The sequence below is a fragment of the Mesoplodon densirostris genome, chromosome 2 (genome assembly GCF_025265405.1).
Source record: "Mesoplodon densirostris isolate mMesDen1 chromosome 2, mMesDen1 primary haplotype, whole genome shotgun sequence".
NCBI classification, from domain to species: Eukaryota; Metazoa; Chordata; class Mammalia; order Artiodactyla; family Ziphiidae; genus Mesoplodon; species Mesoplodon densirostris.
The window spans coordinates 110,213,203-110,271,251 of record NC_082662.1 but is presented as its reverse complement, the minus strand read 5'-3'; the positions used below and the strand labels follow the sequence as shown (position 1 = coordinate 110,271,251).

General features: G+C 42.5%; 1 protein-coding gene and 4 non-coding genes across 5 annotated transcripts; 3 read left to right on the top strand and 2 right to left on the bottom strand.

Moving 5' to 3' along the window:
• Positions 1 to 438: 438 nt before the first annotated feature.
• TRNAH-GUG (transfer RNA histidin (anticodon GUG)) lies at positions 439 to 510 on the top strand. Its single transcript has one exon. It is a non-coding gene; the product is annotated as a tRNA-His (tRNA).
• Positions 511 to 11,984: 11,474 nt separating this feature from the next.
• Positions 11,985 to 44,231, bottom strand: LOC132503582 (neuroblastoma breakpoint family member 6-like protein). Its single transcript, XM_060120146.1, is given in 7 exon segments — positions 11,985 to 12,169; positions 34,679 to 34,842; positions 35,710 to 35,761; positions 39,551 to 39,786; positions 42,091 to 42,191; positions 44,071 to 44,126; positions 44,129 to 44,231. Coding segments are annotated over 7 exon segments (897 nt in total).
• TRNAN-GUU (transfer RNA asparagine (anticodon GUU)) lies at positions 12,249 to 12,322 on the top strand. Its single transcript has one exon. It is a non-coding gene; the product is annotated as a tRNA-Asn (tRNA).
• Positions 44,232 to 53,616: 9,385 nt separating the features above from the next.
• TRNAN-GUU (transfer RNA asparagine (anticodon GUU)) lies at positions 53,617 to 53,690 on the bottom strand. Its single transcript has one exon. It is a non-coding gene; the product is annotated as a tRNA-Asn (tRNA).
• Positions 53,691 to 54,381: 691 nt separating this feature from the next.
• TRNAH-GUG (transfer RNA histidin (anticodon GUG)) lies at positions 54,382 to 54,453 on the top strand. Its single transcript has one exon. It is a non-coding gene; the product is annotated as a tRNA-His (tRNA).
• The last annotated feature ends 3,596 nt before the right edge of the window (positions 54,454 to 58,049 follow it).

Sequence of the window (58,049 nt, the reverse complement as noted above, 5' to 3'; positions counted from 1 at the left end):
AGCCGAGTGGGACTCAAGGGAAGCTGAATGCCCGATGGGTAATGGTTCTTTCGGTTCTTTGCTCCGCCTTCACCGGACAGTCTGAGCCACTGGCGCTGCTCTCTCTCAGCTCAGCCACGGGGGCCGGGAGGTGGACCGGGAGCCGGAAGGAGGCGGTGGGGAGGGTTGGTCAAAAGAGGAAATGTAAGGAGGAGGGAATGAAGCAAGAGAGGCAAGGACAAAGCAAAGATACTTCCCAGGAAACCTGATCTGAGGCACCGGCTGGACGCAGGGGTGATGAGAAATGCATCAGAATGCGAAGGGAATAACGGAGGGAAGACGTGAGGGAAACTCACGCATACTTGCAGTTTTCAACAACAGAAAAGCTAAATAATTGGAATCAATTTCTATTAAAAGTAGTAGCGCAAAAAACCAATCTCACCGCCGGCTCAGTGGCGCGCCGTGATCGTATAGTGGTTAGTACTCTGCGTTGTGGCCGCAGCAACCTCGGTTCGAATCCGAGTCACGGCAGTGTTCCCCTTTCTTTTGCGTTGTATCTGTTACCAGAACAACTCTTTAGTCACCAAACGGAGTAAAGTCAGGAGAATGGAGGTCAACCCAACAGTGCACTAGGCTGAAGCGCTCTGGACTTAAAAGACGTCTCACCATTTAAGAGAAAATACCTAAAGATCAGGTTCAAGCTCTAAATGAAACTTGTGTGTGGCTTCGACAAAGGAAATGGTGTAGTCAAATAGGGATTTTTTCTTCTTTTTTCTTTTTTTTTTTTTTTGGTTGAAATATTTCAAACAGCAGTGAGGCTTTTTTACACAAAACGAAACAGATTTTATTATCTTTTAACATCTTTATTGGAGTATAATTGCTTTACAATGGTGTTTCTGCTGTGTAACAGTTAATCAGCTATGCATACACATATAACCCCATATCTCCTCCCTCTTGCGTCTCCCTCCCACCCTCCCTATCCCACACCTTTAGGAGGACACAAAGCACCAAGCTGATCTCCCTGTGCTATGTGGCTGCTTCCCTCTAGCTATCTATTTTACATTTGGTAGTGTATATATGTCCATGCCACTCTCTCCCTTCGTCTCAACTTCCCCTTCCCCCTCCCCGGGTCCTCAAGTCCATTCTCTACGTCTATGTCCTTACTCCTGTCCTGCCCCTAGGTTCTTCAATTTTTTGTGGTACGCGGGCCTCTCACTGTTGTGGCCTTCCCGTTGCGGAGCACAGGCTCTGGACGTGTAGGCCCAGCGGCCATGGCTTATGGGCCCAGCCGCTCCGCGGCATGTGGGATCTTCCCGGACCGGGGCACGAACCTGTGTCCCCTGCATCAGCGGGCGGACTCTCAACCACTGCGCCACCAGGGAAGCCCCAAAACTTGTCTTTCTTCTTTTTTTTTTTTTTTAGATTCCACATATATGTGTTAGCATACGGTATTTGTTTTCCTCTTTCTGACTTACCTCACTCTGTATGACAGTCTCTAGGTCTATCCACCTCACTACAAATAACTCAATTTTGTTTCTTTTTATGGCTGAGTAATATTCCATTGTATATATGTGCCACATCTTCTTTATCCATTCATCTGTTCATGGACACTTAGGTGGCTTCCATGTCCTGGCTATTGTAAATAGAGCTGCAATGAACATTGTGGTAGATGACTCTTTTTGAATTATGGTTTTCTCAGAGTATATCCTCAGTAGTGGGATTGCTGGGTCATATGGTAGTTCTATTTTTAGATTTTTAAGGAACCTCCATACCATTCCCCATAGTGGCTGTATCAATTTACATTCCCACCAACAGTGCAAGAGGGTTCCCTTTTCTCCACACCCTCTCCAGCATTTATTATTTGTAGATTTTTTGATGATGGCCATTCTGACCAATGTGAGGTGATACTTCATTGTAGTTTTGATTTGCATTTCTCTAATGATTAATGATGTTGAGCATTCTTTCATGTGTTTGCTGGCAATCTATATATCTTCTTTGGAGAAATGTCTATTTAGGTCTTCTGCCCATTTTTTGATTGGGTTTTTTGTTTTTTTGATATTGAGCTGCATGAGCAGCTTGTAAATTTTGGAGATTAATCATTTGTCAGTTGCTTCATTTGCAAATATTTTCTCCCATGCTGAGGGTTGTCTTTTTGTCTTGTTTATGGTTTCCTTTGCTGTGCAAAAGCTTTTAAGTTTCATTAGTTCCCATTTGTTTATTTTTGTTTTTATTTCCATTTCTCTAGGAGGTGGGTCAAAAATGATCTTGCTGTGATTTATGTCATGGAGTATTCTGCCTATGTTTTCCTCTAAGAGTCTAATAGTATCTGGCCTTACATTTAGGTCTTTAATCCATTTTGACTTTATTTTTGTGTATGGTTTTAGGGAGTGTTCTAATTTCATTCTTTTACATGTAGCTGTCCAGTTTTCCCAGCACCACTTATTGAAGAGGCTGTCTTTTCTCCATTGTATATTCTTGCCTCCTTTATCAAAGATAAGGTGACCATATATGCATGGGTTATCTCTGGGCTTTCTATCCTGTTCCATTGCTCTATATTTCTGTTTTTGTGCCAGTGCCATACTGTCTTGATTACTGTAGCTTTGTAGTATAGTTTGAAGTCAGGGAGCCTGATTGGTCCATCTCCGTTTTTCTTTCTCAAGATTGCTTTGGCTATTTGGGGTCTTTTGTGTTTCCATACAAATTGTGAAGTTTTTTGTTCTAGTTCTGTAAAACAATGCCATTGGTAGTTTGATAGGGATTGCACTGAATCTGTAGATTGCTTTGGGTAGTATAGTCATTTTCACAATGTGGATTCTTCCAATCCAAGAACATGGTATACCTCTCCAGCTGTTTGTATCGTCTTTAATATCTTTCATCAGTGTCTTAGTTTCCTGCATGCAAGTCTTTTGTCTCCTTAGGTGGGTTTTTCCCTAGGTATTTTATTCTTTTTGTTGCAATGGTAAATGGGAGTGTTTCCCTAATTTCGCTTTCAAATTTTTCATCATTAGTATATAGGAATGTAAGAGATTTCTGTGCATTAATTTTGTATCCTGCTACTTTACCAAATTCATTGATTAGCTCTAGTAGTTTTCTGGTGGCATCTTTATGATTCTCTATGTATACTATCATGTCATCTGCAAACAGTGACAGTTTTACTTCTTTTCTGATTTGGATTCCTTTTATTTCTTTTTCTTTTCTGATTGCTGTGGCTCAAACTTCCAAAACTATGTTGAATAATAGTGGTGAGAGTGGGCAGCCTTGTGTTGTTCCTGATCTTAGTGAAAATGGTGTCAGTTTTTCACCATTGAGAACGATGTTGGCTGTGGATTTGTCATATATGGCCTTTATTATGTTGAGGTAAGTTCCCTCTATGCCTACTTTCTGGAAGGTTTTTTATCATAAATGGGTGTTGAACTTTGTTGAAAGCTTTTTCTGCATCTATTGAGATGGTTTTTCTCCTTCAATTTGTTAATGTGGTTTATCATATTGATTGATTTGCATGTATTGAAGAATCCTTGCATTCCTGGGATAAACCCCACTTGATCATGGTGTATGGTGTGCTGTTGGATTCTTTTGCTAGTAGTTTTTTTTGAGGATTTTTGTATCTATGTTCATCAGTGATATTGGCCTGTAGTTTTCTTTCTTTGTGACATCTTTGTCTAGTTTTGGTATCAGGATGATGGTGGCCTCGTAGAATGAGTTTGGGAGTGTTCCTCTCTTTGCTATATTTTGGAAGAGTTTGAGAAGGATAGGTGTTAGCTCTTCTCTAAATGTTTGATAGAATTCGCCTGTGAAGCCATCTGGTCCTGGGCTTTTGTTTTTTAGAAGATTTTTAATCACAGTTTCAATTTCAGTGCTTGTGATTTCTCTGTTTATATTTTCTATTTCTTCCCGGTTCAGTCTCGGAAGGTTGTGCTTTTCTAAGAATTTGTCCATTTCTTCCAGGTTGTCCATTTTATTGGCATAGAGTTGCTTGTAGTAATCTCTCATGATCCTTTGTATTTCTTCAGAGTCAGTTGTTACTTCTCCTTTTTCATTTCTAATACTGTTGATTTGAGTCTCCTCCCTTTTTTTCATAATGAATCTGGCTAATGGTTTATCAATTTTGTTTATCTTCTCAAAGAACCAGCTTTTAGTTGTTTTTTTTTTCGTGGTACGTGGACCTCTCACTGTTTTGGCCTCTCCCGTTGTGGAGCACAGGCTCTGGACACGCAGGCAGAGCGGCCATGGCTCACGGGCCCAGCCGCTCCGCGGCATGTGGGACCTTCCCGGACCGGGGCACGAACCCGTGTCCCATGCATCGGCAGGCGGACTCTTAACCACTGCACCAACAGGGAAGCCCCAGCTTTTAGTTTTATTGATCTTTGTTATTGTTTCCTTCATTTCTTTTTCATTTATTTCTGAACTGATCTTTATGATTTCTTTCCTTCTGCTAACTTTGGGGGTTTTTTTGGTTTGTTTTCTTTGTCTAATTTCTTTAGGTGTAAGTTTAGGTTGTTTATTTGAGAAGTTCCTTGTTTCTTGAAGTAGGATTGTATTGCTATAAATTTCCCCCTTAGAACTGCTTTTGCTGCATCCCATAGGTTTTGGGTCTTCGTGTTTTCATTGTCATTTGTTTCTGGGTATTTTTTATTTCCTCCCTGATTTCTTCAGTTATCTTTGGTTATTTAGTAGTGTATTGTTTAGCCTCCATGTGTTTGTATTTTTTACAGATTATTTCCTTTAATTGATACATAGTCTCATTGCATTGTGGTTGGAAAATATACTTGATAAGAGTTCAATTTTCTTAAATTTACCAAGGCTTGATTTGTGACCCAAGATATGGTCCATCCTGGGGAATGTTCCATGAGCACTTGAGAAAGTGTATTCTGTTGTTTTGGGATGGAATGTCCTATAAATATCAATTAAGTCCATCTTGTTTAATGTATCATTTAAAGCTTGTGTTTCCTTATTTATTTTCATTTTGGATGATCTGTCCATTGGTTAAAGTGGGGTGTTAAAGTCTCATGCTATTATTATGTTACTGTCAATTTCCTCTTTTATGGCTGTTAGCATTTGCCTTACGTATTGACGTGCTCCTATTTTGGGTGCATAAATGTTTACAATTGTTATATCTTCTTCTTGGATTGATCCCTTGATCATTATGTAATGTCCTTCTTTGTCTCTTGTAATAGTCTTTATTTTAAGGTCTATTTTGTCTGGTATGAGAATTGCTACTCCAGCTTTCCTTTGATTTCCATTTGCATGGAATATCTTTTTCCATCCCGTCACTTTCAGTCTGTATGTGTCCCTAGGTCTGAAGTGGGTCTCTTGTAGACAGCATATATATGCGTCTTGTCTTTGTATCCATTCAGCCAGTTGTCTTTTGTTTGGAACATTTAATCCATTTACATTTAAGGTAATCATCGATATGTATGTTCCTATTACCATTTTCTTAATTGTTTTGGGTTTGTTTTTGTAGGTCTTTTCCTCCTCTTGTGTTTCCTGCCTGGGGAAGTTCCTTTAACATTTGTTGTAAAGCTGGTTTGGTGGGGCTGAATTCTCTTAGCTTTTACTTGTCTGTAAAGGTTTTAATTTCTCCTTCAAATCTGAATGAGATCCTTGCTGGGTAGAGTAATCTTGGTTGTAGGTTTTTCCCTTTCATCACTTTAAATATGTCTTTCCACTCCCTTCTGGCTTGCAGAGTTTCTGCTGAAAGATCAGATGTTAGCCTTATGGGGATTCCCTTGTATGTTATTTGTTGTTTTTCCCTTGCTGCTTTTAATATTTTTTCTTTGTATTTAATTTTTAATAGTTTGAGTAATATGTGTCTTGGCGTGTTTCTCCTTGAATTTGTCCTGTATGGGACCCTCTCTGCTTCCTGGACTTGATTAACTATTTCCTTTCCCATATTAGGGAAGTTTTCAACTATAATCTCTTCAAATATTTTCTCAGTCCCTTTCTTTTTCTCTATTTCTTCTGGGACCCCTATAATTCGAATGTTGGTGCATTTAATGTTGTCCCAGAGGTCTCTGAGACTGTCCTCAATTCTTTTCATTCTTTTTTCTTTATTGTGCTCTACAGCAGTTATTTCCACTATTTTATCTTCCAGATCACTTATCCGTTCTTCTGCCTCAGTTATTCTGCTATTGATTCCTTCCAGAGAATTTTTAATTTCATTTATTTTGTTGTTCATCATTATTTATTTGCTCTTTAGTTCTTCTAGGTCCTTGTTAAACATTTCTTGTATTTTCTGCATTCTATTTCCAAGATTTTGGATCATCTTTACTATCGCTACTCTAAATTCTTTTTCAGGTAGACTGCATATTTCCTCTTCATTTGTTTGGTCTGGTGGGTTTTTACCTTGCTCCTTCATCTGCTGTGTATTTCTTTGTCTTCTCACTTTGCTTAAATTACCGTGTTTGGGGTCTCCCTTTTGCAGCCTGCAGGTTCGTAGTTCCCATCGTTTTTGGTGTCTGCCCCCAGTGTGTAAAGATGGTTCAGTGGGTTGTGTAGGCTTCCTGGTGGAGGGGACTGGTGCCTGTGTTCTGGTGGATCAGGCTGGACCTTGTCTCTCTGGTGGGCAGGACTGTGTCTGGTGGTGTGTTTTGGGGTGTCTGTGAACTTATTATGATTTTAGGCAGCCTCTCTGCTAATGGGTGGTGTTGTGTTCCTGTCCTGCTAGTTGTATGGCATAGGGTGTCCAGCACTGTAGCTTGCTGGTCATTGAGTGGAGCTGGGTCTTAGCATTGAGGTGGAGATCTCTGGGAGAGCTTTCACCATTTGATCTTATGTGGGGCTGGGAGGTCTCTGGTGGACCAATGTCCTGAACTCAGCTCTCCCACCTCAGAGGCTTGGGCCTGACATCTGGCCGGAGCACCAAGACCCTGTCAGCCACACAGCTCAGAATAAAAGGGGGAAAAAAAGAAAGAAAAAAAGAAAATAAATAAAATATATAAAGTTATTAAAATAAAAAACAAAAATTATTATTAAAAATATAAAAATTTAAAAGTAATAAAAAAAAGAAAGAAAGAATGAAGAGAGCAACCAAACCAAAAACCAAATCCAATCCATCAATGATAACAAGCGCTAAAATCAATACTGAAAAAAAAAGAAAAAAACTGGACAGACAGAGCCCTAAGACAAATGGTAAAAGCAAAGCTTAAGTCTTAGCTTCATTGGACACTGCACACAAATCCTTGGGCTCCATAAAACTCTGATTGGCTCACGTACAAAATTCAACCTCGAATTTTATCTTAGTTTCATTTGGAAGGGTCACTCCTGTCATGATCAAGGGTGGTACGAATGGCTCTCCTTTGGGGAGTGATCTGAATCTTCAGAATCTCCCTGCAACTTTAAATGGGAACTGGGCTCCAGACTTTAAATAAACAGTTTACAGTGTACTCCAATCCGGTCATTGTCTTCACTGGATTCCCTGACATCTGACCTCCAATTTTTACCCTAAAAGGAAATTATTAAAGTGTGTTCACAGGACAAAATACACATATTATTAATGGGCAGCTCTTTGAATATTGAAATGTGTAATCATCACCAGGATCACGACATAGAAATTTTTTGTCATTCAAGCATGGCCCTCTGATACACCTTCCAGGTAATGCCCACCCATCCCCTGATACTTTAAACAAAATTCTGATGTCTTCCATCTCAAATTAGGCTTGCCCTTTTTTCAAGTTTATGTTTCTGAATATACAAGTTTCTATCGCAATTATCAAGAAACATTATTATGTTTTTGATATATGTATATATATATATATATATATATATATATATATATATATATATATATATATATATGTATTTGTGTTTCTCACACCTTAATTTTGGTGTTAATGATAAACATTACACTAATGTAAAACTATTTCACATATGATGAACATTGGGGTGGTTTCAAACTACAGCATTGGGAAAGGATCATATGAATGCCTTTCTACTATAACTTGTGAATATGAGAATAAATATCCATTACAGGTAAAGGAGCCATGGACCAAAAAATCGGCCAGGAAAGCAAAACCAGTGCCTTCTATCCTAGAGATGCTAGAGTGGGGGAGTGGAGGGGCACAGTGAGGCAAGTCAGAGAAAAGTAGAATTTTTACTGCCATTGAAGGGCATATCCTCTTCAATCATTTCTCCGCTCTCCAGGGTCCACTGAGGGAAGAACCGACAATGGGAGCTTCACTCCAAAGTGGTTCAGTGCACAGATTCTGGGCTCTACTGGAGCATTTTCTGGGCATCTCTTCTGGGTAAGAGTGGACCCTGCAGGATTTCCTGCTGTTCCCTAAGGAGCAGTGGGAGAGATGCCTACCTGGCCAGGTTCCTGGGCTATGCCACCCAACCCCTCAAGGAGGAGCTTCGATTCCGGGCCCTTGTGTCTGCCAAGAGAACCAACAAAGAGGGTGTTGCCTCCTACCACCACAAGTGCTCTCTCTTCCTCTTGTTAGAAAACGTTGATCCAACTCCTTTCCCTATCATTAGAGGTATGTTGGGACATTTCTACTTGTTGGGAGGGGTGACTTACACTCCCGAAGAAAACAGCTGGTGTAGAGAAGGAGGTGGGAGAAAGGGGAGCCTTATGAGCGGCCATGGAGTTGGCTAGGCCTGGAAGGGAAAGCGCCGTTGGTCCCCGGAAACTCCTTGCGAAGGCAGGCCTCTGGCCTCCGTGTCCCTGGAAGCTGTACCTCCTTCTGACCTGCCCCAAAGGGACTGTGGAGCACAAGGCCTCCGGGCGACATTTCCCATGTTTTTTCACCACCCCTGTGGTGTGGCTTCTCTCTTGCTGGTGCCTGCCAGCCAGCGGGCCTCCCCAGCAAAGTGCCGCACAGGGACCCCACATGCACACAACAGACAGGACAGTCAGGAGGCTTGGTGCAAGAAGCAGGACCCATCCGTACACTTTGGTCATGAAATAGGAGGACCAGGAAGATGCGGCTGCTCACCGGAATTCCGAGGCAGTTGAACACAGTGTGGCGCGCCTCTTGCTCTGGGTCGGCGTAGCACAGTGAGGCATCATGGAAGAGACGTCGTCTGCCATGAACCAAGGGATATCAGGAGAGAGCGGCAACTCAAACCCCCGCCCCCCCACCAGCACCAATTCCCTCCCACAGGTGGGGAAATTGCAGCCATCAGCTTTTCAGGAGTGCAGTGGATAAGCCTTACACCCTGGGGAAAGCACCTTCAAGATCATGACAACTCTTTTGTCAGGTAACTAGGGGCACACACCCTGCAGGCACCAGTGCAGGTTCCCACCCCTCCAGTGTTCGCTCAGGATCACCACCCTCCCCTCCACCAGCCCTTTGCCATTCTTCTAAACCGCTCTCCCCAAAGGAATTCAAGCGAAGACCCTCCAAATCTCTCCCATCCACCCTCACACCCTCTCATAAACCCGGCCCATCAGACTAACCACCTTTCAGCGGTGGCTTCCAGAAGGAGGGACCCACAGCCTCAGCTCCGTCTCATCTCCATACTCTACCCGCTGCCTCTGCACACTTGGTCCACATCCTCTCCCCCTCCCTCTCCCTGGCTATCCTCTTGTCCTACAGTGGAAGCAACATTTGTCCCAATAGGTCTTCAGCGTGAGTGTCCAAGGGAAAAAGGAAAACATGCTCATTGTCTGGTAGAGACCACAGGGATGTGAATCAAGAGCAGTTGGAGAAGTGGCCTGGATCACCATCCTTTTGGTATTCTGGAATTGATTTTTACACCTACCTTCTGATTATGGCACCGATAAGAGTTTTCTGTTTGTGGTAGTGAGATGAACTGAAGAGTCAAATTACTCAGGGAAATGAATATGACTCGAATGAAACAGAATATATAAACAATATATTCCATCCTCGCTCAACTGATGAGTGTGTGGAGATGGCAAAGGCCTGGGAGGCCGGGCACTGTCTGCTGATGCTGTGCCAGTCATTGGATCTGCACGTGTCGCCACTGGGAACACACGTCGCCACTGGGAACACACTGAGCTCTGTCTCCGAGAGCTGCCTCGGAAGGATCCACCTGCACCACAGCGACTGACCCCTGACCCTGTTTCCTTTTCCTGGAAAGGCTAAGCCAGGGTCATCCTGGATCACAGAGGAAGATATCTTAATGGCCAGAAGTTATAAGAAAATATTCCTGACATTTTTATTCATTAGGGAAATGCATATTAATACTATAAGGAGATATCATTACACACCCTCCAGCATGCTATATCTAAAAGAATTAGTACACCAAATGCTGACAAGAATGCACAGAAACTGCAACTGTAGTTGCTGGTTTGAAATCATTCTAGGGCACTGTTTGTCAGTTTCTAATAAAGTTAATCTTGTACCTACTCCACGACCCAGCAGTCGCAGTACTTCCATGAATGCACAAGTATACAAAAAGATTGATATAGAATATTCATCAAAGCACCAAGAATATTCATCAAAAACAATAACACCAAAATTACTGCAATAATACCAAAATTAAGAAGTGACATACACGATAATATAGTTATGTTTAATGAACATAATGTTGTATTTAAAAAGCCAGATACAGGGCCTCCCTGGTGGCGCAGTGGTTGAGAGTCCGCCTGCCGATGCAGGGGATACGGGTTCGTGCCCTGGTCTGGGGGGATCCCATATGCCGCAGAGCGGCTGGGCCCGTGAGCCATGGCCGCTGAGCCTGCGCGTCCGGAGCCTGCGCGTCGGGAGCCTGTGCTCCGCAACGGGAGAGGCCACAACAGTGAGAGGCCCGCATACCGGAAAAAAAAAAAAAAAGCCAGATACAAAAAAATACATTCATTCATTTGAATTTCAATAGCAGGCAATAGTAATTTTGGCAATAGACCTCACAATAGTAATTAATTAAGTGAGATAGGGTAACAATTGCCTGGAAAGGGACTGAGTATATTTCTGGGATCATGGCAATTTTCTATAACTTGATCTGGGTGATGATTACGTTTGCTAAAATTCCACAGATTGTTAGTTTTTTATACAAATTAGTGTGTATATGTCAATCCCAATATCCTAATTCGTCCATTCCCACCCCCCGCAGGTTCTTCTCCCTTGGTGTCCATACATTTGTCCTCTACATCTGTGTCTCTATTTCTGCCTTGCATAAAGATATGTGCTTTTAACTCTATGTGAACTATAGCTCAAAATAGTGACTGGTGAACGAAGGCAAGCTGGTGTAGACAATGAACAACTAGTTCGCATTTTTACTGTAAACTCATTAAAAACTCGTTCTCCTTTAGTGTAAAAACTCTCACTGGTATTTGAATTATCTTTAACAGTAAAACGGCTACGACCACACTATTTTATTAGTGGAAGATACAGACAAGGATCCTTGAGAGGCGGTATTTCAACTTTGGGGATATGTCCTACTCAACAGTGAGACAAGGAACGGTCCTAGGTTTCGCTTTGACCGGCGCCCGCGGGTTTGTGCACTGTGGGATTTACTGCTCTTCTCACCGTACCGCGCTCGGCGGCCAGCAGTAAACTGCTCTCTGAACGCTGCTAAGGGGTGCATCTGGTGCTGGCATTAAAAGCAAACCGAAAGACAGGTCATAGACACGAACTTGCTGTAACTTTGATTTGAACCGAGGTTGATGTAGCCACAACACAGCACTAATCACTGTACACAGTCACGATGCACCAGAGGCCAACAGGTAATTTCTTTGACATAAATATTTTCACATTATTTTTGCTGTTTAATTCTTTGACACACATGCTCGTGCTTTTCTCTCTTTCACGCCCTTCTCCGGTTCTCCCTCCCTATTCAGTTACTTAAGAAAAACAATTTTAATCTCTCAAGATCCGGCCTGTGCCTCACAGGCTTCCTGGGAGGTCTGTCTCATGCATGCCTCTGCTTTCTTTCGCTCCTTTTCACATTTGCTCTTTGGACCTGATCTACTTCCCGCTGAGCCAAACCGACAACATCTACTAAGCCGCTGCCCAGAGGGGGGAGATGGTCGAGTGAAGGCGGAGCAAACGGGGAGCTGTCACGGAACCCATCGGGCACGCAGCTTCCCTCGGGCTCCCCTCAGCTCAGGCCCGGGAGCTTCTCCGGGGCGCCAGCATCTGCGGCGGGTGTGGAGCAAGGCGCGACGGGGACGCTCGGCTGCCCTTCTGCCTTCGGGATAGCCCGACGCACGGCTCCCCCACCGGAAGGAGCACGCTGCGTCGACTCCTCCTCTCCCGTTGTCCGAGGCTTTGGAGCCGTCGCCACTGTCCTGCGAAAGGCGGGTGGCTCCGCCTACCTTAGAAGGACTGCTTATGCTCTACATAGATGAAAAAGAATACTTTTTTCGAGTCTCTGTGGCGCAACCGGTTAGCGCGTTCGGCTGTTAACCGAAAGGTTGGTGGTTCGAGCCCATCCAGGGACGCCTTCCTGGCTTTTTCAGTATGTAATTTAAGGGTTTGCAGTTATTTCTGCTTCGTACATCATTTCTACGTAAACTCAGAGGAAGGACTCCTTTACCTTTCTTGTCACCCGTGTCTTGTCCACAGCCAGAGAACCTAAGCCAAGATCACTTCTGCTCTTCTGATCCTCACAGAAGACTCCCGAAGGACACAGGTCACTTGGAATCCAGGATCCCTGGAAAGAGAGTAGAGTCGTCATCTCATCGTTACTCTCTGGGTTCCTTTTAACAGTGAAGTTTTATCCATTGTTTGTACTAGTATTTATTGAAGTCTTTACATATACCTTTGAAATTAATTTGTTTCTATGCTTTTATTATTACAAACAATACTGCACTCATCATTCTTGTACACATGTGTATAGGTGGAGTGCCAGAAGGGCAACTGTTCTCTAAGAGAGTTTACATGGTTTTACATATGGTTCCATTCTCTCACCTTCCTTTGGCTTATTAGCTATAACTCTTTTGTTATTTCAGCGACTGCTTTAGGCTTTATAGCATACATTTCTACCTTATCACAGCCTGCCTTCAAGTGATGTCATTCCTCTTCACATTTCTCACCTGCCTGCCTTTATGCTATTGCCCTTATGCATTATACTTTGCATATATTATAAACCCCAAATCTAAGGTTTTTACTTTTCTTTAAACTGTCCCATGTTTTTGAAGATATTTAATTGATAAGAAATGATCTTATATATTTTCCATGCAGATATCATATCTTTTGTCCTTCATTCCTTTATGTATACCCAGAATTCTATCTGGTGTGAATTTCCTTCTTCCTGGAGGACTCCTTTAACATTTCTTGTGGTGTGGATCTCGTGATGATGAAGTCTTTCAGCATTTGTATGTCTATAAATGTCATTATTCACTTTTATTTTTGAAAGATATTTTTGAGGGAAGACACATAGAATTCCATGCTGACTTTTTTTTTCCCTCTCAGTTCTTTAAAGATGTTGCTCCACTGCCTTTATTTTTGTTTTTGTATGTAGTGTGTCTTATTGTTTTGGCTGCTTTAGTGATTTTTCCTTTTCCTATGGATTTAAGCAGTTTAATAGTAATGTGCTAGGTGTGGCTTTCTTCAGATTCTTTGTGCTCAGGGTTCATTTGCCTCCTTGGATCGGTGGCTTCATAATTTTCATTATAATTGGAATATATTCTGTCTAGTTTCTTCAAAATTTTATTCTTCAAAAAACTTCTTCAGGTCATTTCAGGGACTTCAAACACTCCCATGACAGGCCTTTTAAAATTGTCCTAGCTAACACAATCATAGTAGGGGACTTTAACACCCCACTTTAACCAATGGACAGATCATCCAAAATGAAAATAAATAAGGAAACACAAGCTTTAAATGATACATTAAACAAGATGGACTTAACTGATATTCATAGGACATTCCATCCAAAAACAACAGAATACACTTTCTTCTCAAGTGCTCATGGAACATTCTCCAGGATACATCATATCTTGGGTCACAAATCAAGCCTTGGTACATTTAAGAAATTTGAAACTGTATCAAATATCTTTTCTGACCACAACACTATGAGGCTAGATATCAATTACAGGAAAAAAACTGTAAAAAATACAAACACATGGAGGCTAAACAATATGCCACTAAATAAAGAAGAGATCACAGAAGAAATCAAAGAGGAAATCAAAAAATACCTAGAAACAAATGACAATGAAAACACGAAGACCAAAAACCTATGGGATGCAGCAAAAGCAGTTCTAAGAGGGAAGTTTATAGCACTACAATCCTACCTCAAGAAACATGTCAAATAAACAACCTAACTTTACACCTAAAACAATAAGAGAAAGAAGAAAAAAAAAAACACCCAACGTTAGCAGAAGGAAAGAAATCATAAAGATCAGATCAGAAATAAATGAAAAAGAAATGAAGGAAACAATAGCAAAGATCAATAAAACTGAAAGCTGCTTCTTTGAGAAGATAAATAAAATTGGTAAGCCATTAGCCAGACTCATCAAGAAAAAAAGGGAGAAGACTCAAATCAATAAAATTAGAAATGAAAAAGAAGTAACAACTGACTGCAGAAATACAAAGGATCATGAAAGATTACTAAAAGCAACTATATGCCAATAAAATAGACAATGTGGAAGAAATGGACAAATTCTTTGAAAAGCACAACCTTCTGAGACAGAACCAGGAAGAAATATAAAATATAAACAGAGAAATCACAAGCACTGAAAGCCAGGACAAGATGGCTTCACAGATGAATTCTATCACATATTTAGAGAAGAGCTAACACCTATCCTTCTCAAACTCTTCCAAAATATAGCAGGGGGAGGAACACTCTCAAACTCATTCTACGAGACCACCATCACCTTGATACCAAAACCAGACAAAGATGTCACAAAGAAAGAAAACTACAGGCCAATATCACTGATGAACATAGATGCAAAAATCCTCAAAAAACTACTAGCAAACAGAATCCAACAGCACAGTAAAAGTATCATACACCATGATCAAGTGGGGATTATCCCAGGAATGCAAGAATTCTTCAATATATGCAAATCAATCAGTGCAATAAACCATATTAACAAATTGAAGGAGAAAAACCATATGATCATCTCAATAGATGCAGAAAAAGCTTTTGACAAAATTCAACACCCATTTATGAAAAAAACCCTCCAGAAAGTATGCATAGAGGGAACTTACCTCAACATAATAAAGGCCATATATGACAAACGCACAGCCAACATCATTCTCAATGGTGAAAAACTGAAACCATTTTCACTAAGATCAGGAACAAGACAAGGTTGCCCACTCTCACCACTATTATTCAACATAGTTTTGGAAGTTTTAGCCACAGCAATCAGAGAAGAAAAAGAAATAAAAGGAATCCAAATCGGAAAGGAAGAAGCAAAGCTGTCACTGTTTGCAGATGACACAATACTATACGTAGAGAATCCTAAAGACTCTACCAGAAAACTACAAGAGCTAATCAATGAATTTGGTAAAGTAGCAGGATACAAAATTAATGCACAGAAATCTCTTGCATTCCTATACACTAATGATGAAAAATCTGAAAGAGAAATTAAGGAAACACTCCCATTTACCATTGCAACAGAAAGAATAAAATATCTAGGAATAAACCTACCTAAAGAGACAAAAGACCTGTATGCAGAAAACTATAAGACACTGATGAAAGAAATTAAAGATGATACAAATAGATGGAGAGATATACCATGTTCTTGGATTGGAAGAATCCACATTGTGAAAATGACTCTACTACCCAAAGCAATCTACAGATTCAATGCAATCCTTATCAAACTACCACTGGCATTTTTCACAGAACTAGAACAAAAAATTTCACAATTTGTATGGAAACACAAAAGACCCTGAATAGCCAAAACAATCTTGAGAACGAAAACTGGAGCTGGAGGAATGAGGCACCCTGACTTCAGACTATACTACAAAGCTACAGTAATCAAGACAGTATGGTACTGGCACAAAAACAGAAAGATAGATCAATGGAACAAGATAGAAAGCCCAGAGAGAAACCCACGCACATATGGTCACCTTATCTTTGATAAAGGAGGCAAGAATATACAGTGCAGAAAAGACATCCTCTTCAATAAGTGGTGCTGGGAAAGCTGGACAGGTACATGTAAAAGTATGAAATCAGAACACTCCCTAACACCATATACAAAAATAAACTCAAAATGGATTAAAGACCTAAATGTAATGCCAGACACTATCAAACTCTTAGAAGAAAACATAGGCAGAACACTCTATGGCATCACTCACAGCAAGATCTACCTCCTACAGAAGGTGGAAATAAAAACAGAAATAAACAGATGGGAACTAATGAAACTTAAAAGCTTTTGCACAGCAAAGGAAACCATAAACAAGACAAAAAGACAACCCTCAGCATGGGAGAAAATATTTGCAAATGAAGCAACTGACAAAGGATTAATCTCCAAAATTTACAAGTAGCTCATGCAGTTCAATATCAAAAAGACAAAAAACCCACTCCAAAAATGAGCAGAAGACCTAAATAGACATTTCTCCAAAGAAGATATACAGATTGCCAACAAACACATGAAAGAATGCTCAACATCACTAATCATTAGAGAAAGGCATATCAAAACTACAGTGATGTATCACCTCACACCAGTCAGAATGGCCATCATCAAAAAATCAACAAACAATAAATGCTGGAGAGGGTGTGGAGAAAAGGGGACCCTCTTGCACTGTTGGTGGGAATGTAAATTGGTACAGCCACTATGGAGAACAGTATGGAGGTTCCTTAAAAAACTACAAATAGAGTTACCATACGACCCACCAATCCCACTACTGGGCGTATACCCTGAGAAAACCATAATTCAAAACCAGTCATGTACCACAATGTTCATTGCAGCTCCATTTACAATAGCCAGGACATGGAAGCAACCTAAGTGTCCATGAACAGATGAATGGATAAAGAAGATGTGGCACATATATACAATGGAATATTACTCAGCCAAAAAAAGAAACAAATTGAGTTATTTGTAGTGAGGTGGTTGGACCTAGAGTCTGTCATACAAAGTGAAGTAAGTCAGAAAAAGAAAAACAAATACTGTATGCTAACACATATATATGGAATCTAAAAAAAAAAAGAAAAAAAGGGTTTTGAAGAACCTAGGGGCAGGACAGGAATAAAGACACAGACGTAGAGAATGGACTTGAGGACAAGGGGAGAGGGAAGGGTAAGCTGGGATGAAGTGAGAGAGTGACATGGACATATATACACTACCAAATGTAAAATAGATAGCTAGTTGAAAGCAGCCACATAGCACATGGAGATCAGCTCGATGCTTTGTGTCCACCTAGGGGTGGGATAGGGAGGGTGGGACGGAGATGCAAGCCAGAAGGGATGTGGGGATATATGTTTATGTATAGCTGATTCATTTTGTTATACAGCAGAAGCTAACACACCATTGTAAAGCAATTATACTCCAATAAAGCTGTTTAAAAAAATTTTTTAAATAAGTTATCATTTTTCATCTTTAAAGTTTTATTTTGACCATTTTTATATGTTCCACGTTTCTACACCTCTTTGGAATGTGTAACACAGTCATGATAAATATTTTAAAGTCCTCTCTGTTGATTTTACCATCATGTCAGTTCTCGTTCAGTTTTGATTCATTGACTATTCTTCTCCTTATCCATCATGTTTTCCTGCCTCTTTGCATGCCTCACGTTCTTTGATTGGATACCAGACATGGCCAAATTTTACTTTCTTGTGTACTGGCTATTTGGTATTCCTATAAATCTTCTTCAGTTTTGTTCTGGGGTAGAGTTAAGTGACTTGTAAACAGTTTGATCCCTTTGAATCTTGGTTTTATTATTTTTTAGGTAGGTCAGTCCAAGGCTGACTAATCCAACTAGTAAGTCACAACCTTCTTTGAGTGTTCTTCTTCATGGCTCTTATGAGTAGTTCAGTCTGGCTGTGGGGAGAGAGTACAATTGCCTGTACTGTGTGAACACCAGGCACTGTCTCATGATATTTTTCAAAGTTTCTTTTTTTGGTCACAAGCATGCTTGTATCAGAAATCCACTCATTACTTGAAGGAAACCCTTTCCAAATGCCTGGGTTCTCTCTGTTCATCTCTCTCATCACTAAACCTGTCCTATGAACTCTAGCTCCCTTGTTCTCCATGGATACTCAGCCTCATCGCCACAATCCAAGGAGTTGGACTCAGATCCCCTCCTTGTCCTCAGCCTGGAGACTCTGAAAATAGTAAGCTGGGTCAATGGCAGGGCTCACCATATTTGTTTCTCATCTCTCAGGGATTTCTACCCTTTATTTACTGATTTCCAGTGTCTTGAAAACTAATATTTTATGCCTTTTGTCTTTTTCTTTTCTTTGGGGACAGGGGAGAAGGGTAGGGACAGGTTTCAGGCAGAAAAGTAAATCTCATTTCTGTCACTCCACCTTTACCAGAAGCTGAAAGCTGCTCTTCACGTGTTCCTAGTATGACTTCAATAGGAGGTGTGCCACTTTATAGACCAATGTATTTTTACGACTCAATGAAAGATCCTTTTTCTTCATAGTCTTTCTAGTACAACAAACTTTCTATAAATCTATCTGATACTCTTACAACAGGTGTTGGACTCCTGACTCAACTAAGCAGGGGGTATGGCAGAAGGACAATGTGGACATTACCCAGAGGTACCATATTGCATATGTTCAGCTGATAACTTCCAAGATGTTTAGAAAGTCTTTCAGTAGTTGTTATTGGTTTTGGTGGTGACCTACTAAGTTGGGTCCAGAAAAGATTGACCAGAATGACTCCAGGTTGCTTCCTGTCAAGTAGCTGATCAATTGGAGGGGAATAACTACTGGTCCCAGACATTTATTCATCTTCCCTTCCCTTTGTGAATTGCTATTTGCCTTCTTGGACACTCACAATCTGTGGACTGGTCACTTTCCTACTCAAAGTTGGGTTAGTAATCCAATAGCTGTCTCTATATGATTCTTTGACAGTGTTTGTCTATTTCTGAAAAAGAAATTGTTCCATTTGAGACAAAACGTTGGAAGCAACAGAATCCTGCACCTGACGATGCTTCTGGTGCAGACCTGGATACCAAGAGTTGTTGGCTCACCCCCTCTTGGTTCTTCTGTTGAATCTCATGAGCACACATGAGCTCTTAGGCTTTTATACTCTAAATCCAGTTCTTGAACATTCTCTCTACTCTCTTTGTGGGTGTTTTTGTCTGTCTGTCTCACTCTGGCCCTCATACTCTAGACTGCCCCATTCCACTCACATTCTTTTCCTCCTCTTCAGCTTTCTAGAACCTTGTGTTAGAACTCCTTCAATCACTGAGCACTTATTAGGTGTTACTAAGTGTCAGGCCCTGGTCCAGGAGAGATGCTGAAACCTGAGCAAACTCAAGGTCTCTGTCTGTGGCGTCCCTTTCTGGAGGCATCAAAAAGTGTGGGAGCATAATTTGTTCAAGCCCTGTAGTTCCTGGCTCCTCTGCCCACCTGGGCCTAGGGGCACCAGCGGTGCTCGACACAAAAGAAGCATAAAGAAGAATGGAAAAATGGATGAATCCAGATCTAGAAGGCAGGTAACCAAGAACCAAAAAAAATTTTTTTTTAAATAAACAAGCCCTTTATGAAAACAGCTGGTCTTCAGTGATAGCTCCTTACTTCCTGGAGAAGATACTCCATGTGTTTTACATTTCTTCAAGTGACATGATGGCTGTGCTCACCAACATACTCTAAAGGTACCCACACGTCCTCTTAACCTGTTAACCTATGGCCACTCTGTAATCTATAAAAATACACACCAGCATTATATAAAAACAGGGTTTTGCTATTTCCATCTTAATTAAAAATTCTCCAGGCAAATATTATACTTTAATTAATTTAGTATCAGTCTAGGCACTTAAAGATCATGATAGATCTTAAAAACACAACTTGAGCTGAATCATAATAGAGAAATGAATGTTGGAATCATATATTGAATGATACCTAAAAACATTTACCCCCAAATTGTAAGTGGAATAATTGTTACAATGAATTCTAGAATTATAAGAGTTAATCTCCATTTAAAAGTTATTAAATGGTATATTTAATTTACTGGAACACATAATTTTAAACTTTATAAACTTAAATATTTATTGGAATTAAAGTTCTCTTATTGGACAAGTAAAACCAGTAGAGGAAAATTAGGCAATTCAGTGTCATGAGGATTTAGAAGAGAACATAAATCCAAGGTGTGTATAAACTAGAATACTCTGCTACCAATATTTTCTACACTATTAGAAAATCTGAAAGACAGAGTAAAGTAGTTTTTAGACCAAAATTATTAAACCAGTGTGATGCATAAAAGGAGTTATCTCTAAAAAAAAAAGGAGTTATCTCTAGAACTATGACATGACATAAATATTTTCTATGCTATTATGTCAATTTTTAGAATTCTTTAAAGTCTTTAAGAGTATTTGAGATTCATCTTTATTATCCACTTAAATTATTTTTTCTTATACCTGGCATGGAGACCACTAATTTATCTAGACCACTAATTTATCTACTTTTTAATTTCCCCTGACTTACATTTCAGCAAGAAAGAAAGTTTAGGGATCTGTGAAGGAGAAGAGAGAGAAAAGGGTCAAAAATGTGTTTGAAGAAATTATGACTGAAAATTTCCAGAACCTGAAGAAGAAAGCAGATATCTAGTTACAGGAAGCACAGAGGGTCCCAAACAAGGTGAACCTAAACAGACCGACACCAAGATATATCATAATTAAAATGGCAAAAGTTAAAGACAAGGACAGAATTCTAAAGGGAGCAAGAGAAAAACAATGAGTCATACAAAAGGGAACCCCCATATCATTTCTGCAGAATATTTGCAGGCTAGAAGGGAATGGCATGATATATTTAAAAGTGCTGAAAGGGAAAATCTACAACCCAGGATACTCTAACCAGCAAAATTACCATTTAGAATTGAAGGAGAGATAAGGAATGTTTCAGACAAGAAAGAAAGTTCAAGAAACCCCATGGACACCGTCCACTGGGATCCTAGAAATAGAAACTCAGTGGCTACCCATTTTGGAGAGAGGCACAATGGAATATGTTCTGCAAACCAGGATGCCTCTGTCTGCTTGGACTCAGACTGGACCTGGGACCAGATCAAGGCCAGGACAAGCAGGACAAGACAAGACTAAGTGCCACTGTTGTCACAGAGCAGCCACTACCCCCGCCCCCCGCCAGCACTGATGCAGTCAATTCTGGGAAGCTCTTCAAAACTTTCCCCTCCCTTTAACGCATTTCCCATCTGCTCCCCTCATCCTCCTACTACAGGAAACATGCTTCACCTTTCTGTCTGGTCAGAACTCTTTTCGCTCCATACAGGGCACCAAGAGCCAGGCAAGAGCCAAGGGGGCAGCCACACTTGAAGAGACCCTGAAGTGTCTCTCCTGAGGTAGGCGGTTCCAGCGCTCAGGCTGACCCAAGATCCCACTGCCCGCCAAGGCAACCGGGAGGAGTCCGGAGGTCAGCGAGTCCGGGGGGACTCCTACAAGCACAGGGCGTGCCTGGCCTGCACTTGGGGAAGAGCTGAATAAAACACGACCTGAAGCTTCTCTACAGCCTGAAGAGAACAGATTCCAGGTTCCTGAAGGGGCAAGAGGGGCCTCCTCGTGAGGACAAAGCCTTCCACTTGTCTTGAAGGACAGGTCCCGCAGAAGCTGGTTTTGAGGGAGATGCCAAAGGAAAGGAGCAACAGAGGCCCAACCAGTGATCTTGAGTTGCAATGTCTGCAAGTTACTCCAAAAGGCGTCGCGGTTCATATACATGGAGAGAGAGTGAGAAAGCAAACATGGGAAAATGTTAACTCTGCACGGTTAGGTAGAGAATATACGATGTTAGTATTTCAATTTTTTGGTATGTTTCAAATGTTTTATGTTTTTGTTTTTTATTGTTTTGGGAACTCAAGTTCCAGGTTCTCTTTGGATGAAAAACTCTGAAAGTAAGACATTAAATTCCTGAGATGAAGGGAGAATGAAGGCGAGGGGCTGCTCAGCCCTGGCTGTTCATCACATCTCACCTCCTCCAGCCTGGGCAATGCCAAGAATCCTGAGGCAGGACCTCACTGGAGTTTAGGGACTCAGTGCAGAAGCACTTCTGCATCTGGACTTTGTAGCAAAACACACCTGTGGGGTTGAAGAGGAAGACTCCTTTGAGTGGAGACGCTGAGAAAAGAGCTTCCCTGACAGGGAATCAAACCGGGCCGGAGCTGTGAAAGTGGGGAATCCTAGCCACTAGACCATCAGGGAGCCACACTGGAGCCCCAGTTTGGCCTCTCCTCTTCACCTCTTCACAGGTGATAACTGTGAAAGTAGAGGTTAGGTTTCAGAGATGCAGAGAGCAGAATTGGGGGTTCCCAGGGCCCAGGGCTGAAGGCAGCTGTGCAAGGCTCCCAGCCCTTGCCCCGCCGCTCCTCACCTTTCACTTCTGTTCTGGGCAACGCTTTGGGCTCTGAGGCCAGGCCGCAAGGTAACTGGCTGGGTTCCATCCTGGCCTAGCTTTAGCGCTGTGTGCGGCAGAGCCAAGGTCATGCTCTCTTTCTGAACCTCGGTTTCCTTATGAGTCAGGTGCCGACTTGATTTTCCGTGGGTGATGAGCAATTCTGTCTACTTCCTGATCTCTGACCTGGCTCCGGGGGCTCTCCGGATAATGGCACGTGTACCGGCTCCTTTTCATGCCGCGACAACTCAATTCATGGAGTCTGAAGTTCTTTATCTACCCGTCTTTGGCTCCAGCCCCCGGTGCAGATTTGGGTTCAGTCTCTTTTGTTCTGTCACGCAAATTATATTGTTCCGCAAGTGTGCTGAGCTGTGGGAAAGCCAAGTGTGCTTCACAGGGATGAACTCCTTGGTTTTCAGAGACGTGTCAGTGTGTAGAGGAGATTTAGGCGCCAGATGAGATGAGGGGATTTCTGGACATAAAGGTAACCTGAAGTTGGCTTTGTCCTGTGCTGTCCTTAGAGAAACTGTTTGTGGCTTGGTCTCCAAAGTGACTCAGACAAAGGAGGCCTTGTTCGTAGTCCTGAGTAGGCTTTCAGGTGGTAACGGAATGCCTCCCATGTTTCTTGGGGATTGAAAATGCAGCTGCTTCTGCTGCCTCACCCCATACCCCTAGCCTCCTTTTTGTTTATAAAATGTGAATGTAACTCGGAAAAATCAAACTGTTTCCTCCCGGTTTGGAATCGGGGACCTTTTGCATATAAGGCAAACGTGATAATCACTACACTGCGGAAACAAGCCAAGTGCGTGAGTTTAACGATGTGAAAACTGTAGGTCCTGCCACCACTGTTCCGGCCACCAACCTTTGAAACTGAAGAATAAACCTGGAAGCACCAGTGGTCCCTCAAGCAAGGAGACTGCGGCTCCAGACAGGCCCTGGTTAAGGCTCCTCGCCTTCCCGGAAGCGAGGACCATGGGACATCGCACCCCCACCCCCAAGTTTGACTTCGGGATGCTGCATCCAAAGTAGGGTCTCCAGTTCCACAGCTATGCCCCCGGGTGCAGGGGTCACCTACGCTGACTCCTCAGCTCCCGGAAGCCGCAGGAGCCGCGGGCTAGGTGCCTCTGAGCCTCAGGCGCTGCCCAGCAGTGTGCACGCCTGATTCCCGGGGTGCGGACTCGATCCTCGGTGGTTCTTTTCACGGAGCCAGTGGTCAGCGCTCTCGGCTCTTGGAAATGAACCGTGCTTGGAATTCAGGGAACCGTAGGAACGTCTCTCCCCGCCCTCTCCTCTGCTCAGATGCTCCGGATCTTCCCGCTCTTTCCTCTCAAGCCCTTTTGCCTCAGCGCTTCTCGGGTTATCAAAGGTGATCTCTCCGGTATCCTCCAGGCGAAAGTGATTCCTCCGGTTTCTATCTCTGTGGCTTAATTCTTTCAATTCAATTTAAGTTCAATATTTTAATCACGCATTTATGTTTTAGCCACTAGTAGCAAAGGCTATACCTTAGGGCATTTGGCGGTTTTAAACCATGGAATGAACATATATCAAAAGTTGTGGGAAACAGCTTAAATCAGTGCTGAAAGGGAAATTTAAGGCCTTAAAGCTTACATTAGAAAAGAGGTATATAGATGTTTGGATGGAAACAAATCACGAGAATGTTTCCTCTTATAGGTATTAAAAAATAGTATTTTTGGGCTTCCCTGGTGGCGCAGTGGTTGAGAGTCCGCCTGCCGATGCAGGGGACACCGGTTCGTGCCCGGGTCCTTGAAGATCCCACATGCCACGGAGCGGCTGGGCCCGTGAGCCATGGCCGCTGAGCCTGTGCGTCCGAAGCCTGTGCTCTGCAACGGGAGAGGCCACAACAGTGAGAGGCCCCCGTATGGCAAAAAAAAAAAAAAAAAAAAAAAATAGCACTTTTAGGAAACTGATTATTGTAAGTGTTTAATTTTGTCTCATATATAGTTGGCATTGGAAGTTTAGCCCTTCCTTGAATGTATACTGCAGATTTTTAAAAAAGCAAGTTATATATTTATTATGTTTAGTGTCATTTGAAATACCCCCTTTCATATGTTATAAATAAAGTGAAATTTATGTGAAAAAAAAGAAAAAAAAAGAAATCAAATCAATAACCTAAGGTCCTGCATCAAGAAACAAGAAAAAGTAAAAGAAATCAAGCAAACAGAAGGAAGAAAATAATACAAAGCAGAAATCAATGACATTAAAAACAAAAAAGCAATAGATAAAATCAATAAAATGAAAGCTGATTCTTTGAAGAGATCAATAAACTTGACAAAGGAAAAAGATAGAAGACAAATACCTAGTATCAGGAATGAATAGAGACTACAATCACTACAGATTTTGCAGATGTTAAAAGGATAATAAGGGAATATCATGGAAAATTCTACATAGATATATTTGACCACGTAGATGAAATGAACAAATTCCTCATAAGTACAAACTACAACAACTCACTCAATATGATACTGATCATTTGTATAGCTCTATAACTGTTCAGGAAAGTCAATTTGTAATTTAAATATTCCAAGGAAAGAAATCCCAGACCCACATGGTTGTGCTGGAGAATTCTACCAAAAGATTAAAGAAGAATTAATACTAATTCTATACAATCTCTTCCAGAAAATAGAAGAGTACAAAACACTTCTCAATTCATTCTATGAAGGCTGTATTACCCAGACACCAAAACCAGGGGAAAAAAGTTCAAAAAGAAAACTATAGCTATCTTACATAAATATATAAATATTCTAATATCCTAGAAATTTCCCTCATGAATATAGATGAAAAATCTTAACAAAATATTAACAAATAGAATTCAGCAATATGTACAAAGAATTACACACCATAACCAAGTGGGGTTTACACCAGAGCTGCAAGGTAGGTTCAATAGTCAAAGAAAAAAATAGTTTAAATGCTCATAGCTATTATCATACTCAATGGTGAAAAGATGAAATCTTCTTCTCTAAGATCAGGAAAAAGACAAGGATGTCCACTCTACTACTTTTACTCAACATGACATTGGAAGTCCTAGCCAGAGCAATTAGGTAAGGAAAAGAAAGAAAAGGAATCCAAATTGGAAAGGAAAACATAATACTGTCATTATTTGCAGATCAAATAATATTTTATATAAAAAAATCCTAAAGATTCCACAAAAAAACTGTTAGAAATAATCAATGAATTCAGTAAAGTTGCAGGATATAATCACAATACAAATAATACAATAATACAAAAATCTGCTGTTTCTATACACTAATAGCAAAAAATCACAAGGAGAAATTTTAAAAAAAATCCCATTTACAACTGTATCAAATATAATAAAATACCTAGGAATAGATTTAACCAAAGAGATGAAAGACCTGTACACTGAAAACTATAAGACACTGATGAGAGAAACTGAAGAAGACACAAAATAAATGAAAAGATACTCCATGGTCATGGGTTGGAAGAATTTACATTGTTAAAATATCCATACTACCCAAAGCAATCCACAGATTCAATGCAAACCCTATAAAAATTTCAGTGACATATTTTACAGAAATAGAACAAACAACCCTAAAATTTGTATGGAACCACAAAAGCTCCCAAATAGTCAACTCAATCTTGAGAAAGAAGAACAAAGCTGGAGGTATCATGCCCTCTGATTTCAAACTATATTACAAAGCTATAGTAATCAAACAGTATGTTATCAGCATAAAAACAGACACCTAAATCAATGAAACAGAATAGAGAGCCCAGAAATAAGCACACAATTAATTTATGACAAAGGAGCCCAGAATATACAACAGAGAAAGGACAGTCTCTTCAAAAATGGTGTTAGGAAAACTAGAGAGCCACATGCAAAAGGATGAAACTGGACCACTATCTTACACCATACACAAAAATTAATTCAAAATGGATTAAAGGCTTAAAAGTAACACCCTAGGGCTTCCCTGGTGGCGCAGTGGTTGAGAGTCCGCCTGCCGATGCAGGGGACACAGGTTCGTGCCCCGGTCCGGGAAGATCCCACGTGCCGCGGAGCAGCTGAGCCCGTGAGCCATGGCCGCTGAGCCTGCGCGTCTGGAGCCTGTGCTCCACAACGGGAGAGGCCACAACAGTGAGAGGCCCGCGTACCGCAAAAAAAAAAAAAAAAAAAAAAAAAAAAAGTAACACCCTAAACCATAAAACTCCTTTAAAAAAACACAGATGGTAAGCTCCTTGACACTGACCTTGGCAATGAGTTTTTGAATTTGACACGAAAAGCAATGGGAACGCAAGCAAAAATAACAAGTGAAACTACATTAAACTAAAAAGCTTCTGCACAGTCAAGGAAACCATCAGTAAAATGAAAAGTTAACTTACCAAATGAGAGAAAATATTTGAAAATCATATATCTGTTGAGAGATTAACAGCCAAAATACACAAAGAACTTATATAACTCAATAGCAAAAAACCCCCCAAAATTCCAGGTAATAATGGGCAGAGAATCTGAATGGACATTTTACCAAAGAAGACATGTAGATGGCCAAGAGGTACATGAAAACGTGCTCAATATCACTAATTATCAGAGAAATGCAAATCAAAACCACAATGAGCTATCACTTCACACCTGTTAGAATGGCTATTATAAAAAAGACAAGAAATAACAAGTGCTGGTGAGGATGTGGAGAAAAAGAAATCCTTGTGTCCTGTTGGTGGGAATGTAAATTGGTGCAGCCACTATGGAAAACAGTATAGAAGTTCCTTAAAAAACTAAAAATAGAACTACCAGATGATCCAGCAATTTCACTCCTGGGTATAAGTCCAGTAAAAATGAAAGCACTACTTTGAAAAGATATGTGCACCCCCATGTTCACAGCACCCCCACAGTAGCCAAGACATGGAAGCAACTCAGGTATGCATCAACAGAGGTTAGATTAAGAAGATGTAATGTGTGTGTGTGTGTGTGTGTGTGTGTACACACAATGGAATATCACCCAGACTTTAAAAAGAATGAAACTGCCATTTGCAGCAATGTGGATGGACCTAGAGAATATGATGCTTAGTGAAATAAGTCAGACAGAAAAACACAAACACTATATGATATCACTTATATGTGGAATCTAAAAAAACAAAACAAATGTATATGCAAAACAGAAACACACACACAGATATAGAAAACAAACTTGTGGTTATCAAAGGAGAGTGGGAAGAAGGGATGGACAAATTAAGGGTATGGGATTAACAGATACAAACTACTATATAAAATAGTTAAGCAACAAAGATATACTGTATAGCACAGGGAATCATATCCATCACCTTGTAATAACCTATAATGGAATATAATCTGCAAATATACTAAGTCACTATGCTGTACACCTGAAGCTAACACAATATTGTAAATCAACTATACGGCAATAAAAAAAAAAAACCTAACAAACCACAAAAACAGAAGTATGGGAGATGGAGATAAGCCGGTGTAGACTAGGGCAAGGAGTTTGATTTTATTTTAAATAAACTAAGCTCATTTCTCCCTAGAAGCCCCACTAATATTTAAAATAGCTCAACTAGAAAAAATGGCTATGATGGCACGATTCATTAGTGGAAGCTACAGACTGCTTGAGAGCAGGCATTTCACATTTGGGAGTAGCTTCTGAGCATGCTCAGACATGGGGCCCATCCAAGGTCCCCAGTGGCCTGGCTGTAGGTTTGTTCACTGTGGGTTTTCCTTCCCTTCTTTGGATCGCATTGCGCTGGTAAGTCTTCAGTAAATCCTGCTCTATGGCTGCAAATAACGGTCGCAGTCAGTGCTGGGGTTAAAAGCAAACCTAAAGACTCAGTTCCTGTCAAGATAAATGGCAGACACTGTGGTTTGGATTGAAGGACTACAGGCACAATACAGACTACTAACGTTGCTGGCAGATGGTGTGTTTCCTTTAATATTTTCGACGAGAAGTATTCACACTATTTTGTTGCTTTGTTCTTCGACAACTTGCTTCTTGACAGGATGCAGTAAGAAGCACAAATACTATGTGCTGATCTTTCCAAAAATGTTTAGTTTGATCAGAATGTAGGATATTGAACAAGATAATTAGCCTGTCCTCTTCAGGAATTCAATGCCATCAGAAACAACAAAAACAAAGACATCAGGAGAGAGTTCCAGGTAATAAGGACCAAAGTGTAATTTAGAAACTTTAATTAGAACAGGGGAAGATACCAGAACCACAACACACACACTTAATTCTTAATCTCTTGCTCATATATATGTATAATATAGATGCATATGTTAAATGCATCTGAATCTAGATGCATGCACATGCATATGACATTTTTTAAACAATTGTAAAATTTATACCTGGAGCATATATCAGATAATAGTATTGAATTAGTATTAATGTCCTATGATTTGGTAATTGAATTGTATTATGGTTACATAGAATGATGCCCTTAACACCAGGAAATACATGCTGAAGTATTTAGAAGTGGGCATTTTGTCTGCATTTATTAAAGCAACATGAATGAGTGGGTGGGTGAGTGCAGACAGAGAAAAGGAGCAAATGAATGTTAATTGTTGTATTTAGATGAAAAGAATAGAGGTGTTCATTGTATGTTTCTTTCAAATTTTCTGTAGGTTTGAAATTTTTCAAAGTAAATAATTGTGGGGAGAAACGATTGCAAAACACAGAAGGCTGTGAAGAGCTGAGTCCTGGACTAAAACTTGGCTCTCAATGTCTCTCTCCCTTGCAGAAGGTTGTGACAGTGCTCAATGCCACCCACTCATACAAAAAAAATGTAAGTCAGAAGTGTGCTGTACAAACCCATCTAAAGGATCCCTTCCTGCCACCCGGGATTTGTCCTCCTTACATGAATCAGCTTTCTAACACAGAAGTCTGGTAAGTTGGAGGCTACTTTATATGTTTCAAAGCTTCTGAATGAGATGTCCTGATGTTATATTTGATAGCAAAAGACAGACAGAGGGTATGAGGAATTCATTTTTAGAAAAAAAAATCCAAATGAGAGTGGAGATATTTGAAAGCTACCAGTTCCATCTAGGTATGTTATCTCTCTCTCTGTGGGCCCTAAACAGAGACCTCTAGGATGGGACTTTTGCTAGAGTGTATCGGAAATACAACAGTGAACAGTAGGCTCTCAGGATCCTTCTCTGGCAGAGATTCTATCACTGTGTCCTTGGGTCCCGTTAGGTGGATATGTACGAGACCGCGGCTCTGCTTACAGATGCCCAACTGTGGGGGCAGAACTTTTTGTCTGAGTATCTTGGTTCCCAGAGGGTGAGACACAATGCATATTTTCTTTGTAACACCAGGTGTACAATAATATTTAATTTTGGAATGAAATGATACACTCAGACCTGGTTTCTATCACTCTGGGGTATAAATGCAGTGGGCACTTTAAAGTTTCCTGCTTTAAGCTGAAGAAACAAAGCTTTATAATTTTGATTTGCACAAAAAGATGATAGCCAACAGAATGTATAAAAAATAAACTCTATTCTAGGATCTTTATAAACCCCCAACCTTCAAGGAAAAATGACATGTGCTGAAGAGTTGATAAATGGTCTGCAGCGACACTATTCTGACTTATTCTTCACCCAAATCCTTGCCATTTTCTTCCAGCTGCTGCTGACTCCAGTTATCCACAGGATGGGGATGGGAAGGAAAAAGGGTTAGGGCTTCTCAAGATTATCTGAGAATCTAGGTATTAGTGTCCCTGAGGCAGTTGTCACATTTGCAGGCTGAAGGGCTGTGATTTCTGTAATCAAACTATCCATTTGGAGTAAAAGTCTGGAGTGGCTGTGAAATCTTGCTCTTCCTTTCAGATTTGGACTTTTGCTTGTTTTGTTGTTTTTCTCATCAATTGGGGAAATGTTTGTGACTATACTTTGTTGATATAAGACAGAACGTTTCATAGTTCCAGCATTAGTTGTTACCTGAAACAGAAAACAGAAACAAAAACTGAGAATTTTCTATCAGGTTCTGGTATCAGGTTGATACCAAACTGAGGTTTGATTGAGAGCTAAGAGAGGAAAAAGGCCACGTGCCACCTAAATGCAGTTGAGTGGATAAACTATGGTGGTAAGCCTACAGTCTGGAAAGAGAAAGTTGTGCTAGCAGATTAGAGGGAAAGTCCTCTGAAAGATACTGTCTGCACTGTGGTGTGGAACTTAGGCCCCCACCAGCTCAAAATACTGATAGCCCTGCTCAAAGCTGTTGCACCTTTAAGCAGCTTTTAGCTTTAAGCAGCTTTTAGCTAGATCCCTACCACCTCCTGCTCAGTATCAGTTTACTCTCCATTCTACTCTTGTAGAGAAAAATGAAGGCCTTTCACACCTCTCAGGAGAGATGTGCCTAGCTTCAAGCATGCACATTCAGAAACAGTCTGTTCTAGGAAAGAGAGGATATGTTGAATGGAAATCTGGCTCCTAAATCCATGTCTGATTCCTTTTAAATAGGAGGGTGAGGGCTTCCCTGGTGGCGCAGTGGTTGAGAGTCCGCCTGCCGATGCAGGGGACAGGGGTTCGTGCCCCAGTCTGGGAAGATCCCACATGCCGCTGAGCAGCTGGGCCCGTGAGCCATGGCCGCTGAGCCTGCTTGTCCAGAGCCTGTGCTCCGCAACGGGAGAGGCCATAACAGTGAGAGGCCCTCGTACGGAAAAAAAAAAAAAAAAAAAAAACAATAAATAGGAGGGTGGTGTCAAGGGAACAGCCCTAGAATGTGAAACCAGGAGGCTCTCAGTCACCACCTGTGTGATGTGATTTATAATAAGAAATGTATATTTGGTCTTCATCTCTGTTTCTGGCATAGAGCTCCTAAAACCCTTGGAATTTCCTAAGTGATGGAGGGATAAAGGTTATTGTGTTATGTTAATGAGGCAACTTTTGGAAAGCAAGGAATGTGGGGGGCTTGTTGCCAGGAAGGTCGACCTTGTGATTAGAGGGTTGGAACTTCCAGTCCCAGCTCCTGACCTCCTGGGAGGGTTTTTAGTGTTGTGAGAGCTTCCGGGTTGGTGAACACATGGAGGTGCTGGGAGAGTGGCTTGCTCTGAGAGGGCATGGAAGCTCCACACCCTTCCCCCTGCCTTGCCCTATGCATCTCTTCCATTTGCTGTTCCTGAGTTATATCCTTTTATAATAAACCTGTAATCTATTGATAGTAAGTAAAATGTTTCTCTGAGTTCTGTGAGAAACAATTCTAGGAAATTAATCGAACCTGAAGAGGGGGTGGTGATATCCTCTGATTTCTAGCCAGTCAGTCAGAAGTACAGGTAACAACATGGACTTTCAACTGCCCTCAGAAATGGACAGGGTATGGGGGTGTGAGGCAGTCCTGAAGGCCTGAATGCTTAACCCTTAACCTGTGGAAGGGGAAATCTCCCTTACCACATTGGAATTGGTACCAGAACCTATATACCATTCAGGTACAGTTCCTTTGCCCATGAGGAAACAGTAGGTCAAGAGGTTAAGTAGTAACTAAAGGCACATGACCTGTAAATTGAGAAACCTGGGACTGGAATCCAGGCTTCAATAATAGGGTGAATTTTGTAACAAAGTGGTGGATTTCCCAGAGCTACTCATTCCTGGAGCCTGGAGTCTTGGGGACCTGTAGAGGGAGCACCTTTCTAGGCTGAAAAAACTATGAGAATTCTCGGTTGTGAAATAGTTTTGGTCTCCCCATCATCATCTTTTGTTTCGATACCCAGATGTGGCAAGAGAAAAGAGAGATCTGAGAGTGATCTCACCCTGTGGGTTTTGACCACTTATCTCTGGAATATGACTCAGGTGAGCCAGAAGGCTCTGATTTTCTTTCCTGATGTCTGTTTTCATTGTACAGCTGGGCAGTGGACTCCAAGATCTGCCTGTAGAAGTGAGAAGTGCATCCTGTTCCAGGAAATAATTACAGTTTAGACAAGTTACACACATTTGCTTAAGAGGATGCTTTTTGCAGTTCCTTGTCCTGTGTTTCTGTCTCAGCTCAGAACAAAACCGGCACTCAAGGGTTGGGACTTCAGCGTGACGGGGCAGAAGCTTAACTTTCACATGGCCCTTAACAAATGCCAAAACATTCATATGTAATATCACACCTAGCGGCTGCAATTAGAAAGAAACCTTTTCCTATTAAATAGCTGCTGCTTTGGTGTGGGAAGGGGCCAGCTCACTGTCCCAGCACAAGACTGTGGAATGATGGCCTCTGTGTGAATGCAATCTAAGAGGAGGATGTGGGAACAAGAACCACCTTGGGGACCATGAAGAGTAACGAAGACAAAAGGGAGGGGGTGAGGATGCAGCCGTGGAGACCCTCAGTCTGCTGGAAAAAGAGCTCAGAAACCTGAGTTCTGCTGAATGACGATCACACAAGAGGAGAGGAGCAGAAAGTATACAGCACAGGAATCACAAGCATGGCTTTGGAGGTCAGACAGCTCTAGGATGGAGGCATAGCTCAGCCTTGGGGCAAACCTATCAGAGCCTACTTACTCACCTATCAAGTAAGAATAATAGTACCTGCCCCATCTGCCTAGTCAGGCCATTTATAAGAAGTAAGTGAAGTAAGGTATATCAAAGCTCTTGAAGTCTGTAAAGCCCTGCACAGGAGGCTGGTCCTTAGAGAGATACACATGGCCAGAAGCAGGCAAACTTGGGCCTCCCCTACCGTTTCTTTGGCTAGAAATTCTGAGATGATGTTCCAGCTTTTCTGGAAGGCAGGCATTGATGAAAAGGATTCCCTTCAGGTGCTGGCACAGGTTCTGGATCTCATCTACTGCAGCCATTCCCCCAGGACATGGAATGATGTAGAAGGTGGAAAATCCTTACCAGTAATGGGGTGGCCGGGGGCCTCTCAGCAAGATCCCTGCCTTTCACCATTCTTCTGCCAATTCATCTTCTCATCAGGGAACACCAGGTAGCTTCCTTTAAGAGCCCTTAGGCTTTCAAACAAAGCTTGGCCCAGGGCCAAGCTCACTCCATAGAGCCGCCTCCTACACAAGGATCTGGGAAGTCTAAGGGAGGTTGACACAAGGTGGGAAAACGCTGAAGGCCTCTGAGTAGGGGTTGTCTAGCACTGGGAAAGGAGTGGCCCCCTCTTCAGTATGACTTTGTGGGTACTAGGAAGGTATTCCTCTCTACTAAATACCTCTCCCACCTGATTTATGACTGAACATCTTTAAGAGATGGCAAAGACCTCCCTCTGCACCACAGGGTGAAATGGGAAGCAGGAGTGAAGATACCTTTGTAAAGGAATGGACTGAGTAACAAAAGACTCGTACTTATACCCATCACTGGCAAAAAGACAAAACCTAATGTGGTTTATATCACTATGAAAAACTCAGTTAACAGTGAGCAAATTAAGATAGTTTCTTTCTCATGCCTAGAAGAGAATATAAAACGTATTGTCCTCTAACAATCCAAACTTTTGTCCCCAAAGGAAAGTCATTCAAGTAGGGGAAAGGAGATGAAAGTTGAGGTCTTAGTCTGCACACACACACCAATGTGTCTGTTAACCCAGGGGCTCTTACTCATGGAGGAGCTTCGCTGGCTAGTTTGGGTGGGTTTTTTTGGAAAGGGGCATGTTAGTGGTATTGCTGCTAGATTCAGCCATTTCTCTAGTAGATATGCTAGTTGTTGGTTTAGATTAGAATACTGCACTGAGACTAAACCCACAAACAAACAAAAATAACCCCACCAAATCTTGTGTTGCACAAAGAATGGGAACCCTGGCCATTTACCCAAGTGTTGCCAAGATCAGAGCCTTGGCCTTAGGGACACCACCGATATTCTAGTACTAAGATGGAACCTTATGGGGAGACAAGCCACCTGAGGAGGGATGGACACTGGTGCTTGAACTCAGGAACCATGATAAGTGGGCCCCAAATATGGGCAAGACTGCCAATATTCTTGGACAGCTAGAAAATCCTAAGGGACACCGTTCTGGAACTATAAATAGCAAGAACAATTCAGAAAAGCTAAGATGCATCATCTTAAAGAAGGAAGTTTATTAGACAGATTCCATGCATGTGTTGAAGGGTGGCAGAGAGTTTGCCATGATCCCTTCACTCTCTGCATTCTGGTTTGCCTGGGGTTCCTCAGCTTGCATATGCCAGTGGCGGACAGAGGGATGGAGGTGAGGTGTGGACCAGGAACAATGCAAATGCAAATGACCAGACTCACCAGGGACTTGTACTTAAAACTTGGACCCAGAACTGTGTTCAGCCTAATCACTTTTTCATATTTCAAGGTTAGTTTTTAGGGACTGCCTGCAGAGATGATCTCAATCAACGTAGACAGAGGTGGTGAGCATGTAAAAGCTACCAGAGCTTTATTATTCAGTCTTCTGGTTGTTGGGGGTTATTCTCTTTAATTGGGAGTACTCACTGGCTACATCCACAGCAGAGGTCGCCTCCTGCACATCACACACAAAGGCATTCCTGCTGGGAGGCTGGTGGGAGTCGTGGAAACTGGAATGAGTCAGATACCTTTCATCCAGTGAGTCCTCCAGGACTTCATTCACTTCTTCCTCCTGGAACCCCCTGCTGACCCTGGGTGGGGAATGGAGAGGAGGGAGGGTGGAGGGAAGGCAAGACAGGAGATTCAACTAAGGCAACCTGGAACCACAGCCTCACAGCTGGTCCTGATCTGAAGCTCATGGAAGAGGCACCAGAAACCAAAGGGGTCATCCTCTCAGAGAAAGAAAGCGTAACAATCCACTTCTGACTGGGGTTATAGTGTGCCTAGAGTTGGGGTAGGAGAGAGAGCAGCAAGTGTTCAGTGTACTGACCTCATAACGCGGATGAGGAAGTAGACTCAACGACTCCTCTAAAATACACTCTGACACACCGGACACACAGAGACCTATAATATTGGCTTTAAAATACTGTGGACAAATTTTATTTTGCTCCTGAGGCAATGTAACCTCCTAGGGCTCTTGCAGCTTTTAGACCTCTCTCTCTCTCTCTCTCTCTCTCTCTCTCTCTCTCTCTCTCTCTAAATGTTTGATATGATTGACTTTATTTTTCAAGATATTTCTGGCTATGAAACATCTGCCAACATATCTCAGGAAACTGTGCAGAAACCAGATAGGCATCTCACTTTAGCTTTTAACCATGCAGGTTTTTAGAAAATAGAAGCCAGGGATCTCTGGCTGGTTTACCTTTAGGTCAGAATGACTCTAGTTAACTTAACCTGAGGAATTACTAAGGAATGGTAACTAATACAAGAACTGCAAAGAGAACAGAAAACATGTATTAATAGGACATATCATTGTATGATGAATGAATGAAATAGGTACAATCAGCAGTTTCTGGTTTCTCCTGGATCTGGGACCTTTGGCCTCTGGGTTTCTTGCTTCTGGAATCCTCTCTAGATTTCACCATTCCGTTAACAGCCCTTTCATCATTCAGAGTTACCTGGGTGCCAGTGGCTCCTGTCCGTCTTCATCCTTCCTACCATGATGATTTCCTGTGAACCAAAAACAGAGACAGCTAGTAGGAAATTGAGCAGGTCCCATTTCATGCCTTACAAATACAAGGGCCTATCTGACAGAGCCATAATACCCTACATGTTTGTTTTTTGTTTGTTTGTTTTGGGGGGAATTTTTACTTTATTTATTTAGAATTTTAGAATTTTATTTATTTTTTTATACCTACATGTTTGTTCATAACGCTCTGAAAGAATTATTCCAGGAGGGCTCAGGTTGTGTCTTTAGAGGAGTAGCCTGGCAGGCTTTCCTGAGCAACAATGAACACTGTTGCTGGTGTGGTGAATCGTCCCCATGATGTCTGCTACTGAATCCAGGCAAAAAGTTTAAAATGTCCTGTTCCCCAGCACACAGGATACTTGCCCAGCTGTATTCTATACTTCTTCAGCTGTAACCTTCATTTCCCCCACAAACTGGGTTGAGGGACCATGGTTGTGAGTCCCATTATTCCTCTCACACAGACCCTGCAGCAGCCACTGAGGAGTAAATAGTTTAGGAGAAACCACCTGTTTCTAAGCAACTGACTGGACCAAGGGACCTCTGCATGCTGATGACTGTAAAGAGAATCTTCCCTTCTTTTCCGTTTCTCTTTTTTTTTTTCTCTCTCTCTCCTGACCCTGCCCAGAGACCAGCCCAGTTGCAGAACTGTATTGTCGAGGCAGCTGAGCAGGGACCTTAACCACAAATGAGAATCTAGCTCTCTAGTCCAAAAGGGACCTCTTGTCTGAAAAGTGTGAAGAGTGTCCCCTCTTTTTTTTTTTCTTTCTCAATTTTCTTGCCTCCTTGCTCTTAAAGTAGCCCCAGTCGTGTGGAACTGCAAGACAGTGAGACAGGAGAAATGACTGGGAAAACCCAATCTTTCTGAGCAGAGGGACTTGGAAAAAGGACACTTGGGAACTGGAAAGTAGGGAAGAAATGGCAGAGAGGGGAGAGGCTGGAAAACTGTCTACAAACTGTCAAAAATCCCAGGGCTCATCCCCAAACTGAACATGTGTGGAACAGACCCAAGGAATCATGGCAAAGGATTAGAGATCTGAATTACCATATAAAACACTAGCTAGTGCAAACTAAACCTAGTGACATATTTGCTGGACTGACCCAAACAACACATCAAAGTCCCTGAACACTAAACTGACATTGGAACTACTGCCCATAGAAGGTGAGACAGAACTTGCAGTCTGAACCTAGAAGAGGTTGATTGCCCACTAGGAAATAATTTCCAGAGGACTTTAACAGGACCCAGTGTCTCACAATATAATATTCAAAATGTCCAGAGTACAATCTAAAAGTACTCAACATAATAAAAACATATAATCATCTCAACAGATGAACGAAAAGCATTTGACAGAACTCAACATCAATTCAAAATAAAACTCTCAGCAAATAAGGAACTTCCTTAAATAAGTTGAAAGGTTTATTCAGCTGTACCATGCCTGCTCATGTTTGTGTTAGGAGACATAGTTTCTTCTCTGATGTCTGCAGTCGCCATCATAAAACAATAAGTAGAAGGTTTGTTTGTTCATTGAAATATGGATAAATAAGAGAAAACAAACAATAGCTCAACTTGATGAAAGACACTATGATCATTAATTAGAAAACTCAATATTATTAAAAATGTCCATTCTCCTCAAACTTTTCATAGATTTAAAGCAATGACACTCAAAATCCCAACAGGATTTAAATAGATAATGACAAGCTGATTGTAAAATCTACATGGAAAGGCAAAGAACCTTGTTTTAGGCAAAGAGTTCTTAGATAGAACTACAAACTTATGATCCATAAGATGGACTTCATCAAAATTAAGAAATTCTTCTCTCTGAAAGGGAGTTAAGAGAATGAAAAGATAAGCCACAGACCGGTAGAAGATATTGACAAGTCAAATATCTGATAATGAATTTTATCCAGAAATATAAAGAACTCTCAAGACTTAATAATAAGAAAACAAACAACTCAACTTTAAAATGGATAAAATATATGAACACTCACTTTTCCAAAGATATTTGGATGGTCAATAGGCATATGAAAAGATCCTCAAAATCATTAGTGAATAGGCAAATGAAAATTAAAACCACAATGATAAGCAACCACACACCTATTAAAAGACAAAAAGCAAAATACCTGAAAATATCAAGAGCTGGTGTTGGGGAACAGTTGGAATGCTGACTCATCACTAGGGGGAATGTGAAATGGTATAACCACATTGGAAAACAGTTTGGCAGTTTCTTTGTGTGTGTGTGTGTGTGTGTGTGTTACCAAGAAACATTTTTATTTTGCTTGCAGTACCTTTTTGTTAATTGCACAAAATCATGTTTTGTTTTTGCCATTTAATCATTATCACACAATCCTATTCTGAAAGACAAGTGTTCATTAAAAATGAAGCAAAAATGAAAATTCACAACCTTAATTACCTAGAAGGCAGTGTCTTATAAGTTAAACGTACACTCACCCTATGACCCAGCAATCTCACTCCTAGATATTTACCCAAGTGAAGTGAAGTGAAAATGTATTCTCACACAAAAATCTGTATGTGAATCTTAACAGCTATTATTCATAATTGGCCCAAACTGTGGATGAATGGATAAACAAAAAGTGGTACATCTCTATAAGGGAATAGTACTCAGCAATAAAAATGGAACAAACTACTGATACATTCTGGAGATGAAAAGTCTAAAGGGACAGAAAACAGACCCAGTGGTTGCCAGGGACTGGGTTTGGGGAAAATGGCTGACTACAAAGAGGCACAAGGGAACTTTTAGGAGTGATGGAACTAGTCTACATCTTGATTGTGGTGGTGCTTTTACCACTGCATGCATTTTTCAAGACTCACAGAACTGATACTACAATGGGTCATTTTACTGTATGTCAATTATCCTTAAAAACCAAAACTGATTGGATGGCTGCTGCCTCCTGGTCCAAAACCCTGTGATGAAGGAGGCAGTTGTAACAATGTGGCCTCCAGCCCCGTGTATTCTCCCCTGTACTCGCCCCCAGCCAGTCCTCACATTGTCATAGTCCCCAGAATGTGAGGTGAACGGCAGGTGGAGTGTAAGCACCTGACCGTCCTCTTCTTTTAAAATTGTAACCCGAGTGCCTGATATTATTACTGATTCCTGAGGCATCCACTTCAAAGACAGCCATCTCATAGAATCACATGGGCAGCTACAGGACTAGATGAAGAAGCAGGCTGCCCCACCTCTGAAGTTCCTCTTGATTTAGAGATCCCTGGTTGATTTAGATAACTGGTGTTTGACCGCTTCTTTTTCTTTCCTGCACTTTAATTCCCCCTCTTCTGTTTTAAATTCACAAATAAAGAGTGAACCCACAAAACCCTAGGCACCCCAGCCTCAACCCAAATTAAACAGAACCACAGGCCAGTGCTGTCTCCCTCTCTACCCCTGACCTCACTGGGCGGCCCTGGGGGAGCCGTGTACCCTCCAGGAAGTGTGAGTAATACACCTCATGTTTTTCAAAGTTCCCTGATGGTTGTTGTTGAGGTGTATCTTGCAATCATAATAAGAACCACAAGGGTTGGTCCAGCCATAACATTGGCTTCAAAACGGGAAATGTCTGTGGGGGATTGCCTCGGGCCCAGGGGAGGACCCCCAGGTTTTTCTAGCTGACAGCGTCACTATCCTTTGGCTGAGACTGGCACAAAACAGCAGGACATCTGGCTAAAAAGTCACACTTAAAGTCGTGGAGGTACGGAGTCTTATGTGAGGCTAGGACCTTGGGAGGAGCTAAGGGTCCTCAGAACCTGTAAGCCAACTTACCAGTGGTGAGTTTGCTGGCAAGTCTCTCTGCCAGCTGGCTTCCTTGGGCCAGTAGCTCACAGAATCTCTGTCTCTGGTAGTAGGTAACGTCAGTGCTCCTGAGGAGACTCCCAAAAGACTTGACTGTGTTCTTTGCATGCTGCATGAAAAAATAACAGACACCTTTCCCTTCCTGTAGCTTCTGTCGTAAGTGGGTCAGTTCTCGGGCCTGAGCCTGAATTAGGGGATCATATCTCCTAGAGTGGGAAAGAAAAGTAAAATGTAAAAGTGAAAGTCATGAATGATAAATTATGGGAATTTCAGCAGAGATATCTCTTAGATTACTCGTAAGAAATTCCCCATGTTGAATTCTTGCACAGGTTGTGTGCCTTGCCTGTGACAGAGGGAATGAGTAAAATAGCATTGGGTTTGTCTCTTTCTTTTTCATTAATTTTGCTTTAAAAAGAAGCCCTTTCAGTTCCTCACTTCAGCCCACACCCATTTCAATGTCATATGCAACATCAAGCATTATGCAGAAAGTGTGTGTGGTGGGAAGTCAGGTACAGAAGTATTGGACAGGTACATCTGATATTAATTGAAAGGATGAAAAGAAAAATCAGTGAGAGGGTCAAGATGAAGAGCATTCCTTTGAATGACTAGAAGATAAGCCGTAATTAGTAAGGAGGCACTTAAGAGTAACAATTAAAATTCTGAGTAACAATTGCATTACTCTATGTGGGATTTCACAGTTTTCTAATTATTGTACAAATATTTCCAATAGATAGATTCCAATCTAGAATGTGAGCTCTGTGAGGCTGGAGACAGTGCCGTATTACCCAAGTTACAGTACACAGTAGCGTGTATACACCCAAGTAGGCAATCAGTTAATACTTAGAACCACGTAATCCTAATACTAGACTAGATATTGTCATCTACCCCATCTGATGCCTGAATCTCCTCACCACTAAGTGATCTTCTACAGACTGTCTTTCAAACTCTATTCCTTAGAGTTCCTAAAAAGTGTCAGAGGAGGTAAAGGCAGAGACCAGGAGAAACAGGGCTCCAGACCTAGGCCTCCTTCAATCAAATATCTCTGCTTTAGTGGGTCTTACAAAATTGAGCTTCTCAGATTTCTTTTTTTTTTTTTTTTTTTTTTTTTGCGGTATGTGGGCCTCTCACTGTTGTGGCCTCTCCCATTGTGGAGCTCAGGCTCCGGACGCGCAGGCTCAGCAGCCATGGCTCACGGGCCTAGTTGCTCCGCGGCATGTGGGATCTTCCCAGACCAGGGCATGAACCCGTGTCCCCTGCATCGGCAGGCGGACTCTCAACCACTGCACCACCAGGGAAGCCCTCAGATTTCATTTTAACCAAGGTTAAAAGACGTCTTAAATGCCACAATCTACCCTATGTTTGAAACTCTCTAAGGATGGGCAATGCTGGTCCTTGCAAATTAATAATTCATTTCCTAGGCAACAGCTGCTCAATTATCTATCTACTCAATGGCTCTCCCAGTTAACACTCCACATTGTCTGATACTTTGAAAAAAAAAATCAAAGTTGGGGAGGAGAAACATTATTATCATAAAAGGTACTTTGGAAAACTGGAAATTAGGAGTGTCTCCTTGCCAGCCATGGCCAAGCCCCGGGCCTGTCAAGAGCAGAGGTCCTCGCAGTCCCCAGGCTGCCACCACCCCAGGGGCCTAGTCTTAACACAGGCCCAACCCTGAGGCTGCATAACCTGGGGCAGTCACCATCAAAAAGCCCCTCTCAGGGGTCAGGACTCCATTGCCAGCATGAAGTCCTTAAGTCGGGACTGAATAACTAATAAAAATCAAATCTAGGGCTTCCTTGGTGGCCCAATGGTTGGGAGCCCACCTGCCGATGCGGGGGACACGGGTTCGTGCCCTGGTCCAGGAAGATCCCACATGCCGCAGAGTGGCTGGGCCTGTGGGCCATGGCCACTGAGCCTGCGCATCCGGAGCCTGTGCTCCGCAACAGGAGAGGCCACAACAGTGAGAGGCCCGCGTACCGCTAAAAATAAATAAATAAATTAATTAATTAAACAAAACCAAATCTAATATTAAAAAAAGATGACAATCACCACACTTATAAAAAGTAAGAACAAGTATAATAATTACAGCAAATATTTGTTGAGAGCTTCACATGTGTGAGAGAGGGTTCTAACCACTGGTAATCATGCATTTAATCTTCATAATTCTCTGAGGTAGACACTGTTCGTATTTCCATTTTACAGATGACGTAGCTGATGTAACTGAGATGCTGGAAAGTTAAGTACATTTGCCCAAGGTCACACAGCTAGAAGCCACATTGCTAGTATTCCAACCCAGGCATGTGTCTCCATTTTATTCATATAGTATTTGAGGGAGAATCCAGAGGCCTAACTAGTCCACCATCCAGTTCCCACAGCCCCACAGGCTGTCTTTGTCTAGTTCTGGGCCTGCCGTGTACATTTCTGCCCTTCTCCTTGCACAGATTTGCTCTTTATTCTATCAGCCTGGGCTTCCCCACTTCACACACTTTCCCACACAGCTTCCTCCTTACCCAAGCCTTGCAGCCGGTCTCATCTTCTCTGCCAGCTCCCCCTCCTCAAGCAGCACTTCCTCCTCCAGCACAGATTCAATGAGGTCTTTGTACTCTTCACACTCTGGGGAAAAGGAGACGCTGCCTCAGGGGAAAGCTGGACAGGCTGCTGTGGTCACTGCCTTCAAGGGAGGAGGCAGGGTCCATCCTGGGGACTGATGTAACCTTGGAAGCAGGCTCTACGCAGGGATTTCCACATCTGATTCCTCAGCCTCCCAACTACTTGGCATTTGATTCCTCCCCATGTTAGAGCTGAGGAAAGAGAAGCTCACAGGCAGGTATAATAACTTGCTCAAGATGACTCAACTGGAATGAAGCAAAGTCAGAATTCACATACCCTGAATTCTGACTCCAAAACTTTACCAAGCCTTGCAGCCTCTTAAGTAGAATATTAACCTGGGGCATGGAGTAGGAATTTCCCGTGTTTTGGGGAAGGCTCCAAGGACTGTAGGGCTGACAGTTGTCCCACATTGAGTGTTTCTGTAATTCCCCAATATTTCAAAGATTTAAAAAATTTTTTATTTATTCATTTATTTTTGGCTGTGTTAGGTCTTCATTGCTGTACGTGGGGTTTCTCTAGTTGCAGTGAGCGGGGGCTACTCTTCATTGTGCGGGCTTCTCATCGTGGTGGCTTCTCTCACTGTGGAGTACAGGTTCTAGGCGGGCGGGCTCAGTAGTTATAGTGCCCGCTCTTAGTTCCTCCGCGCCATGTGGGATCTTCCCCGACCAGGGCTCAAACCCATGTCCTCTGCATTGGCAGGTGGATTCTTAACCACTGCGCCACCAGGGAGGTCCCTAAAAAGTTTTAAAGTTTATCTGGATACAAACTGTGTAAAAATGTGTATGAAGGGAAAAAAGTCTGAAAGACATATGCTCAAATGCTAACAGGTGCTGTGTGTTAGTCTGGAGGCAGAACTAATACACAGTGTTTGCCAAGGCCCTCTTCTAGTAGATTTTCGAGAATTATCATCCTGTGATCATCACCGCTACCTGAGGAGGTAGATACTAGTCCTAGTAGCATTACAGATGCAGAAACTGAGGCAGAGATAAGATAAATAACTTGGTTTTAAATCCAGGAAGTCTGGTGCCAGGGTACATGCTCTTAATCACTGCACTGTATTACCTTTACACAAAGATGTTGGATGATACCTTTATTCTTCTGCAGTTTCAAAAAAAGCTGCATTATGATTATAATAATTGATACTAAAATCCTAACATTCCCACACCCCAAAGCTTGTCTTTTCACTTCTTTGACAAGTAGGCTTTAATTTCTACTTTTCGGCCCATGTCAGTAAGTTGGATAGCAAATTTTATACTCCATTGGTTTATTGAAAAATACTGGTAGAAATTTGAAAGCAAACTCAATTTCAGGGTCAGTAAGAATCCTCCCCTTATATCCCTGTCCCTCTAGTGCCCTTGCTCCCCTGTTCCTCAGTCACTACAGCTCCACCCCTCCACTCTGTTATTGATGTTCTCATCTCCGGATATCTGTGGTGCACTTGGGAACAGAGAGCTTTAAACTCCTTTAAGGTAGATGGGGTCTCCTATCACTTCTTTCTCCCTGAGTGCAGCTAGAACTGTGCTTTGCAAACGGGTGCTCATAAAAGTTTGAATTAAATTCTGACATGTTTAAGCCAACAAGAATCTGACACGTATTCCTGGGAGAGAAAAGAAAGTTTAGTGCCTGAACCGAGATCTCAGCCTCTATTCCTCCATACACTCTCACTGCAAACTTTACTCCTTTGTGCCTCAGTGTTTCCATCCTCTGCAAAATGAGGGTAAACTACCCACTTCCACCTTTCTAGGAGTACAGTAAGGATGAGAGTTATTTGATTTGATTTGATGAAGAAGAGAAAAGAAAGTCTGGAGGGTGTTTAGGTGCTTGGAGGGAAGATGGACAATCATTTATCACTCTGGTGACTGTGAACCCATAAGACTTACTGTATTTCTGCAGCTAGCAGTAGCTTGGGACATGAGGAATTTCTCTGTGAGGTCTCGAACTCCTGTTTGCTTTTTTCCAGATGGAAGCACAAGTACTGGTTGGTTTCCAGGATGCTCATTTCTGTTCTCTGACCAGAGAAAGTGGTGCGAGATACTGCCATGCTGAAGCTTATGGTGGAAGAAGTAGAGCCGAAACCTGGGGAGAAGAAACCCAAACAAATAATAAATTAAAAACAAGTGATGGATTCTGGTGATGGCCGCACTGCCTGGTAAATTACTAAAATCACTGAAGCATACAATTATATTGGGTGAGTTTTATAGTATGTAAATTATACCTCAATAAGGTTTCATTAAGTGAAAAAATGTATTTAAACAGGTGTAAAGAATGCAGATGTAATTCATTACTTAGTTCACGCCAGACTTTGTCAGCAGTCCACAACTGAGAATCCTTAACCACAAAAATAAGGCACAAGATGGCAAAGCTCAGAGGTTAGGCTCTGACAAGAGTGCCCGAGGGAGGGCCCAGTGTGCAGGTAACCATGCGGCGTCGCAGTAACAGAAATGGAAGGTGGCGCTGTCATGGAACCTTGGGAGCCCCTGTCTTCTAGTTGCCTAGGCCACACTGAGACTCAAGGCCACCGGGTCTGTTCTGAAGGTCACCACTGATGGGGACAACCCCTCAGCAGCTAGTCTCTCTTGTACTGAAACCACAGACCTGTCTCTTTCTAAAATTCAAGCCTATTTTATACTGTTTATTCTTACAAGCATAGAAAACATCAAGGGATCGAGATTAACCCAAATTCTTTCATTGTCTTAAGGACTGTCATGAAGACACTTTTCTTACAGAAAAATTGAAAACTTTTAGTTATATTAAGGGGGTAAATACACAGTCAAAATTATTTTATTATTTTTAAAGGAATAAAAATGAAGTATTAGCCTAACAAGCAAGAAAAAGAACAAAAACGTGCAACTTCAAAGAAAGCAGAAAAGAGAAAATAATAAAGCAAAAAACTTTAAATGATGAATCGAATGGCTGCAAAATTTTGTGAATATACTAAAAATCACTTAACTACATACTTTAAAATGGTGAATTTTGGGTATATGTAAATTATATCTCAAAGCTCTAATAAAAAGAAGTAAGGAGTCAGTAAAGAGAAAAGCAGTAGAATGAAAAATGAAATAAACTTTAAAATCTGGTTCTTTTGAGAAAAAAATAATGAAATACAGTAAAATTGGCAACTTTCTGGAAAATTTAATCAAAGAAAAAAGGAGAGAAAAATAAACTTTAAAAAGGGAAAAGGGATAAAATAAATATGAAAAAAATTTAAATTATAAATGATACTACATGTCAACCCTTACACAAATTTTAAAATTTCAAAAAAAGAAAAATTGAAAACTTTTAGATAGTCTTGGTGTTCTTCTTTGATTCTCTAGTTTTTTCCACACCATTTTAATATTGTGGGGAAAAAATCCTGAGTATAATTCTGTGCTCCGTGTGTGCATAATTAATTTATAAGGATTACCAGCCAGATTGTGTCTTATTTACCTTCTTGCTGGAGACCAATGTTATGGTGGCTTCTTTTCACTGACTGGGGAAGCATGTAGGCTTCTCATTAAACTTGAAATCAGGTTTGACTTCCCTGCCTCCAGTCCCACCCTCCTCTTCTCCTGTAGGTTGCTTTGTGTTTTAATCTATATATAAGATGTCATGCTTGTCACCTGTAAATGTCATCCTAGCACCACAGGGTTTCTTTCTAACTTGTCAAAGTCACTGAAATACTTTTTATATGTTTCTTTCAATACATGCAGTGGCCACCTAATTTGGGATGACTAGGAAACGAATGCTGTTCCTTATGCCCAGAGCAGTTTTCGTAGAACTCTGACTGATAGTTTGTGTTGACCCAAAGCTATTGACCTGTGGTTGTATTCTCAGCCAGAGCACAGTAAACATTAAGATCATGGGTCTATGGTTGTTGGTGGTGACCCATAGCACTCCTGTGCAGTGGGATCTAGTGACATAGAAGCTGAGGTTTTAAAGAGAGGCACAGACAGGCAGGACAGAAAGTGATCTGACCTCTGCTTACTTCCTATGTATCAATTCGTCCCTGATTTTGTGAGGCTGAGACTAGGGCAACTTCCCTGAAATATCTGTCTCTTCTCTTCAGCTGCCTAGCTTTTCCAGGCTGATGCCCTATACATAACATGTGGGACCACGGCCACCTCCGTAAGTGCCACTGAACATTCATGACAAAGTGAAGGAAGGAGGACAGACTACCCAACCCGCTTGCCACCCTGCTTCTACACTGTAGTGTTGGTGTGTGAGATGTCCCAAATTGTATATGACTTCAACCCCTTTAAATGTATTTTAGCTTATTTTATGTCTTAGTGAATAGTCTCCTGGAGAATGTTCTCAGCGCACTTGAGAGAAATACTATTCTGCTCTTGTTGGGTGGAGTGTCTATACATGTCTGTTAGGTCACATTGTTTAAATCTTGTGTCTCCTTCTGCTCTTCTGCCTGGTTGTTCTATCCACTGCTGAAAGTGTGGTACTGAAGTCTCCCATAATTATTGTTGAATTGTCTGTTTCTCCCTTTGATTCTGTCAGTTTTTGCTTCATGTATTTTGGGACTCTGTTAGGTGCACTGTGTTTAAAACTATTACATCATCCTGATGGATTAACCCTTTTATTGTTATAAAATAGCACTCTTTATCTCTGGTAACATTTTATTGTTGCAAAGTCTCCTGTCTATTTTGTCTGGTGTTAGTATAGCCACTCCAGCTTCTTTATGGCTATTATTTGCATAACTATGTTACATTACGTGGCAAGAGGTACTTTGCCGAGGTAATACAGTTGACCTTAAAATGGGGAGACTATCCAGGTGGACTGATCTAATCACAGGAACCCTTTAAAATCTGGGTCAAGAGGTCAGAACTAGAGAGTTGGAGAGAGTCCAAGCTTGTGAGGGATTCAGTGAGGCTTTGCTGGCTTTGAAGGTTGGGGGAGCCTCAGGCAAAGAAACAAATTCCTCAGTCCTACAGCTTCATAATTACTGCTACCTATATACATTCACTGTCACCTTCCAAAATGCATTTATAGTGCGTGCTATACAGATTCAGATGGATTCCCACTGCCTCTGACCATCCTTGTCTTCTTGCAGGTTACTGCATCTGTCTAAATTGGGGAACACAACTGCCAGGGCTTTGTTCAGCCTCTTCTCTTCTCTCACGTGTGTATGGCTCTCTGGAGCCAATGATACTGTTGAGGGCAGGGTGCTGAGCACAGGCTGCTGGTGTGCTTGGAAGCCACAGGCTCCTGATACATCTAGACTCTGAACACCACTTACCTGGAAAGCCCAGTACCCTCCTCAAGCTTCCTGTCAGCAATAAATAGATTAGTACATTCAAGCCTTGCCCTTCCATGCACCCCTGAGGCCATGGCCTCTAACATCGCAGACACTTTTGCATGGATATGTCCCACCCAAGGGCTACTCTCCTTCCTGAAGGTTCACTTCCTTCATCCCTACAGCACACTGAGAAGCTACCAGTGACCAGCCCAAGGGCCAGCTTGCAAATCAGGGTTAAACAGTGACCTGAGGATGCTTTGTCTAGATCAGCCAGAGATGTAGGTGAATATGCCAAGGAGATTATTTCCACATGTTCCACACTACAGAAACACCCCAGAACCGACTTCCCACCATGGAATATACAACCTGGAGGAGCGTTTGTTTCACCTCAGGCCAAGCACTAATCCCTGCAGGATCACAACCTGGCCCCCAAGGCTGCCAAGCTACTGTTTAGACAAACTCTTGAATATCTTTTATTCCAAAATCACGGCTGGGTTCTCCACAATTTCTTCAGTTGACAGCATCATTGCTCCTGGCTGCTGGATCTCTGCATGGAACAGACTTACCCGTGCAATAAACAGTCCAGCAGAGATAGTAAAAAGGGTGACTCTTCTAATCTTGCATGCACAATAAAGATTCCCACACATGCTCTGCAGAGGCAGAAAATAAACTGTGGCAGAGTGAATGGCAAACACATACCTTGGCCAGGAGTCAAAACCGGGTACTGCACATGAAACCGCAGATACTGCCATTGAACTACCGATGTTCTAATTTCAAGGTTGGGTGCAAGCTCATAACACTCTCAATAGTTCACGTTCTGCAACCACCATATCTGGACTTGGGGACACCACAGCTGCCAACTACACTGAGAGCCCTTGTGGTTTGGGAGCGTGGTGTGGAAAGAAGCAACTGGACCAGAACTGCAACTAGGATCCAATTCCTCCTCAAGGCTACAAATTCCCACCTGGGGTCTGGAATCCAAAACTGTGCCTGTACAAAGGTCAGGGTACTCCAATGACACCTCTGAGACTTGACTACTAACGTTCCTCTAGTGAGTTTCCCTAGAGGGATCTTTAGGGGCCTCCATGCCAGCTGCCAGAGAACTGAGTTGAATGAATTCAGAAGTCAGAAGTTCAGGCACATCAGAGGACTGCTGTTGGTCAGTTACTCCTTTGATTAGTGTGGTCCAGATGCTTTCAGGACCTTGACTGATAGTTGAAAAGCAAACATTCGAGTGGTGCAAACCTTTGGAATTTTGTCTTCCAAAAAAGGAGGCGGGGGACGGGAGGCTCCCAGAGTGAGACCCAGGATCTCCAATATCATAAAGGACGACGGATGTGGGAACGGGGACGACCTGGGTGGAAAAGGCTTTCAAGGAAGGCCCCAGGGCTCTGAACGAAATTCCGGGTGTTTCCCCTAAAACCTGCGGCAATTGCAGCTTTCCAGCCTTAGTTGATGATCCGTATGCTCAGGCCAATTTGTCAGAAAATCGTATTTTTTCTTTGATTAATTGCACACTTTGAGCCACACTTTTTTTTTTTTTTTTTTTTTTTTTTTTGCGGTACGCGGGCCTCTCACTGTTGTGGCCTCTTCCATTGCGGAGCACAGGCTCCGGAAGCGCAGGCTCAGCGGCCATGGCTCACTGACCCGGCCTCTCTGTGGCATGTGGGATCTTCCCGGACCGGGGCACGAGCCCATATCCCTTGCATCAGCAGGCGGACTCTCAACCACTGCGCCACCAGGGAAGCCCACACACATATTTTTCTTGGTCTGATTTTGGCCCTCGACTCTCCTGATAAAGGCGTGGAGATTGATTCAACTCGCAACCCTCGGTCAGCCAAGGGTTCAGGGTTTGAGACCTTTAACCTCCGGAGCGTGGGGTCGGGCCGCGCTTGAGCCCTTTCTTGGCTCCGCCGGTCCAAATTGGCCTCTTCTGGGCCTGTCCTCGAGGGCCGGGGGCAGGGCCGGGCCGCCTCAGTGGGGCCCCTTTCGCCGGGTCGGGAGCCCCACACCTCACGTGGCGCCGGAGGGACAAAAATTTGACCACTGTCCTGCAACTGCTGATATGACTGCCTTACTCTCTTCCCAGCTGCCTTCCAAAACAAGGAAATCCCGGCAGTATACAACATAGGCGCCTGCAGAGTGCTGCAGCGATAATAATCAAACGTGGAAGGAACGGAGGGAAGCTCGACCCCTAGGTAGAGCTGTGTGACTAGCCAAGGCAGCTGAGACCCCTCTGTGAGAGAGCAGGACTGGCTGAGGCTCTTACTCCCTTGGTGAAGGTGTCTGGATCTGATGAGGAAGCAAAGGCAGCTGCACAGCCGGCCCCACCCCGGAGTACCCGCGGCTGGATTGACATTCAACTGTATCTAAGCAGATGGAGAAAGGCATTCAGAATTGTTATTAGATGTGAGATCTTATGAAATCTGTTTATCGCTACAGGGAAATAAAGCAGATGATTTTAGGGTATAATGGTTATTCTCTAACCTGTGCTGTCTTATAATGTAGCCAATAGCCACATGAGAGTATTTAAATTTAAATTAATTACATATTATGAAGTAAAAAAAGAAATATTCAACATCTCCACACTAGCGGCATTTCAAGCACTCAGTTGCCACGTGTGTGTAGTGGCCACTGTATTAGATAATGCAGATCAAGGTCATTCATCTAGCGAGTCAGTACACATAAGATTTTTAAATTTCAAGGTCCTGACTTCTCACTCAACATTACATTCATTCTAGTCCATTTCGTTCATCCCTAGTACCAGTAGCTCCTGGGTCTATACTGATCTCTATGTGGTCTCTGAGCTTTGATTGAGAGAACCACTTTAGAGGTTCCCTCGGCTGGAAAAGAAGAAGCAGTCCATACCCTAAGGGCTACTATAGGGCAGTGGTAAACCAGGCACAACCAGGGTTTTCTCACATTGGTCACTGCATCCCCAGTGCTGCTCTAGATTGCTCTAAAGACCTCCCTGCCCAGACCTCCAGGGAATGTTTGTGCAAACTCACGAGCTCTGCTTATTAACTCTGCTATTAGCCATAATAACACCTGTTTTCTTTTTATTTAATTTTAGAATTACATCCTGCTTGTGGCAATTCATAGTGGTATTTCAGTTCTGGTAGTGAGATGTAATTCATTTTCAAAATAAATTTTCCAAGTAAAAATGTGAATCAAAGCATGAAAAATGTCAGGCAATCAATGATAAAGGTACATGAATATGGCTAAATATGAAAGTGATCTGTTCATTAAGGAACTTAGAAAAGCATGCTTTTGTCTGATTTCTATGGGATGTCCTCCCTACCTCTTTTTCCTCGAGGAGCACTTCTTCTCACCTGAAGTCAAGAAGGAAGGAATGCTTAGCTGTTCCCTCTAAACTTGAACACGGAAGGCACTGTCACTTTTTCTGGGAGCCCCTCTGGGAACTCCCTAGTTCAGATCAGGAAAATCAAGGCCCATAAAGTCATCTGGTTAGAGATGTGATTGCATCCTCCCCAGAGGCATAGAGTCTGTTTCTTGGGAAGACTAAATGGTTCTGTTTAGTCTCTTTCCTCTTCTTCATTGCATTAATTGCTTCTGAGTGTTTTGTAGGCCTTCCTTACAATCTTCGTTTTCTCTTTGAAATCTTGGAGGTTGAACAAGAAGAAGGGGATGCAAATCTTTGTGAAGTTTTCTCAGTTACCCCTGAGCATGATGGCCAAGGGAAAGGGCGCTGGAGGCCGACTGCCTGGGTCTGAGTGCTGACTCTCACTGTCACGGGGGCGGGACCCTTAAAAGGTTAGCTCAGCTTTTCAGTGTTCTCCTCTGCAACAGGGGGGTGGTAATATCCTACACTATCTTTTAGGGTTGTTATGTGGACTTAATAAGTTCTTGCACAGTAAAGCCCCGAGGAACAGTGCTGGTCACACAGTGAAGCTCCGAGAAATCTGGTATTATTTCCACTTCTAACTGTACCACTGCTGACTTTCAACATTCCCCAGATAAATGAGTGTTTAATGGTGTAACTGATCTCTTCTGCCCCATATTAGTGATCACCATCTGGAAAAGTGGTTGGTTTTGATGTTGATCTAAGTGATGATCTAACTGCAATTGGGGGAACTGGATCTAACTTCATCAGTTTCTTGGACCTTGGACAGGCATGATGACAGTTTAGTTCATGGTAGACAATATTTTGCACATGCTTCCAGCAAGAACTTTCAATATACAATCAGGTAAGTATTATAAGAAAAGTCCAAGTATGTACAAGTGACCCAGTCTTTTTGGTTGCTTTTGTTTGTTTGTTTGTTTGTTTGTTTTGTAAGAAATCAAAGGAGGGAAATATAATTTATTTGGAAGTTTAGAGGAATACCAAAATAGCCAGTGCCCAAGAAGGGAAACTTTGACAATGTCTGGCATCCAATCAAAGAATGCCAGGCATGACAAGAGGCAGGAAAACATGAGGTGTAAGGAGGAGACTAATCAATCAAAACTGAACCACAACTGACATGATGTTAAAATTGGCAGAGAGGACTTTAAGACAGTTATTATGACTGTGTCGCATATGTCCCATGAGTTAAGTAGAAATGTAGAACACATACAAATGGCCAGAATCAAACTTTAGACATGGAAATGATCACATCTGATATTATGTAATTCACCAGATAGAATTAATAGCAGATTAGACACTGCAGGGGGAATAAAAAAAAAGAAAGAAAAAAAAAAGGATCAGGGAACGTAAAGCCATGAACGACTGACAGTATCCTAAAATGAAACTACATACAAAAGAAGCTTTTTAATGAACATAGCATCACTGAGTGGTAAGGTAAGTTTAAAAGGCCTAATATATGAGTAATTTGGAGTCCCTGAAAAGACCAGAAGAGAAGGAACAATTCTTGAAGAAACACTGACAGAAAAATTTCCAAAGAGCCAAATGAACACTGTGAGTACAAGAAACACGAAGCAAACCACAATTAGCCACATCATAATTAAACTGTGCATTGCTTTGTGACCGACTGGAGGGGTGGGATAGGGAGGGTGGGAGGGAGGGAGACGCAAGAGGGAAGCGATATGGGAACAGATGTATATGTATAACTGATTCACTTTGTTATAAAGCAGAAACTAATACACCATTGTGAAGCAATTATACTCCAATAAAGTTGTTTAAAAAAACTCCATTGAAATAGAACAATATCTTCAAAGCAGTCAGAGGGAAAAGACACAGTACATACACAACACAAAAATAAAGATTATGTCAGATTTCTCCTCAGAAGCAGTGAGAAGACAGTGGAGCAACATCTTTAAAGAACGTGGAATTCTATGCCTCCTCCCCAAGAAATGTCTTTCAAAAATGAAAGTGAGTAATGGCATCTACAGACATACAAATGCTGAAAGAATTCATCACCCGCCGACCCACACTATAAGAAATGTTAAAGGAGTACACTGACACCAGATGGAAATCTGGAGGTACACAAAGGGGCGAAAGACAATAGAAAAGGTATCTGCCTGGGAAAATACGTAAGATTTTTCTTATTATTTAAGTCTCTTTAGAAACATGGGACCGATTTTTCTAAAGTAATAACGATGGATTGTGGGGTTTAGGACACATGCAAAGTGAGATGCATGATGACAATAGCATAACGGCCGGCAGGGAAGAAATGCGAAGAGGTGTGGCATCGCTTGAAGGCAGACTGTGGTAAGTTACAGAAGTCTGTTATAAAGACTCAAGCAGTCGCTAAAATAAGAAAAGAAAGAGTGATACCTAATAAGCCAACAAAGGAGCGGAACTGGAATCATACGAACCATGTCAGCACTATGTGATCGAGCAACTGCTTCTCCAGGACTCTTCCCTCTAAGAAGACCTTGTACAAGGGGCCAAAGATACCTGTACAAGAAGGATGACTGCAGCATTCTTTGTAACCGTGAAATCGTAGGACCAACTTAATTTCAAAAGTATATGGAAAGGGTTAAATAAATACTAGTACGTGCAAATACGGACAGAAGAAAGTCTATCGTGAAAAGGAATTCAGAAACTAGTGATGACAGCGGTACTCTTTCGAGGATTTCCAGGCGACCTCTTCCGATCGCACCTTACGTCCTCGTGCTGTGAACGAGACACGGGGGACAGGAAGGTAGTAGTGGAGGAGCCTTTTTCGGCCGTTACGGGAGAGGTGGTGCAGAGCAGAAAGAACCACGAAGCTTTTACTTTCTAAAAGAGGCAGGAGAAAGGCGTCCCTGGGTGGGCTCGAACCACCAACCTTTCGGTTAACAGCCGAACGCGCTAGCCGATTGCGCCACAGAGACACACGTGCACTGCTGCCCTCTCACCCTGTAGAGATCAAACACCGCTTCCGCGCCAGGCGGAGTCACTCGCCTTTCGCAGGACAGCGGCGACGGCATCAAAGCCTAGGACAACCGCAGACGTGGAGTCGACGCAGCGCGTTCGTCCCGTGGAAAAGCCGTGCGTCGGGCGATTCCGAAGGCAGAAGGGCAGCCGAGTGTCCCCGCCGCAGATGCCAGCGCCCCGGAGACGCCCCCGGGCCTGAGCTGAGGGGGCCCCCGAGGGAAGCTGAAGGCCGGGTTTGGCTCCGTGACGGCTCCGCGTTCCCTCCGCGCGCGCTGCCCGCCCTCCGCTCGGCCGCGGTCGGTGGGGCGCGAGCCGGAACCAGGGGCTGCGGAGGGTTGGTCCAAAGGGGCAAACGCGAAGAGGCGGGAAGGAAGCCGGCGAGGTGGGCACGAGGACAACTTGACTTCCCAGGAGGCCTGTGCAGAGGCACGTGCCGGATTTGGGGAGATGAGAATTGGGTTTTGGTTTGCTTTGGTTTGTTTTGATCATCATGTATGAGAATTGAGAGAGAGGGCGTGGAAAACGGAGAGCGGGCGGGAGAGAAGACTTTGAATACCTACATTTGTCCAGGCACAGCGCAGTAATTGGAATGATTTTACGTCAACATCGTAAGAGCAAGAATTCCTGCCGCCGCGGGGACCGTGGCGCGCCGTGATCGTATAGTGGTTAGTACTCTGCGTTGTGGCCGCAGCAACCTCGGTTCGAATCCGAGTCACGGCACCCTCCTTTGTCTCACGTGGCACGCCGGCTCCCCTTTTACTTTGTCTTGAAACTTGCACCGGCCTGGGGGCCAGAGAGCACTGCTTTCCCCAGGCCACCTGGCGGCAGGAGGTCAGGAGAAGGGAAGGAAACCCCACACAGGGCACTCACCTCGTGTCTGAGCAGAAGGAAACCCAGGGCAGTGGTTTCTCTTCGGTCCTGCTCCAAAATAGGGAAGCCCTGCAAGGAGCCTCCTGTGCTGTAACTGGTGAAAAATGTTGTCGCTGTGTTACTCAAAATCTGCAGGATCTTAAAGACCAGATAAAACATTTTATCAGATAGGCGACTCCCCCTGCCTAGACCTGTTTTGCTGGTTTAATCTTGGCTCCTGGGAATCTCTGCTCCGAGGACTTTTTCAATCCTTGGCTATTGTTCCCTTCAGAGTCACCGAAGTAAACCTCTAGTACCTTTCTATACTCTCAAGGATTTTAAATGCCTGTCGGCAGCCACTCACGAGACAAATGGTATCCATCAGGATTGGACAACTGGAAGACCTTAACAGTCACCGCAGAAATGATGATAACGGTGACTACAGCACCCTCCGCCCTGACGACCCAGCTAGTGGAGACGGCGAATATGTGTGATTCTTCTGCCCGACTACATCAATGCTGTTACCCGAGAGTACCGTTAGACTGAGAGCGTGACCAAAAGCGGGGAATAGTTAAAAATCAGACACAAATGGAGATCACACTTGAAACTTCCCTGAGAGGACAAACCCGTTTAGTCATACAAGGAAGAGCTCATTTAGCTTATTTTGCAAAACAAGTGAAACTTACCTTGGGCCCCTTCTTGTTTATGCCTCTGAAAATCATAAACAAAGCCTAAAACTGTTCGCCGAAATTGATGGGAGGTAACCACTTTTAACCAATTCCCTATCACGAGGAAAACTCTAATGTTATAACCGATCACTGCGAAGGACAAAACAGCCACCGCCACCTCACGATATAAGTTGCTTTCTAACAGTGTACCACCTCTGAGCCTCCTTCCATATTCCGTTGGAGTGCTCCCAGTTCCTGAACGGTAAACCCTTTTGTGCACGGTAAACCTTCACTAATTGCTGTTTCGGTGGTCACCAGTGGTTTAACGTCTGCTATATCTGAACTTTGACGGTGCCTTGACATTTTCATCTACCAGACTGGACCAACAAGGGAACTCCACATCATGCTGCTGTTGTCCCATGTGCCTGGACTTAGTGACTACTCAGTCAGTCATGCAGAGTCATTAAAATCATTGCCATTGTCCTCTGTTTTATTTGTTAACCATCACTGTCCAGACTCCTTTCACTTTACCTTTGACTCTTCTAGAATGTCATGGAAATGGGATCATAGTGCACACACTCTTGCCTGCACACCTCTTCATCTTTGCACAACGTCTCTGACTTTATCGATTGTTGAGTAAAGCAGATGTCATTCCTCTTTCATTGCTGAGTTGTATTCCATGGCAGTCACATAGCACAGTCTGTTTACCATTCACTCGATAATGAGCATTTGAGCTGTATCCAGTATTGGCTATTGTGAATAAAGCTGCTTTGAACAGTCTTTCCAAAAGAGATTTTGTGGACGTAGGTTTTCATTTCTCTCGGTGAAGAATAGCTGGTACCAAAGAGTAGTATATGCTCCACTTCATAAAAACCACCAAAGCTTTTCCCAAAGCAGTTGTACCATTTTATGTTACCACCAACAATATGACAGTTGTGGTTATTTGACATCTTTGCCAAGATTGTTGGTGTTTCCTCTCCTTATAATTTTAACCACGCTGCTAAGAGTAGTGGTATCTCAACATGGTTTTAATGTCCTTTTCTCTGACAGCTAAACATATTGAGGACTCCTGGTATGCTTTTTAGGCCATGTGCGTATCTTCTTATCTGAAGTATCTGTGTATATTTTTTAACCCATCTGGGAAAAAATGGGGTTTTTGATCTTTGAAAAACTTGTTACTGGGTTGGAGGAGCTCATTATGCATTATAATGACAGGCGGTGAGGGTTGTCAGCTATGTGTTGTGAATATTTTCCCCCTGTCTCTCGCTTGCTTTTCCATTTTAGTGGCCTCCTTGGATGAGAAGATGCGGCTAACGTTGATGAACTCTAATTTATCATTTATCTTTGTTTTATACATTCTTTGGGTCCTGGTTAGTAAATCTTTGCCTACCACCAAATCACGAGGTATCCTCAAAATGCCTTATACCTTTAACTTCTATGTCTTGGTCTATGATGCACTTCAGATTAACTTTTGTGTGTAGTGTGAGATAGAAACACAGCTGCCGCCCCTCCCAATAAGGAACCTATTTCCTTTCCCCATTGAACTGCTTTTCTTGAAAACTCATTCACTAATTGAGCTATGGGTCGGTTTCAGGTCTCTGAACTCAGTCCATTTTCCAGTTGTGTACCCTGATGCCACTTGCACACTGCTGGTCTATGTTGGGGGTGGGGCGGTCACAGTAACTCTTAAGGTCAGGTAGTGCAAGTCTCCCCATTCCGTTCTTTTCCACAGAGAGCGATACATTTTGCAACATGTAATAACTCAAGTAACCATCCCCCAGGTCAAGATATGCATGCCATCACATCATGCTTCTCATTTCCTTGTGGGACGCAGGCCCTCCCTCCCATGTACTGGCTGCCCCCTTGTGGCCAAAGAGCCTCTATTGTACTCTCTGGGGATAACAAACGCCCAGTTGCCTGCAGGGCAGCTGAACCTTGCCAGAAAGTTCTACAAGACTCAAAACAGTCGGAATTTTCGGATGCAGGGGCGGGGGCGGCGCGAAGTTAGCTCACTTTTCAGGCCTTTGGTCTTAGAGAAAGTTTCCTTTAGTAATTCCGAACCGTGGAAAGTACAAAGCTTTGTGCTGCTTAGCATTTCCTCTTCTTTCTAGGCAGAGAGAGTCCCACAGAGCATACCTAATTTGCGAAATTGTTCGCTGGGTGCGATGTTGAAAACTGGAGGCTGAGGGAGAGCTCTATCATGTTTTGTTTTGTGTGAATAGAAGAAAATGAGGAAGAAGCGGAGATACAGAGAGGGGAATAATAGGCTGGATCCTGAAAAGCGATCGTAGGGTCTGGCCCTGGATGTCAGATTTTGGTGAAAGAGAAGACATTGATGAGCATATCCAGGGAAGGACTTCGTTGGAAAGAGCAGACACTTAAGGCTATTTTATGACGTTTTCCATTCGTTTATATGTACTTCTCCTTTCCCATCTTTGTAGATAAGGCACAGGTGAGCTTGATTCGTTCGTTGCTTTTTGGAATGCATGCTTAAACAAAAGTGACTACCATGCTTCAAATATTCATCTGTGAACCTCCTAGACTCCTCTTAGGTGCCACCAGCTGTGCATTAAAAGTAAAATGGGTCCAACCTGGGTACTCTACCTGGGAAAGTGCAATTCATTTTAAGGGGGTGGGTGAGAGAGAAATGAGACGGTCTCAACAATGGTTGCTTCCCTTACTGCAGTGGTTTTCTTATATGCTCCACACCCGATCGATCGATCCTTTCCTCAAATCCTTTCCTCCTTTGCTCAAGCTGTTGAGAAAAAGAGTTCAGTGAGTTGCATCCTGGAAATGCAC